The sequence below is a fragment of the Impatiens glandulifera genome, chromosome 1 (assembly GCF_907164915.1).
Source record: "Impatiens glandulifera chromosome 1, dImpGla2.1, whole genome shotgun sequence".
Taxonomy (NCBI): domain Eukaryota; kingdom Viridiplantae; phylum Streptophyta; class Magnoliopsida; order Ericales; family Balsaminaceae; genus Impatiens; species Impatiens glandulifera.
In genome coordinates, this window is record NC_061862.1 from 22,515,794 (window position 1) to 22,575,788 (window position 59,995).

A 59,995-nucleotide genomic window follows, 5' to 3' on the forward strand; every position below is an offset into this window, starting at 1 on the left:
ATGTTCATGGTTGTTGCACTTCCAAAGAAGCCATAATTGTTGATGCACAAGATTGGACCTTCCGGTGATGTGTGGCATCCAGTCTCATCATGCTCCATCTTTTTAAGCTTACTGAATGAAAAAAATGAAATATAATAGAGTGTGATATGGATTGGTACATGAAAACAAAAGAGAATCAGAATGTTTTGGTTGATGAATATAATGATTCGCTTCATTAGTAGATTGTTGATCACAAATAACCCACATCATATATTGAATTACAACTTGCCTAGAGGCTATAGCAATTCAAAGTTAAAGAAAAGGCTAGTATGGGATCTACCAAATGGATGAATATGAACAATCCAGATGCCACTTTGTACACAGACATATGGAATAGCATCTGTGAACAGTTATCTTAGTTCAAAAAATTATATGCACCACAATTCTCCATTACTGATCTAGGTTCATGATATATGTATCATGATCATGTAACCGAGTCAATCAAAATGCATCCATTTGATACTGTAAAGAAGATTAAATCTGAATTAGGAAGTTCAACATAGATTTGTAATATTTTGCAGAAAACCATAGTTCTCCTAAAACGCAAAAAGAAATACAATTTACAAAATCATTAAAAGAAACTCAAAACAAACAATCTAATTATTGTAAAAAAAATTCACAATTCGAAAATGAATTCGAACCCTAACCTGTTTGATAGAACAACAACCTCCTTCCTCCTCCACCCACAAAATCGCAATAATCGAGCCTGTTACTCGCCAAATAGATCAACAAAAAAAGATCAAACAAATCGCAGACAGATCGATCCAAAAACAACATCGTTATACATAGAAAATACGAGGAAATGAAATCAAAAAACATTCACCTTAGAATCAAAAAACAAGATTATCTGCAAATATCATCATCGACAATATGAACAACCAATATGAAAACCAATATGAACAATAAGAACAGGTTTAGGGTTTGAAGATGAAGATAATGAAAATAAGAACATAAATCGATTTGTATGATAAACACATGATATTAGAACGGGGGTTTTGGTATTGATCTGTATGATATGTTCGTTTAGGGTTCCGTCGTCGTCGTCTAAGAAAAAACGATGAGTAGAGAGAGAAGAGAGAGAAAGAAAAATAACGAAATAAAAAACTTAGAGTATTTATATAAAGAACTTTTCCATTTTGCGTAATGTAAAGGCCCTTCGCGTTACGCGATAAGGGTATTTTCGTCAAAAAAATAAAGTGATCACTAAAGCAATAAAAATTATGGGGTGACCACGGATGCAAATAAAGGCATCTTTAGGTCATTTCGTCAAATTTCCACTCTTAAGCCACTTCTAACTTTATAAAAAAAATTCATTTCTACCAAGTCGTTGACTTGTCGTTCCCAAGCAACAAAGTCATGTCGCGAAGCCTCTTACAATATGTGATAACTATATATGATAAATACATGTATGCATACATATGAGATAGGCATCCAAAAGTACATTCTAAATTCCGTTTGAAAATAAAAGGGAAAATTAAAATGTCTAACGTAACGAGTTGTTGTCTTTGAGTCTTTATTACACAGATATAAGATTGTTAGCCACGAAGACTAGTTATTCAAGTGCTATCTATGAGGAAAGCAAGAAAACCAACAATCTGGGGAATTTTATAAAAAAATTACACAAAAGCAAGTAGAGCTAGAAACGGAGGAGCAAACGAACAATGAAGGACCTAAACTAAATTGTTGTGTTATTTTCCCTTTTGAGTTATTAATGTTTATCTCACATCGAAATACAACACATTTTAAAATGAATCGGAAATTGGACGCCTATTACGATTAGGACACATACGTGCATAAGGATGACACCGCTTGTCCTCACTACTTGTTTTAAACTCACTCTTCTTGATGGTTCCACATACTAAATATTTTCACTACGGGTTGCACACGAGATTTCACCACCGGACGCTTCATCTAAAAAATGTATGATACATAACCAACATGGCAATCTGCATCGCCGGATATTCCTCTTAGACCAAGGGTTGATGAGAAAACTACCTATGGCATTATTTTGGGGATCCGAGCAGACAATCTTAATGACAATATATTTTTACTATTAGACTATATGAGGCAGTTACTTAATCCACCCACTAGTCAAATAAACCCTTTATTCGGGACTACTAGTAGACCCACTAACCCACTTGAGCTTAATGTATCAGTCACTCATACGATACATGACCCCAAAGAAGAGGTTCTGATAGAATCATGGTATGCCTCAGATGACGGGGAAGCTCAGGAAGTCGTTCTTGAAATAATAAGGCTACAACGGATTCGAGAAGGGAAGAAAGTTGTGATTGAAGAATAGAAAAAGATAGAGTCTGTAGTGCCAGGCGTGCGTCAAGGATGGAGTACGGATACTAAAACTAAACAAGCTCTGAAGACGGAAACCTTTTCACCTGCTGGAGCACAAGCTGCATCGCCACTAGTCATCCCAGCAAGTTGCACAAGCTCTGAAGACGAAAACCTCTTCCCTTTATTTTCTCATTTCTTTTCTTAGTTTATTTATTTATTTGTGAATAATTTTATTATTATTATTCGTTATTGTATTTAATAAGTATTACCTTTATATTTAATATTAATATTTGAGATCGGATAGGAATTGATAAATAAACGGATAAAATAAGTGTAAAATATTTTTTAAAATGGCCAAAATATTAATAGTAGAGACTTTTTTAACGGGCATGTGAGACATAGCGTCAAAGCCATTTTTCACGTGTAACCAAGCACTGAACCCTTAAAGAATCTCTTTTCAAAAGGTGTTATTATTTTACATGCCAATAATTTATTTTTCCTAATTTTATAAGAAAATTTAGGTGGTGACTCTTAAGTCACAAACTAGTTTTTAAACAATTCCCCGATTTGATTTAATTTTATTTCAAAATTTTCAAAAAGATATTTATATTTTATATTTATTTCTTAAAAGTCAACAAAATTATTTTTTTGGGGCGGACGTTTTTAAACACATACAGTATTAAAGACATGGAATAGAATGGTCTTTTGAGGCGAATACCAAAAGATAAAAGGATCCTTGATTTTATTTAAAATCTGCAATTTCATGATCGAGGGATTCACAAGAATGGAAGATAGAAAGAGTTGACAAGTTTGTCTCAAAGCTTTCTTAGGATATTGTTCGAATAAGAGGGGAAACAACAACGTGGATTCATTTGGTTTGGTCCCTAAAATCATCATATTGCATCAATTCATCATGTGGTTAGTCTTCCATGAAAGACTAATAACAATGGATAGAATCAAGGGTTACATGGATATTATGGACTCGAAGTGTCTTTTGTGTGTTGATGAAGAAGAAACCATGGATTATATTTTTGGACAATGTTTCTTTACATCCGTGATTTTGGAGCGATTTTTCAAATTTGTGGAGTTTCTTAATTTTTCGGTGGAAGAGAAGGAGATCAAGGAATTGACACTCATTAAAGCAAAGGGTACTTGGTTTTCTTCGAGTGTTGTTTTGCTACAGATGTGTATCACATTTGGATGGAGCGAAATTAACAAGCTTTTACAAGAGTCTGAAGTGATGTGAAGTAGGTTCGGAGAAAGATACTCTTTAATGGTAACGCACCCAAGTACACATGTCGGCGAATTCCCATGAATGAGCAGAATTGATCGTTATGTCAAAGGTGGAGCATTGCGTATTGGAAAGTCACAAAAGTTTTTTTGTTCAAGGCGCCATACTCTATTTCGTTTGTTTGAATTGTTTGATTTTGGTTTGATTTCAATTTCATATTTTTCTTAATGGTTGTGTGTTTCCATTTAAGTTAGGACAAATATTTGTTTTTGTTTTAATTTCAAAACTTTTTTCTCTTTTTATTTTTTTTAAGATGCTAAGTTGTTTTTTAAAAAAGAGATTGAACTGGCCCAAGCCATTTTTCAAGTGGCCTATATAAATGCCCTAAAGCAACTTAGAAGAGGACATCCAAGTTGAGAGTTTGTTTTTTACTTTCATCATTGTTGAGCTTTAAAGGCTTCATTTTTTTCAAATTCATAGTTAAGGTGTGCTTGGACCTTGGAGCTTACTTATGAATTGTCTATAAGAATTCCTAGAAGTATGGTAAGTTCTCCTATTCTTTCCATTCTTCACTATGGCCTAGATCTTAATTTATTGAACTTATGATTTTTGAATTATCATTTATGCTTTCATAATCTATTTTGTTTTAAATTGAGGGTTATTTTTCAATCAATTGTGTGTTAAACGTTTTCTATTAAGCTCAATTGTTTTCTATTAAACGTTTGACTGATACCACGACTGAGGATCCTTTGTCGCCTGATTGAGTAAATTAATTACCTCGACCAACGATTGATGGCCAGCTTCACAATCGAGAGGTCAGATCAAAGGTTTGGTTTCTAACCAAGGCCTGCCTGCCCGTTGCCATGCCCGCAGTGGCGGACCTACAAGGGGGCCTTGGGGGGCCCGGGCCTCCCCCAACCTTAAAATAATTTTTTATATATATATATATATATATATATATATATATATTTAACAAGTAATTTTTAGTCTAGTTAGTTTTGTAGTTCAACGAGGTGTTCGAACCTTGCCTCACCTTAAATTTATTAATAATATTATTTATTTTGAAATTATATTTATATAATAATTATACATTATTTTTTATTTATTTTAATATAATAATACAAATTACTTATAAGGGTAAAATATAAAAACTAAAATAATAATAATTTTTTATATTTCTTAATTTTAAACTATTTCAAAAATTTATAAGAAAATATAAATTAATATTAATAAACAAGTTAAAATAGTTACATTGGTTTTGTTCGGTATTTAAACAAAGAATTTGATATATTGTTTTTATATGCATTAATATTCTATAATCGTAATCTCGAGTGTCTATTCACTTGATAATATATGTTTATCACGTTTTTGTATTTTTATTTTTATTAATATTTTTTATTTTTTTTATATTCTCATAAAATTAGAATGAAACCTATTAAATTAGATTTTCATATTTTTATATAGTTAGTTTTTTATGAATTTGTTTTTGTGTTGTATTTGATGAAAAATTTATTGGGAATTACAAGTGAGTTATCACTTTGCCTACAAAGAGGAGATCAAAATATAGTTCAAGTCATGTCATTGATTGCGAGTTCGAAAAATCAATTACAAAAATTTAGAGAAGATGGATGACATGATATTTTGGACCAAGTTAACAGTTTTTGTCAATTACACTCGATCTCAATACTTGATATGAATGAGCATATGATAATTGATAGCAATGGTAGGCGAAGAGGAAAATGAGAACTCATCACTAATCTTCATCATTATCGTGTGGAAATCTTTTGTCAGGTATAATAAATATTATTTCTTATCTATTAATAGTTATTATATATTATCTATTAATAGTTATTATTTATTATTTAATGCTAGGTTGTTGACTTGATTATGCAAGAAATAAATAATCGTTTTTCAGAAGTTAATACAGAATTACTTGATTGCATATCATGTCTTCATCCCAGAAATTCATTCTCCAAATTTGATATTCGTAAACTCATTTGTCTTGCCAAACTTTATTCTTGAGATTTCACAGGCAGTGATTATTTATTTTTGGAACAACAACTTCGGGCTTACTTATTTAATTTGCGGGATGATCCTCAATTTTCTTCAATTGAAGACTTGGAAATTTTTGCTCGGAAATTGGTTATAACAGAAAAAACATATAGTTTTTCCGTTGATTTATCGATTGATGGAGTTGGTTTTAGTTTTACTAGTTGCAACTACATCCGTTGAAAGAGTTTTTTCTGCAATGAAGACCGTGAAAACTGATTTGCGTAACCGAATGGAAAATGAATGGATGAATGATAGTTTAGTTGTATATGTTGAGAAATATATTTTCTCAACAATTGAAAATGAGCCAATATTGCAATATTTTCAACAAATGGAATCTCGTAGAATAAATTTGTCTTCTTTTGTACCGACTCATGGACAAGAATAATTTAGTAATTGTGCTTATTAGTATTTTGTAATTGTGTTTGTTAGTATTTTATGTAATTATCAAGTAAAATTTTAATTAAAAAATACATTTATTTGATCGCCAAAAAAATGTTACGTTACTATGTATTCGGCCCCCCGAGAAAATATTTCTGGGTCCGCCACTGCATGCCCGTGACCACCCGTGACCCGAACCAGCGACCTGACCCTAGCCCGATTCCCTTATATCTTGTTTGTTTTCATGTTTTGTTTTTTTATTTCTTGAGTTTATTTCTTTAATTAATTTCTTAAAATCCACCCAAAATAGTGAAAAGATTATTTTTAACTGAAAAAAAAGTCAAAAATCATTTTACACTTGGGCCTATTTGACTAACTTTTGACATTTTCATTTTGTTTTAATTATAACTTCATTTTTAAAAACCAAAAAATACAAAATTAAGTTGTGCTCATGAAAATATTTAATCTTAAAATTATCCTTTAATCTTAAAAAATATTTATTTTATTATTTCCTTGTAGTATTTTATCCTTAGATTTTAGTCTAGGGCATATGATAGATCTTTTAAACCGGATAAGACTTGACGTAATGAATAAAAAGTGTAAAAATATTTCTAAAAAAATGACCAAAATATTGTTAATAGAGAACGTTCATTTTTTTTTACGAACATGTAAGACATAGCCAAGGGCGAATTCAGGATTTGTGTATTGACTGGACTGATTTTAATTTTTTAGTAATTAAATTTATCAATAAATACCCCTAATAAAATAAAATAAATATAAAAGATCTAAGAAATGAACGAAATACCCGATTTAATAACAAATTTATATATATATAAATTATCTCGTATTATTGAAAATGTAAAAATAAGACAAGAAAATATATAAAATTTAACAAACTTTTACATATTATTTAAGTTGCAACCTTCTATTTTTTATAGAATAAAATTCATCTATTATAGAATCTGAATCAATATCTTCAACAAGCTCTCGTTCAATATAAATTATCATAGTATCGGCTAAAAACTCTTCTTCCATCTTATTCCGTTGAATAGTTTTCACATGTTTCATTGCTGAAAATGATCTTTCTGTAGTGGCAGTAGAAACTGGTAAAGTCAAAACAAGTCGAATCAATCTATCAATCAAATTATAATTTGATGACTTATTTGTTTCAACTAATCTGCGATACAATTCAATGATGGAAGACATATTTTGAAAATTCTCATTACGAGAAATATCAATTTTATAATGCTGGAGTTGGGATCTCAAATAATGCATTTCTTGTTTACTGAAGTCTCCTGGATAATACTTTTCAGCCAATTTGCAAATATCTTCACCTTTAAATGATTTAAAATTATCTTTAGGGTCCAAAGCAGAACTAAGTTTAAGGAGCTCTACTGCCTCATCACTAAATCTGGAATTCAACTCTTCTTGTTGAAAATCTATCACTGAATTGAAGATATTGAAATGATAGTGTTGTTGAATTACCAACGAATCTTTTTGTTGACATGAACGTCTTGTTGCACTTTTGTATGAAGCATTCAGATCCGGAATTTCAATGTCATGTTGTGTGCAAACCATTTGCACGTATTCTAGGAGATGATCAAATCATTCTTCTCTAAAATTGAAAAGTAGTGCTTTAGTAGTTGATACTAGATCCATGGCATTTATAATATCAAGAGATTTGTTTTGCAAAGCTTGACAAAGCAAGTTTGTAATTCCCATAATTTTTTGCATCATATAAAGTGTGAAAACAAATTCAAAAGATCTCAAAGTTATCAAACAACCACATGCTTCTCCACGTAAAGAACTAGACGATCCTTCTTCCACAATACTTTCAAGAACAGAAATAGTTGCACCAAACATATCAATTAAACTTCAAATAGATTCAAAATGAGAGCTCCATCGAGTTGATCCACTACAATGTAAATTACCAATTTGATTCATTCCTTTACCAGTATCCCGTTCACCCGAAGTAATCATACGATCAATTTCAATAGTTTGAACAGAATGTAACTCAAAATGCCATTTGGAGGAACAACCAATAAGATTAATAATGGTGGATAATTTTGAAAAAAATAGCCAAACAGAAATCTCTTTTGTAGAAGCTCCAACTAATGTTAATTACAACATATGAGCAAAGCAATGTATATAATATGCATATGGACACTTTCGAAGAAATAGAGCTTGAAGTCCATTCCAAGCACCAGACATGTTACTAGCACCGTCGTATCCTTGCCCTCTCATATTGGTGACATTCAAATTATGTCGAGAAAGAACATCTGATATGCTCTTCTTTAATGTTGAAGCAGTAGTATTTGGAACATTAACAATATCAAAGAAACGCTCTCGTAAAATACCCAAACAATCAACAAATCTCAAAATAATTGACATCGGCTCTTTTTTCTTTACTTTATTTGCAAAAATATGCAAAATTTCTTTCTGAATAGTTGGTGAAGTATATGTTGCATTTCTTGGAGCTTTTTCTAATACTATATCACCAATATTAACATTCAATCGACCCATAAGTTTTATCATCTCTATAAAATTACCACAATTTTTAGAAGATGAAGATTCATCATGACCTCTAAATGCACAAGCTTGTAAACTAAGCCATTGAATACTCTCAATTGTTGTCTTAAGTCGTAATCGATTTTTCTGAACTTCATCTAAACTTTGGGCATTCAATATGTTGTCAATATGTCCACTTACTTTCATCAAATCTTCAACACATTTCACTGAATTACTATGTGAGGAAGTAGGACCTCCCACGTGAATTAAAAGTGGACATTTAACTCCATCGTTAACTCTTTTCCAGTTATTAAATCCATCAATAGTGAATGAAGGATTAATATGTGATTTCTCTTGGAAAAGAAAACAAGGAAAACAAAATATTAAATCCTTTGATGAAGAATACTCTAACCAAGGAAACTTTTCAAACCACGAGTATTGAAATCTACGATACTGAGTTTGTGATCCAAACTTAGTTCTTGGATACTCATCTAACTTAGGTTGATACGGACCCATTCTAATATAAGACCGCCTAATTTCATCTTGTTTATTTATTGGATGTTGCCATATAGGAATCCAAATTGCGGGATTTCGTTCAAGATTATTAAGATCAATTTCAACCCTTGGAAAATTTAAAACAGGTTGTTCTTCTTCTATATTAGATGTATAAGATTGAAGATTTACCTCGTTAACCGTAGATGTAGATGAATTTTCTTTATGTTTGAAAAACGACAATAATGTCTTTCTTTTTTTACTCCTTTCATTATCCATTGTAATCCTATTAACAAAAATATAGAATTAAAATAAGAATATATAATTTATACAATTTTATGTTATAAATCAAATTAATTGAGAAAAGGTAAAGAAAACTAACCGAGAGATTCAAAAGAGAGACCAAAGATAGTTGTAGAGAAATTAAATCAAACAATCATAAAAATTTAAATTGATTATGTTCTAAATAAATAATAAAAATGAAAGTTTAAGTATGAATATAAAAAAAATATATAATATAATATAATATAATATAATAATAATATAATTTAATATAATATAATAATAATATAATTTAATATAAATATTATTATAGATATATCATATTCTTATATAAGATATTATATTTAGAGATAGAAAATTTTAGCAAGCTATATATATATATTTATATATATATATTTATATATATATATATCACACTGGACTACTGCCCACCGCTGAGTGCATCCGCCATTGGACATAGCATCGAGACTTTTTCTCAGTTGTAACCTAGCACTAAACCTTTTTTAAATAAATATTTTTTTCAATGAGTGTTTTTAGACTCTCAATAATTTTTAGGCAAATTATTTGGGTGACCCTCTAATTAATTCAATTGTTTATCTTTAGCTCTCGAATTATTTTTTTAAAACAAATCGCTCCTAAAATTTTAGAGATGGTAAATGACCCCTTCTCAAATTTTTTTCGTTAAAAATAACTGCTTTAATTTGAAGCTCTTCAACTATTCTAATCTTTGACTTTTGATTCTCCAATTATTTTGATTGTTAATTATTAACCCTTAAATTATTTATTCAAAACCTCCAACTTATTATTTTAGTACATAATGAGATTCGAAAAACTAAGGTTTCAAGTTATCATCAATATGTTCAACACAAGAATCTTAAATTTAGATTGTGAATTAAATTCAGAAGTCTTGAACTCAAGATCACAAACTAGAGGGAAAAAAAAGCTCCAAGTTCTTTAAGATTGAGAATTTGCTTGAGGATTCGAAACTTAGAGAAGGGACACCATTTCCCATGAACACCCATGCACAAAACTGAAAAGTAAAGATAAACAAAGAATACGAAGGGACCCCGATCAAGGTAATAAATAAGGCATTTAACCTAAAAACTCTGCAATATCCTTATAAGTATGATGTAGCACTTCCTTTATATTGATTATGCATGTGTAGCCAAATGATCGAGGGCAATAACAACTTCCCATTGAAGTCATATGCCCCCAAAGCATAATACATAGTCATTAACAAGTCTCATTCCAATTAAATAGGAATACACCTTATCTTCAGAGTTTCAATTTCATCAAAATCGGATAATTAATAACCATCAAGGTGCAATCGAAGTATCAATGATACTCAGCCAAATTATGTCAACTGTTAGCGGGAAAGTGAAATTGGAATTTGTTGCAATAGTAAAGAGGCGAGTGGAAGAAGAAGTTATATGTAAAAATCTATGAGGTAGGTTTAATGGGAAAAAATATGAAAAAGGAGATTGACCAATAGTGACTATTTCTGAAAGTTTGTGTGACGATTTATTTAAAAATTTAATTTAATGAATAAATATATACAAGTGTTCGGAATATAAAATTGATTGTGATAGGAAAAAGTTAGATGTCTTATTGAGTCAAAACTTGTAAAAAAAGTCCCTGTTAATTTATTGACTTATTTAAAAATTAGAAGCATCAATTTATTATATATTTCTTTGAAGATATATATATAGAGTGATTTTTATGGGTACATGTATATTCTTATCATGATCTTAAAAAAATCAACTAAACAAGATTCCCTTTTAATCATAACCTTGTGGAAGTTTTCAATTAGGTTTATTTGATAAAATATTAATTTTGTTCATTAATATTCAAGTTTCACATGTTTTGAAACACTTCAGTCCGAAGAGTTGGTGCAGCAGCTGAACTAGGAACCAATTCACAAATAAATTTTATTTTTTTAATTTATCAAACTAACCTATTTTTTTAATTTATTTCCAAACTAACCTCTTTACTATTTAAACTTGATTTTTTTTAATTAATTTATTTATTTTACCATTTAAATTTTAAACTCATTATTAAATATATATATATATATATTGTTTTATTAAAATATTTAAATTACTACTTTATAAATTTAATTATTTATATTTATATTTCAATTATTATTTTATATAGAAAAAATTAAGTTTCATCCAATATTATATAATTGAGAATCATTTTATATAATGAGAAAAACATTACAAAAACACGATCGTTTAAAGTGTCACCAAATAAAATCGATACATAATAACGAGATTAAGCATTTCTGAAACAATAATAAAAATATAAGACACAAATGTTCATAAAAGCTAGTGTTAATAATTTCATAAATACTATTTGAGAAAAAGAAAAACCAACAAAATCAAAACCATCTTATTCAAACTGAGATGGATAACTCACGAAAAAACATAACTTTTTGAGGTGCGATCAAGAAAGTTATACGAGTTGTAGCCAACAATGTCTTGAACAAAACGTCATTAATCTAGAAAATGATGATTGTAATCATTTTTATAAATTATGAAATTATTTTTTGAAACTGTCCTTATTTTTCGTTAAATTTACCAAACTAACATATTTTTGTTAATTATTCCCAAACTAACTTACTTTTATTATTCAAATTCATTTTTTAATTAATATATTTATTTTATCATTTAAACTCATTATTAAATATATATATATATATATAAATTATTATTTTATTAAAATATTTAAATTATTATTTTTATAAATTAAATTATTTATAATATATATTTATATTTCAATTATTATTTTATATAAAAAAATAAGTTTCATCCAATATTATATTATTGAGAATCATTTATATATAATGACAAAAACATTACAAAAATACGATCATTTAAAGTGTTACTAAGCAAAATTGAAACAAAATAATGAGATTAAGCATTTCAGAAACAATAATAAAAATATAAGATACAAATATTCATAAACAAACAAACCTAACATAAAATCTAGTATTAAAAATTTCATAGATACTTAAAAAGTATTTGAGAAAAAAGAAAAATCAACAAGGTCAAAACCATCTTATTCAAATTGAGATGGGTAATTAAAAAAAAAACATAACTTTTTGATGTGCGACCAAGAAAGTTATACGAGACGTAGCTAATAATGTCTGGAGCAAAACGTTGATAATCTAGAGAATGATGTTTGTAATCATTTTTATGAATTATTATATTATTATGGTTAATATATGTTAAATTTAATAGTATTTATTAATTATGTAGGAGAATGGTAGAGTAAATATTTATTATATTATATAAATAATAATTGAAATGTAAATATATATAATAAAATAAAAATAATTAAATTTTTAAAAATAATAATTTAAAATATATATCAAAAATATAAATAATAAAAATTATAAAAAATAATAATTTAAATATATATATATATATATATCAAAATATAAATAATTAAATTTATAAAAGTATTAATTTAAATATTTTAATAAAAATAATAATTTAAATATATATATATAATTTAATAATGAGTTTAAATATAAATAAATAAGTTTTAAAAAAAAAATAATTGTGTTTATAGTAAATTAGGTTATTTAAAAATAATTAACAAATTAGGCAAATTCAATATAGTTTCACTCTTTCTCTCAAAAAAAAATGTTTTGTATTATTTTGATAGGTTTCTTTGAATTTTTTTTTGTTTTTTAATATAAAAATATTATTTTAGTCATAATCTAAGTATTATAATATTATTTGATATTCAATTCAATAAAAAAAATTATGTTTATTATTTTTTTCAATTATTATTATTAAAAGATATAAATATTAATTTGTTATGATTAATAATAAATCATATACCATCAATCAATTTATATGCCGTTAAAAATGTTCTTGAAAAATAGTGTTTCTATAAACTTTTTTTTATGGTATATAAAGACCTTATTTTATTTAAAATAAATATATATATATATATATAATTGAATTTTGATAATAATTTTATTAAACAAAATTATATAACAAAGTTATTTAAGTTCATATAAAATAAATTTGAACAAAATTTAATTATACAATACACTTTTTACGGGAAAGACAATCAAACGTTCCCTTATAATATTTATAAAATAAATTTAAAAAAATTTCATGGATATTTATTATAAAATATAATTTATAACTTTTTTATTTTAATTAGTTTGATCTTTATTTTTAATTTCATAAAATTTAATATAAAATAATTATTATATTAATATGAATAATATAATACATATAAAATTAATATACATATAAATAAACTTATAAATTAAAAATTAAAAATTAATTTTCAATACCTATTATTTATCATTTTTCTCGAAATAACTAAGATTTGAGGTTTTTTAAAAGATTTAGAAGAAGAAAAAAATAATAATTTATGATGATTTTGAGAAAATAATAATTATTTTTGATAAAAAAAAATTTAAAAGGTATTGATATATATAAATAAAATAAAAAATAATAATTTAAAATAAAAAATATTTTAGTATTTTGATAAATGAAATGAGTGATATAATTATTAAGAAGTAATTGATTAAAAAATTGATTTTGATTGAATTCTTTTACAAACCAAAGAAAAAAGACCATAGTTTATAGACTCACGATAGAAAAATCTATTTCTTTTTTCTTTTAAGACAATATATATTATTAGATAATTTCTTAAAACATTCTATAACTATTTTCAAATAAGTCTCAAATCTATCTAAATGAATTTTTTTTATTTAACAATATATTTTATAATAATATAAATATTTTTTTAATATACACTGATATTATAAGATTAAATAAATAATTTTTTATTGTTTGGTTGTTACAATAAATATATATATATATATATTATATTTTATGAATTTATTTATATATATATATATATAAAATAATTAATAATTTAAAACATCAATATAAAAATATTGAGTTAAATATATTAATATTTTATTTTAATAATTAATTAAAAATATTATTCTATATATTAATTTTTTTATTATAAAATATCTGATATAATGTTATTTTTTTTTATAATTAATAATTATTAAATAAAAATAATAATTAAATTGTTATTCTGAAAGAGATATCTTATTAGACTATGAACAGATCAGTCGTCTGTTTTATTATTATTATTATTATTATAATTCGGAAATTCTTTGTAATAAAATTAAAAAAATAAAGGAAAAACAGAAGTTAAATCTCTCATAAACGAAAACTGAATCAAACTGAATAAGAGAAGGGGAAAGAACAACACTTTATTACAAGTGGTCAATATCATTCAAACAATATGTGATCTTGAAAATGAGTGAAATCAAATCCATCAATGAAATATCATCACAAACAAAAGCCCATTAGGGATTAAAGGTTACAAATGGGTTAGGGTTAGTAAAAGTAAAATCTGGATTTATGACTTCGGGACATCCATCACTGGATTATGTTTTGTTCTTCATAAAACCCAGATCCAACGAGCTACAAACTACCAAACCCTAATCACAATTTTAATATGGACTTCAAATAATTGACAAAGCATACAGAAAGTAGACACAGAGACGAACCGCGGCGGCGGCGACAGGAACGAGGACGCGATCGATTCTGGGTTACGTTTTCCGTGTACGAATCCTAGGATAAAACAAAATGTAAGTAAAATTGCAGTGATAAGAGGTGATCAGTTATTGTAATGAGTTAACAATACATTGGATATCTCGTTTTCTAATAAGATTGAAACTTTTTTCTAGCTGCTCTTTCACTTGTGATTTTGATGCATAGTGGTTAAGAATTGGAATACATTGAATACCTCGTTTTTTAATAAGATTGAAACTTTTTTTCTAACTGCTCTTTCACTTGTGATTTTAATGCATGATAGTGTTATAGATTCAGATGAGAACTAGACTGATTCATAGATTTGAGATTGGATGAGGAGAGAAAACCTTAATTGATAGGGTTTGAAATACAATAAAATAAAATCTAGCTAGAGTATTCAACTAACTTTAAATTTTAACTAAAACATATCGACTACCCGCGTTATTTGTACCCGCGTTATTCTTGTAACCGTCAAAGATCCCAACGGGTCATTAACCCTAACCCTAATATTTACCCTAGTATCAAATTTTTCGCAGTTTTTCTTATTTCTTACATGTAAGCTAAATGAAGTGAATTGATTTCTACCTTTGCAGATTCCCTTTAAGTACTGTTTATGTGAAGAACAAAAGGTTTTACATGGGAAGGAATACAAGTCTATTTAAAATCAATTATGGACTTTCCACTTGATTGCTTATATTTGATTTTTGAAAGGCTGGACAGCGACTCAGATCGTAAATCTTTTGGCTTGACTTGTCATCGCTGGCTTGATGTTGAAAGTTCCAGTCGTCGTTCTCTAGAATTGAATTGCTTAATAGATGTACCCAGTAAATCCTACAAGACCAGCATTGGTTATCAAATTTGTAGATTGCTACTCCGTTTTCGTCACCTAAGATCATTCACCCTCACAGGATGGTCCGAATTGACTGACTCAGACTTAGCACTGTTGGCATTGTGCAGCTCAACATTGCAAGCTCTTCACATATGGTGTTCTTCTACAATAACTGACAGTGGGATGTCATTCATTGCATCTGTGTTGCCTTCTTTGTCCATCATTACTTTCGCCGCTTCCCATGTTACTGATACTGGACTCTATATTTTGACTAGAACTTGCACCGGATTGAAGGACATCAACCTGTCAGGCTGTAGGGATATTACCGACCTAGGAATCAGTTATCTTATTATGAATTGCCGTCAACTTCAATCATTGAGAGTATCTTGTTGCAGTAACATCACAGGCTTGGGCTTTAAGGATTGTTGGAAGACTCTAACCTGTCTTGAAGTGGAATCCTGCAATCTTTTTCCCGAGGGCATAAAGGAAATTTTGAGTGGGGGTGCACTTGAATATCTAAACCTCTCTTTTTACACTGGAATGCATGCAGATGGGATGACCTTTATTGGGAGGGGGCAAGCGTCCAGATTGAGAGTTCTCGACTTAAGGAAGTGTAAACTGGTTGGGGACGAGACGGTTGCAGTTATTGCGAAGGGGTGCATTTTTCTGCAAGAGTGGCACTTAGGTTTTTGCCTCCGAATTGGGCTTCCTGGCTGGGAATCAATTGGATTGAACTGCCAGAGCTTGGAGAGGCTTCATGTGAACAGATGCACCAAATTATGTGTAGTGGGGATGCAAGCCTTGAGGGATGGATGCCAACGACTTTCAATTCTCTACACTGGTACTCCGAATTCTCGTTTGTCTTTACTTGCTCGGGAGGTGTTCCAATCGAAACCTAATGTTGAGTTGAGTAATGACGAAGTAAAACGCATTATCCCTGAAGAGGCGTTCTTCACGCTATAGAAGTTATAAACATCTTGAAGTAGAATTCACTGATAAGCTCTTTCCAAAGGTATGATAGATTTTCAGTTCACAAATACATTTTATTACAAATTTCACAGAAAACATGTCTTGATTGGCTTCAAGCGACTTCCATTTCTAATTTATCTGCTATTGCTATGGAAACATTCCATTGTCCCTAGATTTCATTAAACTTAAAAGGGTTCAGAGACGTCAAATATGTATGGATTTCATTTCCTTCTTTGGGTACATCTCATTGTGTGTTTTGCAATGACAATATACATATGACTTTGTTTTTAGTTTGGATTTCTTATGGTTTCAAATTTGACTATACGGTTTTGTTTTTTATATCTTGATGTTTGTGAGTCTATGAGTTATCCCTGTTTTTGATTATTTATGTCTCGTAAATTTATTAGTTAGTTATATATTTGAAATTCTCTGAACAAACCAATTTAATAGAGGAGCTCCTCAATGTTTGATAACCCATTTTGCAAATAAAATTGTTTCAACCCTATTACATAATTATCGTTCATGATTTGAGTTCATTTGGTAACCTATTTTGCAAATAAAATTGTTTCAACCCTATTACATCATTTATGTTCATGATTTATTGAGTTTATTTGGTACTGTGATTTTTTCTAAAGTTTAATAACATAATCTATAAAAATTTCAAAAAATTATATTTTTCCTCAAATTCCAAATAATAACAAGAGCCATAATTTAGTCTCTAAGTTTTTTTTTTGATTTTTTTACTCAGTTTATTTCTAGGGGTATGCTAACATGATCACCTTTTAAACCAGAACATTTTTGTCAAACTATTAACACATTCTTCATAATCAAACATGAAACATTTAATTTCTTATGTAAGATCATTACCACTTAAGTTGTTAGCTGGTCTAAAGAAATATGATCAGTGTCCATTTAATCTAGTATCATGCAAACGAAAACATAGGTACATGTTAAAAGTCATGGTTGGTGGAGATTTTGATTTTGTGTCAAATAAAAAAGAAATGAATTGATTGAAATATAGATCAAGGTTCCCAAAACGAGACCAAAAAGTATTCATTCATATAAGAAATTCATCAACAAGCTCAAAGATATATAATAAAGCAAGACATAAGAAGCTGGGTAAAGTTTTTGAAAACCAACCTATGATGCTCCTTATCTTACAAACTCAACCACCCAAAGGCAGAGAGTTCACACCTTCAGCTTTCCTTTTACTCTCATTTCATTCACTTCTGTAGTGACCAAATCACTTCTAACTAGAACCCTCACCCCATGCGTTGTCCCAAGCACCACCATTTGGAGCGGTTTTTGGTCCTTCAATGTAGTTTCCAGCCCCATTGTGAGGGCCCATATGAGGTTCAGCTCCGGCTGGATGCACTTTCTTTGGTGGTGTTCTTACTCCCAACAGTCTCAACACAAATCTAGCAAGTTCTCCATATAACATGCCCGATCGATCACAAAGCTGCACAGGATAGACAAATCACAAAATTTATGTATTTGTGTTGATTCCTGGAGGACATATATAAGTTAAGTGTACCTGAAGAAGGGCGCTCATGAACATGTGAAATGCCTGCGTGTTCTGGTCTATCAGCATTGCAACCCGACCAAAAAAGTTCACCACACCTTCCATCTAACATGAAAAAAATTAAAAAGTGTTACTAATAAAATTTAGTAATGGACCAATTTGCCAACACTTTTATAAACAATATGATATCACAATTTCAAACAGAACTTAATATTACCACTCGCAAGAAGGATATCCAAAAACCAGGTGGAGATGGCGGACCACCATATGGATTATTAGGATCTTGATTGCCATATGGGTCACCCGCTCCCATTCCCATTCCATAACCGCCGCCCATTTGGCCGCCAAAGCCACTGTTATACATTCCACCACCACCATACATCCCAGAACCGCCTCCGTAAAGGCTACTACCGCCATATCCTCCTCTATTATACATGCTGTTTCCATACATTCCTCCACCATACATCCCCCCTCCTCCATATGAACCGCTCAATCCAGAGCCATAGCCTGAGCTATAGTTCATTGTTGAACCATATCCTCCTACACCTACCATGTAACTTAATAATTAGAAACAAACTCAACCAAAAAATGATGATCAAATAAAAACAAGAAGATAAAATAATAACACCTCCATAAGTGGTGCTACCGTAAGTCTGCTGCTGTTGTTCCCATGGCCTTGTAGGCACAGGCCTTCCAAGCGAATTTGTGTTTATAGTAGTAGTTCCAGTCCTGTTGGCTGAAGAGACAATTTCACCAGGTTTTGCTGTTCCTGAAGCTTCCACAACATCACTTGTGCTTCCAGGAGATGGAGGCTTGAACGGTGTTGGACCCGACGAACCTGCTTGGTCCCATGGCTTCGGAGGAGGACCACCACCTGTATTGAAATAGAATCATATACCATAGATAAACAAAAACACTATCTTACAATCTATTCATCAATTTAATAACCTAAATTCTCGGAATTTGCTATCAAATCAAGTATTCAGAATCAGAATCAGAACCCGAGAATTCTATGAATCCAGAAGTATGTTAAACATCAACTAACCAAAATAGATGATACCCAATTACTGTTTTCTATCTATGAATCTTAATCAGGGAGTTAAGTATAATCCGAAAGAACACATAAACAGCTACAAACTTCCGTTCCTTTCCCCAGAAATAAAATTGAAGCTTAGGGAGGAAAGAGTCGTTAATATAAGTGATGAATTGAAAAACGAAGTCAATAATTATCTCTAAGATGATCGGGTCGGTGGCAAGAGGAAACGGGTTTCCAGAAATCAAATCAATGAAATCGAAAAGAAGAAAGGGTTAGGTTTGAAAATCGACTTTCGTAAAAGAAAGAAATGAGATGAATTTCACAAACCATTCGGCTGGGAATTAGAAGATGCCATGGCGATCGATGGGGAGAAGAAATTCCACCAAGATGTCTAACATGTGAGAGAGAGAAAGTGAAGACCAGACAGTCGTCGTAGGATTTAGCATTACCCACTTTTTTCTGGTAAGAACTGAAATAAAAAAAAAAAAAAAAATATCGGTGACAAGAGAAACAAATATAAAAATAAAAGAAAATAATGTCGTGTAAAATTTACGATTTTAGGCCTGATCACATCGGGAATATAAATAAATTTGGCCCTCAAACTTTTAACTAATCATCAATTGAACCCCCTATACTTTCACACACAAAAAAAGGTTGTCTTTATCTCGTGACACATCCAGTTACCTGCTTCTAGAGCTATAGGTTGGTTTAGAAATATCTAACTTTTTTTTTATTATTATTATGACAACCAAAACGGGTTCAATGTTATATGTTATAAATGAGAGAAAAAAATGTAATAATTTTAAATTTTAATATGATCGAAATTTTTTAAATTTGGATAAGTTCTATTTTTTGAATTGAAACGAATCTAAGAATTTCAGTTTGGGTGGTTTGAAAATTTTAAATAGATTTAAATTTTTTTTAATGAGATTGAATAAAATAAAGAAAAAATTATGAATAAAAACGAATAAAATAGATTAATGTGTATTTAGTATTTTTTTATTTATATAAGAAAATTGTAAATAAAAATGAAAAAACAAAATTAAGGAGTTTTTTTAAGTATTTTATATTTGTTTGAGTTTAAGACAATCTCAACTTTAACCTATTTCCGTCCCAAAAAAATCATTTTTTAATATATATATAATAAAATATTAAAAAATATATGTTAAGAAACATAAAAAAAATTAATAAAATATAATAAAAAAATTTAAAATTCAATTTGTAACGAGTAAAATAATTAAAAGTAGTCCAAGTAACCACATTTAAGATATGATTATAACAAAATATTTTTGTTAAAATATAAATTGATAAAATAATTATTGACTACACAAAAAATAATTATTTTTTATTAAATGACTTTTTTATATATATTTTTATTGAATGAATGAGTTTGTCCATGTGATCATTAATTTAGACTAAAAAACAAAAAATAAGGAGAAAAATTTTAAAAACACTAAATAATCCCATTAAAATCTTAAAAAATAACAAAAATTTAAATAATTATTATAATCAAACAAAACTAAAATAATATATGTAACGTCTCTTTCTCTCTCTCTCAAACATTATTCAAAAAGTCCAATATTCTATCATCAACCCCTTCTTGCTAAATTGTATATATATAAATTTAAAAATAAATTATGGATGAGTAAGGCCCACCTCATTCATAAGTTTCAATTGACCATGCATGGATTCTTTGATTATTCTTTCAAAAATTCTTTATTTATTTATTTTCAAATCATCCACCATATTGTTTCAAATCGTCTACATCATTCAATCCATTTGACCTAAAAGTCGTCGACATTTTATGTATTAATTGAAAACAAAAGAGATTTTACAAAAGAGTCAACATGATATTGGCAAGGTCGCAATGAAGAATAATATAATCAATGAATTATTCCCTCTTCAAACAAATAATGCATCTATTAGCAATATGACATTATTTATTTTTTAAATGTCAAAACTTTTTTAATAATAACTTCCCAACTAAAAAACAGAATTTTTGTTGAAGTTTTTTATTTTCACAATTTTTTTCAAGTAAATCAGGATAGAGTCTTTTGGAGTGACGAATAATAGATTAACTAGTTTTAAAATTAGGAGGGTCTGTCAGAAAAAAATTATCGTAGTTTTTTAGGTCGATCGAAACATGTGTAAGAACATCTACAAGGAGAGTCCGTTTCTCGTCTTTTTTTTTGATGAAAAATTTTCTATTTAAATAAAATCTTTAAACAATTAGATTAGATGCGAGACGAAAACATTTTGTCACTTTAACCTCATTTTTATTATAGGATCGCAAAAAGGTCAAAAAAAAAAAAGTTGCCACTTATTATTTCTGAAATCGATTTTATTAACATTGTACACCATAAAAATGAGATTGATGAAACTTCTCACTTTTTAGTGATATATCCACATAAATGAGAAGGGTGAAACTTCTCCTTTTTAGTGTTATAACCGCATAGACTTCTACCAATAAATTTTCTCAAAGAAATACATCTTTTCGTTATCTCGAGAATCTGTTCTAACCAAAAGGAATGCATGGGGCTTAAGCCCGCCCAACCAATTTTATATTTTTTTAAAATAAAGACTTATTATTAAAGGTGAAAGAGATTTGGTCAATTAAAGGAGAAAGAGATCTAGATGAGTTGGTGTCATAATTAATAATTAAGAAGAATTCATTATTTATTTATTTATTTTTGTTAAACTTTGTTTGATTATAAATTTATAATTATTTGATGAGACTTAAAATTTGAAAGAGGTTGTTAGATGTGTTTAATAGGCTCAAGTTCACTTTTTTTTTTATTAAAATAATGTCAAATTACTATAATTTCATAATATTTTCAAACTAATTTAATTTTAGAGGAAATATTTACTTATTTTTACCCTTAAAATTTTAAGCTAATTTTATTTTAAGTTCGTCTCAAAAAAGTTTAAGCCTACCCCTAACTTCAAATTCTGGATTCTATCCCTGCTTGACAATGATTGCTTTTCTTCTATAAGGCTTGTATTGTCGTTGAAAAATCTTCACAATCATCTACGGAGAAGCAAAATATTAAAAAGGGAGAAGTTCTTGATTTCGAATTCATCGACAACTAAGTCAAAACTTTGTTATGTCTCGTCTCACCGGTTTGTATAGATTATATAACTAACTAAAACCGAGTTGAAATTCAACCTAAGATTTGAAGATTTTGTAAAAACATTGTTTACGTTAGGAAAATTTGAACTCAACCTATCCATTACACCTACTACGTTACTTAATTTGCTTAGGGATTTATTTAAGTGAGGATATTAATGTTGGAATTTTTAAATTAATTCTATAAATTCTATTAATGAATGGAAATTAGAATATGGGTAATAAAATTAAATCAATTTCATGTGAAATTCAAATGTGAATTATAGGATGAAATTTGATCCAAATGTTTGAATTAATTAATTTAAATTAATTAATCAAAATGCCTTGATGACCAATTAACAAAATGTTGTTAATTTGTAGTGTGACTTACTTGAGTTTGTTATTATTATTAATTGTTATGATAATTTAATATTATTATTAACAGATTAAAAAACCATGTAACGTGAGTATTGCAAAATAAATGTCTTCATTAATTTTGGCAAACAATTATCCTTCATTAAGAAGAAATATTAAGGCAAATGAAGAGGCAAGCAATGCCAACCGTTGGATCAATTGATGATTTAATTAACAGTTTATTATTTCAACAATCTAAATAGGCATTCTATCCCACACCATTCGATGGACAAAAAACCACATCACTTCTTCATTTTCATTCTTTCTCACTCTAGAATTCCAAAAGTCTTCTTCTTGTTTGTGAGTGTTCTTCGAGTTCCGTGTTCGATTTTTCCGTTGAAACCCGGTGATAGTTCAGGTACTTTATCAAGCTCGTTGTGTAGTGATTTCGGTGCTGAATCACTACTAGATTCGTTGTACCCTGGGAGACAGCCATCTGTGATAAGCTCTAGCACATGGGGAGACGGTGGAACTGTTTTAAGGGAAATGTGCTAAGCACATGCCTCGAATCAACAATTTTATCTGGTGATTTCGTTCTTTGTAACATTGTATTTATTTCATCTATTTGTAACACAATTTATATATATATTTCTGTTATTTCAAAACAAGATTTCTAACAATCTTAAAACAGTTCCTTTGTGCTAAGCTATTTAAGAGCTTGCACCATCGAATATATTTTTTGTCTTTGATGTTTCAGAAATACTAGTCGCGGTGTTGCGGAAGAGATGATATTCATTTCGAAAAAAAATGGAAAAGATTCATATCAAGGAATCAACAAATAAAGATAAGTCTTTATTGCATATAAATATGTTTGATTATTAACACATATGTTCTTATGCTGTTAAAGCTTAGTTTTATAAGCTAATATATTTTGATATGAAAATTTTCTCAAGAACATTAATTTGTATATTCATTATACAAATGTTATATAGAAAATAAATTAGAACACAATAATTTAATTTGTTCTAGTCTTATTTAAAGATTTGTTTGGTTATTAAAATTATTAATAATAATGAATGAAAATAAGAAAGTAACTAATATGTTAGCTTTCAATTTTTATAAAATTTATGGTGTTAAAATTAATTATAATTGAAACATATGGTTTCAGTTTTAAAATAATTAATTATAATATATACCTTCTTTTTAATTAAACAATATAATTAATAAGAATATGGTAGGATGATTTAATAAATAAAGAGAGATGATATCTTTATTTATACATTTTTTATATATTACATTTTATTATGATAATAAGTTATGGTTTTAAATGTGTATATATTCATTGTTTGACAGAGTTTAAGTCAAAAAGAAGAGAAAGTTAAGTTTCTCTAAAAAGAAGACAAAAGGTCGTAAACAGTAATATAACATTGAAAGGGTGCATTGGCGCAGTGGTTCAAAGTTTAGACATAATGATGCGTGGAGGAAAAGAGGTCATGTGTTCGAATCCAGCTAGTCTGATGATTTCTTTTGTAGAAATCAGATTTGTTAAAATGACAGTGGTCATTGATGTTAAAAACCATTCCAATTTCTTGTGTAGAAATTATGAGTTGAATGGGGGTAGTCTATAAATCGGACTAGCTAAAATGACTTTAGTCGTCATTGATATTGAAACCATTCAAATTTCTTGTGTAGAAATTATGAGATGAATGGGATAGTCAATGATTTCTTTGTAGAAATCAGACTTGTTAAAGGTATTGATGTTGAAACCATTCCAATTTCTTGTAGAAATTATAAGATGAATGGATAGTCAATGATTTTTTGGTAGAAATATGACTCCTTAAAATGACTCTATCCATTGATGTTGGAGATGAATGGTGTAGTTAATGATTTCTTTATAAAATTCAGACTTGAGTCTTGATGTGAAAATCATTATAATTTTCTTGTGTAAAAATTATGAGATTAATGTGTTCATAATGATTTCTTATAAAAAAAAACATGATTTGTCTAAATGACATTAATTATGAATGTTGAAATCATTATAATTTCTTATGTAGAAATTATGAAATAAATTGAGTATAGAAATTTTAATTTCTTAAGATTAAATAAGTTGTTTGTGTTAGAACTTATTCTAATCATGCATTGAAAGAGACAATTATGTAAGTCGAAATATTTTCGCAAGAATTATCTCGGTGAGAATGATCCACCTAGATTTGTTTTGAGCATTGCCGCTTCACGTGGATTATCGTTCATAACACGATAATGTAATTACTTCGATTAAGACATGAGGTACATTTGTAGTTATGTTTTATTTGATCATATTGCTAATTGATTATTAATATAAATCATGCATATTAGCTAATAATATGATGATTCATGTTATTCATAATAAGTATGATTATCTAGAAATTTATATATATATATATATAAATTAAGATTTATTTTCTATCTATTTTATTTTAATAGATAATTTTGAAATTTGTCACAAATCATGTGTTCTTTAATTGGCAAAGAATTGTTATAGAATGTTAAAGGTCATCTAATTAATTAAGAAACGAATAATTGATGACATGAATATTTATTTTTATAATTAGTTAGTTTTATATTCGATTAAAGATAAATGATCAACATTCTAATTAAGTGTAATAATTAATATTCTAATTAATTATTATGTATTTTTTAAACGGTATTTTTAATGATAAATGAAGTTGTATATATATTTGTTTAAGAATATATATGACATATTATTTATCTGATTACGTTTCTATGTTATTGACTATATATATATATTATAGTTGTTTTGTCATCGTGGTGACTAAAATGAAAGAAGAATAATATATAATATCATATATATGGATATATTAATTTTGGTTTAAATATATTTGATAATTTTGAAATCAAATAATTACAAGCAAAGTATTGTTTGATTTGAGAATAATGTGGCAAACGTGCCGATATTCCGGGATGCAAACGTGCAACCGGAAATAAATGTTTAAGCGACTTTGGTCAAAGATGCTTAAAACATTATGATTTATTTTGTATAAATCATGTGATATGGTGAATATTTATTTGATTAAATATTCTAATTTCTTTTATAGAAATTAAGTGTTGAAATAAATATTTTAATTGATTAAATATTTTAATTTCTTATGTAGAGATTATGTGAAGAATGATTTATATATGAATAAACATTCTAATCTCTTGTATATAAATTATATTTTATTCAATTAAATATTTATGATATAGTTATCTTATTCATTGTATGATAAGTATAACAAAAGAAATTTGCAAAAGAATTGTGTGACAATTTCTTGATTAGAAAATCATTGATTTAAATCATATAAGTGTGTGGTTTAAAAAATGGTACCAACACGAATGTGGGGGCAAATATTTTTATTGATTATAACACAAAAATAATTGTGTATATTATGATAAATAAAAAGATAATTTATTGTTAGAGAAATATGTTCTCTATAAAAGATAAAGTTGCGCAACTTTACAAAAAAGAAAGAAAATAACAAGAAAATGTCTTGTTTATATTTGCTGAGTTGGTGTTCAAATCGATATTTTAGATTTGAGGATTTTGAAATCAAGAAACGTGTCATATTTTGACATTATTTTCATAAAACTTTGAAGAACCAATGTCTTCAAAAGGATTTTATGAAATAAATGAAAAGGAAAGTTTATAAAGTCTTGATATGACTTATAACAAATTTTATAATAATGATATGAAAATTTGATCATATTTTTATTAAAAAGTGGATGTGACAATTATATATATCATGAAGACAATGAAAATTATTTCATTACGTGTCTTTTGTATGATATTTTTATCGTTGAAAATTACGATAAAAATGATTAAATCCATAAAGGATATGAATTGCACTGAACGAAATATCATGTTGTTATCAAATGATATATTGATATTATTAAATGAAAGACTTTACGTCTTAAAGTGAATATGTTTACACTTAGAAGTGCAATCTACGTAGGGAAATCTTCTAAGTTATTTATGATGGATAGATTAAACGTTATAATCTATATTTTTGACTTATGTCGAAAAATAAAATATTTTTATGTAAAATATATAATCGTTTACACGAAGGCAGAATAGTTCAAAGACATTTTGTCTACTAGTTAGCCAAGTAAACAATATTTTCATAAAATTTTAAATGATAAGCATGTACGAATGACTATGCTTCTTATTAGAAGATGTTCCAAGGTTAACTAAGAATGTACCAACATAAATTTCTAATTATTATGATAGTAATTAGAAATTGGACAAGCTTAGAGTCAGTGACAAGTCTAGACATACACGTCTTAGACATAATGTCATTATACTATACTCTCTAATTGAGTTATCAAATTTGACTATGTAAGTCAAAGATAACATTGTGGATCCACTAATCAGATTATTGAATAGAGAGATAGTTTGAAGTCTTTTGAGACATTAGCCTACTATAAGTTGGTATGAAGGAAAACCCAACCTATGCAGACTGGAGATCCCAAGAACTAGGTTCAATGGGACAACCTAATTGTACTAACTTGGAAAGTTATTGTTGAGGATTAATCCTATAACAAAACAATATATATTTTGACGAGGATAAGTATATTGCTTTTAATGATTCTTTGTGAGCAAAGAGATCACCTATGTGAGGGAGAAGTGGGGCCGCTTCGAAAGAATTGCATGGCTCAATTCTAGACCCTCTCACAGAACCAGGCGCGTGTTCCATGGCCAAAACGGACACAACCATGAGAGCTTGACATGTATCAGGGAGAATTCTATGTGAAAGTGTGTAATCGTTTACACAAATGGCAGAATAGTTCAAGGACATCGAGTCTACTAATCGGCTAGTAAAGTTATATACTTTCATAAGGGAAGGTTCAAAGGGTTACACCTACCTATCCTATGTAGAATTCAACTGTTGAACCTTTCACCGGGTTAATCTTTAAATTTCCATTAATGTGGGGGATTGTTGGAATTTTTAAATTAATTCTATAAATTCTATTAATGAATGGAAATTAGAATATGGGTAATAAAATTAAATCAATTTCATGTGAAATTCAAATGTGAATTATAGGATGAAATTTGATCCAAATGTTTGAATTAATTAATTTAAATTAATTAATCAAAATGCCTTGATGACCAATTAACAAAATGTTGTTAATTTGTAGTGTGACTTACTTGAGTTTGTTATTATTATTAATTGTTATGATAATTTAATATTATTATTAACAGATTAAAAAACCATGTAACGTGAGTATTGCAAAATAAATGTCTTCATTAATTTTGGCAAACAATTATCCTTCATTAAGAAGAAATATTAAGGCAAATGAAGAGGCAAGCAATGCCAACCGTTGGATCAATTGATGATTTAATTAACAGTTTATTATTTCAACAATCTAAATAGGCATTCTATCCCACACCATTCGATGGACAAAAAACCACATCACTTCTTCATTTTCATTATTTCTCACTCTAGAATTCCAAAAGTCTTCTTCTTGTTTGTGAGTGTTCTTCGAGTTCCGTGTTCGATTTTTCCGTTGAAACCCGGTGATAGTTCAGGTACTTTATCAAGCTCGTTGTGTAGTGATTTCGGTGCTGAATCACTACTAGATTCGTTGTACCCTGGGAGACAGCCATCTGTGATAAGCTCTAGCACATGGGGAGACGGTGGAACTGTTTTAAGGGAAATGTGCTAAGCACATGCCTCGAATCAACAATTTTATCTGGTGATTTCGTTCTTTGTAACATTGTATTTATTTCATCTATTTGTAACACAATTTATATATATATTTCTGTTATTTCAAAACAAGATTTCTAACAATTAACATCAATGAAGTGAACGATTTTTTATTAGAAAAAAAACATTATTCTTAATATTTCTTTCTTATTTAATTTAATATAATATTTTTAACAATTAAAATTGACTACACGAGTTAACCAATCAAAACCAAACCAAGATGACTCAATAATAGATAAAGGGGGTATTTTGAATTTCGAAAACTCATCTCTTTGAATGATATCATAACCAAGCACATAAGATGGGCCGGTTGAACTAGTTTTCTATACAAGAATTGATCTCATAGTTTAGCACAGTTATTCCAGCTTGTTGCTTCCATCGGTGAATTCGAATTGATAGAGGAGTATGATGAAGTTTTTATTTGAGAATTTGTTTTGAAATTGAAATCTCACCCGATTGTTACAGTCGGACCAAAATCCGTATTTGCATAAATAATTTATTCTTTAACGATTGCAAACAATGATTCTTTCAATCGAAAAGTAAACCATAAATCCCTGTCATATATTATAAATGGAAAAGTTTCTTTTGGGTTATCTTGTGAATCATCAAAAAGATCAATAATGCAGTTATCCTTTTTAAAGTTTTGATTTTGTTGCAAAGCCAATTCCAAGAGAATAACGTTTGGCCAAGAACTATCCCATTAAAAGAAAAAAAAAAATTCTTGCCTTCTAAATTTGATAAATAGAAATTGCTACAAAATAAGTAAAACCAAAGTTTCCCAGATGTGGAAATCTAAAGTTGAAATCAAGTTCAAATTATTTGGGAATGAATGCGACTATAAAGACACAAACAAGAAGACGTTTACAACCATTTTTATCTATTTTTCACAGCAATTACACATCCAACCAATTTTATCGATCTTAAATTTTGCAGTTAGATGAAATGCTCCTCAGAGAATTCTCTAAATGAACGTTTTAAATTTATTATGAATTCTTAGTTTCCAAAAATGATTTCCACTCAAAATTTGATGAATATAGTGACTTAACCGAACTGTTTAACCCTATAAAAGGAATGAAAATAAATAACTTAACATATATTACTAGAAAAAGGAGCCAAATGAGTCAAAGTAAACAAAAAGGATAAGGAGTTATTCTCTCAATTGCAACCAGACATCATTGCATTTGGTCTGGTCCAAAATTCTCAACTAAAATAGGCTTACCACTCCCAAACCTAAGCTTGCTTTGAGAATTTTACAGGTTTTAATTCTGTATTTTTCTCGGATGTAATGTTTTTGGATCTAGCTTGCTTATATTTCTCCACCATTGAGTAAACCTGCAAACAGAGACAGACATAAACATTAGAAAACAATGATCCATCAAAAGCATTAAAATAGAGAATTGCAATACCTTTCTAACACCAGATGTTAATCCCATACATGAAAGCCTCTTTTTATCCACATATTTCCATATAATCTTTTCATCACCAAATAACGGTTTCTTCTCACCTTGCAATTTCAATACCAACAACTCCACGTACATCTTTAGACGAATATGACTAAAGACATGGACATATTCGCCAACATCTTCCCTCAAAACCACCTCACATCTTTTATTCACATCTATATCAAAACTCTTCTTCAGAAACACATCTGTTGCCACTCTCCGCTCCACCAACTTCGCTTCACCACCCAACAGTACAGATGGGAACTCCCAAAGCCCTGCCAGCAACCCTTCATCTGGTCTTTTCACAATTAAAAACTGCCCATCTGAATCATCTTGGTCTTCCAATAATATCTCTAGCACGCTGACAGCAGAGAATTCATGCCTTTGCTTGGTTTTTGCAACTTTTATCGGATAATCTGTGACCTTTTTAGATTCATTTTTCTTGGAGATGGATAGGGCATTACAGTGTGCTGATACAGGACAAACAGAGCAGCTTGGATTCAGTGGAGTGCATACTGTTGCACCAAGTTCCATAAGTGCTTGATTCAGATCTCCAGGCCTAGATGGGTCAACTAATTGTCCAGCCATTTTCCTACCAGTTACAGGAATATTCAAATAAATAAATAAAAAGTGATTTGCTGCATACAAACTAATCGCTAGGACTTTGACATGCATATAATCGAAACAGTTGAAAAAGAGCTCACCATAAATGCTTAACTATAGCAGAATCCTTAGGATTTGAAGAAATAGCCTTCAGTCTACAAATCACTCTTACAACGTTTCCATCTACTACTGGAACCACCTGAAATATCATGTATTTTTCTGGAAAAGATTAAGAAGCAATAAGAAGAAGATAGTCATTTATTTGGAAAAACAAAAGCTACCCACCTCCTTAAAAGCTATAGACGCAATTGCACCAGCAGTGTAATCACCTATTCCAGGGACCTTGAGAAGAGTTGAAACTGTCTTGGGGAAGACACCTCCCTTCTCAACAATCATTCTTGCTCCCTTTTAACAAAACAAACAATATGTTTCAGTCATAAACAATAATATAATGTACTTATATTCGGTCAGGATCTTCATAGAAGAAGAAGACATACCTCCAGCAAATAGCGTGCCCGCCTGTAATATCCCAAACCTGCCCACAGCTCATTCACCTCCTGTTGAATGAACATCAAGAAGAAGAAGAAAAACATCACAAGTCTAACTCAATGTGGAGGAATGAACTTTGATTACAAGAACCTCAATTGATGCGCGAGCAAGATGATGAATTGTGGGCCACTTCAGCATCCAACGATTGAAATAGTCTATTACAGTCTGAACTCTTGTCTGTTGAAGCATCACTTCTGAAACCCAAACCGCGTAAGCCTTCCTCTCACTGTCATACCCATCATCCTTATCGCCACTATCATAACCATTGCTGATTCTTCTCCACGGAAGGTCCCTCTTGTAGTTATCATACCATTCCAAAAGTAAAACCCTGATTTCCAGTCTCTTGGTACTCTTGAAATAGAAATCTTCTATGTCGACTTCTTCTTCTTCCCCCTTCTCCTTCTCCTCTCCCCTTTCATTTCTATTTGGTTTCACGCGAGTCAAACATCGGGGCTTCTTCTTCTTCTCGACGGGGGCAAGGGCGAGTGTGGTACGGGACGATACTGTCGTCCTCTTTCTAGTACTCCGACGAGGGGCAATGTCCATTAATATGAGCCTTGACGACAAATGCTTGGTGGGTACCGGAAAAGATGAGCAGCGATTAAATGATGCAAAAAAATCAAACCTTTCCCGCCTAGGGATGGGTTTAAAAATTTAAGACGGCCTCGAACGAAAGCGCCCGCAGCCACAAGTATTCATACCATTTGCTCATTACCGCAGCTAACGTTTTGTTTTCACTAAAAAATTGTTTTTTTATATGTATATGTTACGATACACGAATAAGAAAGCGTACCATCATCGGTCCTATAGAACAATTGGGTCAGCCTTATGTTCTATTTAATAATTCATCTTTTATCTTCTCTTATATTTTTCTTTAAAACCGAATTCTGTTATTTTGTAAATTATTATAACAAATTTGTAACCGACTCTTGGGTACTTCAGCCTCTTTAAATGCTGATGCCCACCCCACTTTTTGGGGCAATTAATTGAATATTTTGGAACTTGATGCTCTAAGTTATCTCTCGGCCCTCATCCCATTTTCTTGGACCGTTAGGTGTATTCTAGTGATATTCTCTTCTCACCCCGGTTTCTTCTCTCTTAATCTCGAATTCTTTCCTCACTCTATGTCCGCTGCGTTTGAGAATTGAATTCCGTCCCTGGTCCCTACAATCAAGAAATTGTTTCTTGAACTAAAGAACTCGAAAGGCTCGGTCATAGTTTAAAGCTTAACATATTGGTATCAAAGCTGGTCGATTCTCAACATGGTAGAAACTCGCCAGCAATCAGAAATGGATGCGCTCAAGGCCCTTATTGAAACATGTCCCAACAAACAGCTGCGATGCAAGCTGCCATAGACCGAAGATTTGATGCGGCTGAAGAAAGAATGGCAGCCTTTGAGAGCGGGGCATCTGGAAATGTGCAAGAACCCCTCCACAGACCCTATGAAGATAATTCTTGCCACGATCATTCCCCATTTAGGCCCCAGCACCCTGGCCAGAACCGCGACCAACACTATGCTCCTCCTACTCGGCTAACCAAGGTCGATTTTCTTCGGTTTGATGGGTCGGATGTCGAGGGCTGGCTAATATCTGCCGAACAATTTTTCAGGATGGATAAAACTAGGGATGCCACGAAAGTAGAAATTGCAACCATTCACTTTTCTGGCGAAGCAAGAATGTGGTATGGATCTTATCTATAGAATTGAGACCATATGGAGGCCCTATCTTGGGACGTGTTCAAGAGAGATCTTATGACGCAATTCGGACCCTCTATACACGACACTCCAATGAGACAGTTGATGAATCTGAAACAGGCTGGGTCGGTTCAAGATTATAATCTGCAATATATGTCGATCTCTCAAAAACTCTACAATATGCCAAAGGAATACGTCATAGATTGCTACTTGTCCGGTCTAAGGGAGGAAATTGCAAACTGTATCAGGTTGCGATTCCCGGATTCTCTAAACGAAGCCATGGCCATGGCTAAAGTCCAAGAAGCAACGTATCGGTCCTTAATGAGCAATGGGAATTTGTACAGCGCCGAGCCACCACTACTGCCCAATCCGAGCAACGTCAAACCAAGTTGGCAAAGCACGAACATAACCCCATACATCAAGCCGAGCTCATCATATGGGTCCTCTTCGAGTGCAAATCAGGGTCATATTAAGCAATTAGACCCGGTCTCAATGGATGAAAAGAGAAGGAAGGGCCTATGCTACACTTGCGATGAAAAATGGCAACCAAACCACATGTGTAAATCAAAGTTATTCATGGTCTCGGCCAATGATCAAGAAGTCGCCCCAAGTCTCCAAGAACCTGCTCCGGAGGTAGACTTTGATGATTCTCTTTTGCAGCCTGACGTAGTGGAAGAACTAGCTATATCCTTACATGCATTGACGGGTTCTAAAACCTTTCAAACACTCCAGATTCTTGGTAAAGTTGGGAACCTACCGGTCGTGATCCTAATTGATACAGGCAGCACTCATAACTTCATTAATAGCAGGATAATGAAGAACATTATCCATGACATACTTCCCACCCAAGTGCTCTCGGTCCGAGTGGCAGACGGCTCTAACATTCTATGCTCTAGTTTCTGCCAAGATCTGAAATGGTCTATGGAAGGTAAGCTTTATCAAGCAAATATGAAGGTATTGACAATGACAGGGTATGATATTGTGCTGGGAATCGAATGGTTGATTACTCTAGGCCCTTCAAAATGGGACTTTGAAAAATTAACACTCTCTTTTAAAAGGGAAGGGATAACCACGGTCTTGCAAGGCATACCCCATACACAAATCAATTTAATGAAGGGTGATCACCTAGAAGTTATTAAAGAAAGGCAATGTTGCTGCCATGATCCAAATAAGAAGTGAAAACAAAGCACAATTTTTTTCGCTCTTTACAAGGCCACCAGATGATATTCCTTAAGACCTTCAGCAAATGCTAGATGACTTCAGCCCAATATTCTAGCAACCTGAGGACTTACCACCCGCCAGGGAACAAGATCACCGCATCCCATTAAAGGAAGGCACGGAAGCTGTATGCATGCGTCCCTACCGATATCCCGCCCTGCAGAAGACAAAAATTGAATATTTGGTCAACGATATGCTCGACAGGGGAGTCATAAGAAGAAGCCACAGCTCTTTTGCTGCCCATGTGGTGTTGGTCCGAAAAAAAGACTTATCATGGAGAATGTATATTGATTATAGGCGGCTCAACTCAGCAACCATTAAGGATAAGTTTCATATTCCGGTCATTGAAGAGTTATTGGAAGAATTGCATGGGTCCGGGTTCTTTTCCAAGCTCGATTTGCGCTCAGGATTCCACCAGATAAGGATGCACCCAGGTGACTGCCATAAAACAGCATTCCGTACTCACGAAAGCCTGTATGAGTTTTTGGTGATACCCTTCGGCCTAACCAATGCACCGTCCTCCTTCCAAAGTTCAATGAACGCGACCCTAAAACTATTTTTAAGGAAGTTTGTGCTAGTATTTTTTGATGATATCCTAGTATACAGCCCGAGCTAGAAGGAACATATCCAGCACCTACCTAAGGTACTTTCAATATTGCAACATAACGAGTTATTCCTTAACAGGCTGAAATGTAATTTTGGGTGCAAGCAAATTTCCTATCTTGGCCATATCCTTGACGAGAATGGTGTAGCCACGGATCCAGCAAAGTTAGAAGCAATGAGCACATGGCCAGTTCCAGAATCTCCTAAGAAATTGAAAGGGTTCCTTGGTCTGACCGAATATTATAGAAGATTTATAAAAGACTACGGCTCCATAGCACGACCACTCACGGCCCTGTTGAAAAAAGGTCAGTTTGAATGGAATAAAGAAGTTGAAGATGCATTTCTATTGTTGAAGCAGTGTATGCTTTCCCCTCCGGTCCTGGCGCTTCCAAATTTCAATATTCCCTTTGTAATAGAGACCGATGCAAGCAGAGTTGGTATAGGGGCAGTTCTAATCCAAGAAGGTCGACCAATTTCATTCATAAACAAGGCGATTGAACCAGAAAAGTTACCATCATCCACATATGAAAAAGAGCTGATGGCCTTAACCTTTGCGGTGGACAAGTGGCGATCTTACCTTAGGTACAAGCAATTTATTATAAAGACCGATCATGAAGCTCTTAAATACTTGCTGGAACAAAGAGTTCAAACCCCGGCTCAAGAGAAATGGCTTTATAAATTGGTGGGATATGACTTTGTTGTTCAATATAAAAGGGAAAAAGAAAACTTGGTGGCAGATGCTTTGTCTAGGCGGGTAGCAGGTGTCCAATGTGCAGGAATTTCGGTCTATCACACTGCTGTCCAAAAACAAATTCAGGAAAGCTATGAAGAAGATCCCAACTTAACCAAAGTCATTCGTGAAATTCTTGCTAATGTTGATTCTCACCCAGAATGCTCATACGACCACGGGTTATTGAGGAAAAGGGACCGGCTGGTGGTGGGAAAGAATAACGACCTCAGAAATACCTTAATTGCAGCCATGCACTTGGGAGCAGAAGGGGGGCATTCGGGGACTCTAGTCACCCAGAAGAAAATGCAACTTGTTTACTATTGGTCAGGAATGCTTAAAGATATTAGGGAATTTGTCCGGACCTGTGAAGTTTGCCAAAAAAATAAACCTGATAACTCAGCATATAGGGGTCTGCTTCAGCCGTTAGCAATTCCCAATCGATTCTGGGAATCGGTCTCCATGGATTTCATTGAAAGCTTGCCTAAGTCAAAAGGTAAAAGTGTTATATTTGTGGTAGTTGACAGACTATCGAAGATGACCCACTTTATGAGTCTGCAACACCCCTTTTCTGCCCGGACAGTAGCTGAATTATTTGTGGACAACGTTTCCAAGCTCCACGAAATGCCAACAACCATCATCAGTGATCGGGGCAAAGTGTTCTTAAGCACCTTTTGGCAGGAATTTTTAAGTATACAAGGAGTAAAACAAGCTTTATCTTCAGCCTATCACCCCCAGACGGATGGCCAGACCGAGATAGTCAACAAATGTTTGGTCACTTATCTACGCTGCATGGCTGGCCAAACACCGAAAGATTGGGTACATTAGTTGCCTTTGGCTGAATGGTGGTATAACACTAATTTTCATACAGTAATACAAACAACTCCTTTCGAAGCCATATATGGATACCCCCGATCCACACACCGTATGTAGCAGGTGACTCGAGAGTGGAAGAGGTGGATGTATCGCTAACGGCCAGGGAAGCCTCACTCCAACTCATAAAATTCCATTTGAAAAGAGCCCAGAATCGTATGAAGCAGCAGGACAAGAAGAGAAAATATGTCACGTTGCAAGTGGGTAGTTGGGCATTGGTGAAGTTACAGCCATATAGACAACGTTCGGTCCAGAAGTTATTCCACAAGCTCTCACCAAAGTATTTTGGGCCATTTGAAGTGTTGGAAAGGATTGGGGAAGTTGCTTACAAGCTGGAACTCGAGGCCGACAACAGAATACACAATGTCTTCCATGTCTCGCAATTAAAATCATTCAAAGGTACCCCTGCTGCTGTTGAAAATATTCCCCAACTTAGCACACAACCAAACAGGACCGGGAAAATTGTGGGTGAACAAAATATAATGGTGCAAGGAAAAATGAAAAAACAGCTACTAATCAATTGGGATGGAGCCCAAACAGAAGACCAAACTTGGGAAGATGCAAAAGTTATAAGTATTCAATGCCCAGAGATGCTAGCAGCAAGGAGGCAAACAAGACAACACTCTCTTCGTCGGGGTCGACGAACTTCTGATGGGGGAGATGATGTTACGATCCACGAATAAGAAAGCGCACCCTCCTCGGTCCTATGGAACAATTGGGCCAGCCTTATGTTCTGTTTAATAATTCATCTTTTATCATCTCTTATATTTCTTTAAAACCGAGTTCTGTTATTTTGTAAATTGTTATAACAAATTTGTAACCGACTCTTGGGTACTTCAGCCTCTTTAAATGCTGATGCGCATCCCACTTTTTGGGGCTATGAATTGAATATTTTGAAACTTGGTGCTCTAAGTTATCTCTCGGCCCTCATCCCCTTTTCTTGGACCGTTAGGTGTATTCTAGTGGTATTCTCTTCTCACCCCAGTTTATTCTCTCTTAACCTCGAATTCTTTCCTCACTCTATGTCCGTTGCGTTTGAGAATTGAATTCCGTCCCTGGTCCCTACAATCAAGAACTTGTTTCTTGAACTAAAGAACTCGAAAGGCTCGGTCATAGTTTAAAGCTTAACAGTATGTTGAACATTCAACTTTTTGTTTGTCATATGTTAAAAAAGATCATCTATCTTAGACAGAGGTACAAAAATCCAGACCAGAAAGAAGAGATGCTTTGAATGAGTTTTTGTTGGGTTATTTTTCACACACTTTTACTATCTTGGTAGAAATATAGAAAATCTAAAGTTTGTTTCATCCTTTAAAAAAAACATTGAATTGACTGTAGTAATCATGTAAACAAGTTAATCCCAACTATAGGTGGTTTTTACAAAGTTCAAAGTAGAATCAATTTTGCATCATCACACACTAGACTGGATCATTTAGCATATCAGGATTAAAATGTTGGCAGATTCTTCATAGAATTGTGAGACGCTCTTTTCTTTCGGCTTTGGAAGATTCTTAGTAATCATTTCTTGGACTTGGGTGGCTTGAAAATGTTCTCCTTGAAGTACTTCAGCTCAGCTATGCTTTCTTTGATATCATCCAGCGCTCGATGCTTGTTCTTCTTTTGTGGAGCCTTTTTATTCTCTGACAATTTTCATTCATTGTAAAATTACATGATCATCAAAGTCAACAAAAGCAAAAGATGGTAATATTAAACAATTGAGAATAGTCACCTTTAGGATACCATCGAACGCAAAGAGCCTTCACACTGCTAACATCGACAAGAACATGAGAGACAAGACTGGCCAACTCTGGCATGTATTTCTGCCAACAAAATAAAGCTTATTTAAAACTAAACTAATCATAATTTACTTTGACCATTACATATTGGAAGTTAAGTACTCTATTGAACTTAACTAACAAATGTGTTCAACTGTTCATAGTATATAAGAAGCAATACAAGAAATCAGACCTTCAGAAATATATAGTCGGTGTACACAGAATTTCCAGCAAGAAGCGGCGTATATGAACCAACATGTTCCTTCACAAATTCAATTACCTACAATAACAACAGCAATTGAAACTTTTTTCCTTAAGAAAATTTATTGACTAATTTGATCTCTTTTTTCCTTCATAGAATTTTCAAGATCCTAAGAATGACAAGACAAGCTCACCCGCATTTCAGCTTCTTTCTCACTAACTTTACTTTGTAGCACCTTCTCTGTTAATCCTGTATTAATGATCACATGATCCAAAAATTAGATAAAATAAAATAGCGAGAGCAAACACAAAAGGTTGTCTGACATTACCGCTCGCTGCATGATGAGTCTGACACCATTCTCCCATTCCATCCAGACACTCCTTACTTTGAAAGATAACCAAATGTGGACCCTAAATGAAAAGGAACAATGTTTTTCAACAACTTATGTTCACTGAGTCACTGATTTTTTTTTCCATTCAGGAAAGACTTATCTCCTTCAAGAGAATCAAGGACTTGCACAGCATGTGTGAAAATGAAATAGAACAATAGGCACCACAATGCTAGAAATCTTAAATTATTCTGAGAGTTGACAAAGGGGGAATTACCTCAATCATTTTTGTCAGATTCCCATCCGTGACTATACAAGCAATCTCCAGTATTTTATCCACTTCAACATCGAGACCTGCCAGTGTTACAAACATTGAAGTCTATTACAAACCCATCAATTGAAGTAAATCCTATAAACTTTACGTGCTCCAAAGAAGGCCATTAAATAAGAAATTCGTCAAACTGACTTTCGACTCTTTCCAAAAGAAATTAATGCAATTAATCTTTAGCTTATTCTGGAACTAGATGAAGTTATATTTCTCAATGACTTTCAATTCGACATGGACTGACAAAACATTTCAAGTCCTTGTTTTCAAATATCACACAAAAAATATGCTACTGTTTAATAGATGCACAATAGGCAGTTTTTACAATCCTGAATGGAAGAGTAGCTTAAATTGATAACAGGAGTAATTCTGGCATCCCATCATACCAACATCATGCAACTCTAGTAAGAAAAAAAATACAAAGAGTAAATTCGGCTTGAGATAGCCTGACATGACTCTCAGAATTGTTAGAACGGACTAAGACCATAATAAAGATATATGATTAAGCTGATCTTTAAGACCAAACATAGATTTATGGTCAAGAAATTAGGTTAGCATGCTTGTTGATGACGATTGACATGTTTTGACAGGTAAATTTCTTCTGCAACCATTTCCTGAAAATTATGTCACTCCCGGTTTATTGTGAAGCAGTTCCAAAGGACTGAAAGGGTTGTAGCAAGCAATCCAAAGGAACTACAATTTCAACAGATTCGGAAATTGCAGCAAGCAAATACAGACAACAGGTTGAGCTATATGTTAAAATCCTAATAACTAGTAGAATAAACTTGCCACTCTTTGTCTCAACTCCCAAAATTAAAAAGGTGATTATTTTGTGTAATTAACTGGTTCTCCATTTTCTGTTCAAGGAACTTATAGTCATCATCATATGACACCATATGATGATTCCAGTAGAAATTTGAAGTTTCTAGTTTAAAATGTATGTTTAAAAATTATCCACTAATATCTACTCATAGTATAAGACATTAAGAAAAGAACTGGAAAGGTGAGAGATAATTTTGATGTCACAAAAGATGGAATACAATGAAAGTTAATACAAAAGGTTTTTGGAATTATAAGTAGTCACTAGTCACCAACGATCTTCAATGACTTGAAGAATCAAAGTGGAACACGTCAACCATTAAGCATACTTATCATTCTACAAATTGCCCGTGTGATGAGACCAAAATTGAACATGGTAAAAAGATTGCTCTAGATTAAGAGTTCAAACAGCACCATTTGGTGGAACAAATTATCACCTGTCATCTCCAGATCAATCCATACAAGGGGCATCTTGTAATGCGAACTTGGGACTTCTAAGCTACTTTCCGCCCCGTTCTCCTTCTCTGAAGTGATTGTGTCAGAAGTGTTGTCAATTTTATTCTTGCCCTTTCCCTTACCTGCAACCAAAACATATTCCCTTTCATTTCGATATTGATTAATGGGATGTGATGTGATGATATGAACTAGAGAAACTATATTAAGGTATCCATATCAAACTGACCTTCCCTCCTTGTTTTTCCATGATTAACTGCAACTTTAGAAGTTGATGGTTCTTTATCGGGAACATCCAATTCAAGAAGAGAAAATGCATTCGCTAGCTGACTCATTTTCAACCTTAAACATTCAGTTCCTTTCGGAACCTGATTAATGAGAAAACGCCGCATAAGAATAAATGTTCACAAGCAATACAATGACCCCGTAAAAAGATATTAAATAGTGTATTCAACTTCTCCAAGATTCAAACTTGACATTTTGACCCAGAAAAAAAAGGAACTTGATATTCCCTTGAATCGATGAAGAAAGGAAAACCCAATTGGTTCTATAACAAGTAATCGAAAAGCAGATGCAAGAACTTAGCAGAGTAGTAAAGAGAATCAGTTGAGCATGGATTTAAATATACAGAAATGTATAGTTGTGAGTGCCTCCATAAGAATAATGGAATGGAAGCATACCAGATTACAGCGATTCGGGAACGACGAAGACAGCCCTCGATTCTCGTCGGCTGTTCCCTAATCGGTGTAAGTAGAGAAGGGGTTTAGTGGAGACCGGAGAGATTCAGAAGTCGAAGAATTGAGTTCTTTTTTCTTGTTCTTAATAATACCTACTTGGGGCTCGGTTTTTTTCTATTTACCTGATTTGAACTCTAAATTTAAATTTCTCCATTTAAGGTTCCAACTTTCAAATTGTGTACTAAAAATGTGACACGACCAGAAACAAAACAAATACATTTGAATTATATTGTTTTTTTTTATGCAGATATATATGTATGACTTTGCTAAGAAAAGTGGTTGGATATTGCAGTTACAATTTATAATTTTCATATTATTCTTTTTTCATGGCAAAATTTAATTGTATGTATTTATTTATTTTAACATTGAATAATTAAAGTACTATTTTTTTTTATTTCAAATAACCATCTAAACCTACAACTATGTGCAATTAGGTAATAGTATTAAAGGGTTTTCTATTTCTAGATATTTTATCATGAAATTATAAAATATATATATATTAGGAGTGAACAACTTTAAAATAAAATTATTTTTTGAATAAATATATAAATCAAGACAAAATTAATTACAATTATCCTTCCATCCCTAAGTAGTGTGATATACTTTCTTATGTATATATTTATTACATGTTTAATGAACTGCAAATCCAAACAAAAATAACTAACCAATATATTAATTAGAACTTGTTTATATATTTTTATTACACATATATTATATCTTAGTTTTTATTGGGAATTATATTTGGATTTTAGACATTTTTTTATTAGTATATGAAGTAAAATTAAACAATAATTAATTTAACAAACTATTTAAAATTTAAAACAAAAATCAAGAAAATTAAAAAAATCCCTTATAACTAAAATAAAACTAAAAAATTTATTAATTAAATATATTCTTCTCTCACATTCTTTTAATTAATTAATTAACTCTCTAATTTTTATTAAATTCAACACATCTTCCTTCCATTTTAAACATAAAAAGATGAGAGAAATGTTTTAGCGAAAAAATTTAAAAGAGAATAACGTGTTTCTCTATTTTCTTTTCTCACTCTTTATCCGTTTTTCAGGCAACGAGTGATGTGTGACACGTTATTCTCGCTCTCAAATTCTCTCTCTTATCCTATCGCTCTTCTAAAAATATTTATCATAAATATAATTTTAATAAAAGAAAAAATAGATCGTCTTTTCACAAATGAAAATCCATATAATAGAAGAAGACACAATGGTTAGTGTTCATCCTATCACAATATCATGGATTTGCTATAAAATGAAAAATTCAAATTGCCATTGCCTATAATCTCAAAGGATAAGTTGAAATTCCAGCAAAATAAAAATATAAAAATGTCCCAAATAGATAGTTCAAGAAATCAGATCAACCACAATTGCGCGCAATCAACGTGTATCTTGAAATTTCCCCGAAAGAACATTGGATTGGTGAACATGAGATTCTTATTTCCTTGTCAGCCAGAGCATGTTATGATTTCCTGAAAAAAAAAATTATGCACAACATGTTTTGAAAATTAATTTGTAGTCAAACCCAGATATGTTGAAACAATGAATCAGTCTCCTCCAACAAATCTGGCCAAAAGAAACGTCAATTCCAATAGCACTTCGATTGGTTGATTAATTAATTAATAGAAGGAATGAGAAGAATATATAAATATTTAATTAGTAAATATATAAATTTATGTTTAAATGCATTTTACTAATAAAATAAATTATTAGGGGTGAAAAATTGGAGAATAAATTATTAATCACAATATAGTTGACTGAAAAAATAAAATAGTTTATTTCTCTTATTTCTTTTTTCTTTCTCATTTTCTTCTCTATCACTCCTCTTATTAATAAGATAGAAAGTCAATGTTTCCTCCCACTCGTTGCTCAGAGCGACTTGAGCATTGTACAAGTATTTAAGACTCCTTCCAGCCATGGCCAATATTATCATAGTTGACAAGGCTATCAGTGCCTATCGGTGAGAACTGGGCTTGGTTTGATAAGAAGTGCCCGCCCATTTTGTCTCATTGCTGGCCCGCTCTTCATAATAAATGGACCGTCAACCCTCGGGGATCATAGTGGCCTCAAGGCGCTCACTACTTTGACTCTCTTATACTATTAAAAACTCCACATAACTTTATTGATTCCATTACAATTTATCCTTTTGGAGCCGACGTAACAAACTACAAGCCTCCCCAACAAAGCCAACAAAAAAACATTTTCAATTAATCAAATGAAAGGCAATTTCATTATGGTGGTATACCAGTCACCTTTTTTTTTCCACTTTCAATCGAAGCATATACATCCGAAAATAGATTTGTATGTATAGCCACTTCAGTCGTACTCTTCCTTTCTCGAAAGTATCATTTTTTTCAATCCATTCATCATCCACCGATTCAGAAAATGCTCAAGTTTTCCATTCTCATAAGAGGCCGAAAACTTTATTGACAAGAGGTCGACACGATGTAATTCGTCATGCTCAAACATGAGCGGATCATTCGTTAAGGATGATTTATAAATCATCAAATTCCCACAAATGGAATGAAAAGTGGGTCCATATAAATGATCGAGACATCACAAACAACAACAGCCGTTCGGGGCAGGAATAAACTTGTGAAGAAGCTCACTTATCCCCCAAAGAAAAGTGACCCTACTAGCGTTTCACCTTTTTTCTATCCATTCCATGGAGGGATAAGCGGCTAATACTAAGATAATAAGAAAAGTAAGAATTTATCGACTCCTCATAATGAGATTATATATAACCCTCTTCCGGTCTGTCCCGCATGGAATGAGTTAGAGAAGATAAATAAGCAAGAACTTGCTGTATATTAAGAATATATTTCAGTGTGCTATTACATTTATAGGAGTATGAATTTATACAAAAATAAGATAAACTGAAATGTTAGAATATATAAAGATTATAAATACACTTAATATATGGAATATGAAAACAAGAGACTCAAGTGTGTTCTTTAATTGTAGAGTCTTTAATACCTTCCCTCAAACGAAATGGGGAGGCACACACCGTGAGTTTGTTACGCAATAAAGCAAATCGGTTTGATGCAAGTCCTTTGGTGAGGATGTCGGCAATTTGATCATCAGTAAGTATGTATCGAATGAAAAGAGATTTCTGAGCAACACGTTCACGAACGAAGTGAAAATCAATCTCTATATGTTTCGTACGAGCATGAAAAACTGGATTGGACGACAGAAATGCAGCACCAATATTGTCACACCATAGAGTGGGAGGTTGAAGTGGGGAGATACAAAGTTCACGTAGCAAGGATTGGAGCCAGATGAGTTCAGCAGTGGCATGAGCTAGAGCTCGATACTCAGACTCGGTACTAGACCGAGCAACAACTTGTTGTTTCTTTGAATTCCAAGAGATAAGATTGTCACCAAGAAATATGCAGTAGCCAGTTGTGGAGCGACGATCGTCCGGACAACCAGCCCAATCGGAGTCAAAGAAGGCAGATATATCGAGAGAAGATGATGGATGAATGAGAAGTCCATGATGAGGAGTATGACGAAGGTAGCAGAGTATTCTTTTTACTGCAGACCAATGAGTAGTGGTAGGAGACTACATTAATTGACAAGCACAGTTGACAGCAAATGCTAGTTCAGGCCGAGTATGCGTCAAATATTGGAGAGCACCAATAATGCTGCGATACAAAAATGGTTCAGGAAGAGTGTCGCCATCATGGCGAGATAAAGATGACCCAGAAGAGATTGGAGTATTAAGAGGTTTTGAGTCACTCATATTGGCTCGGATAAGAATGTCATTTATATACTTTGATTGAGAGAGAAAAATGTCGGAGGTAGATCGATGAGCTTCAATCCCGAGAAAATAATGTAGTGGACTTAAATCTTTAAGAGGGAAAATGTGGTTAAGTTGAGAGATGATTGAGGAGATGTGAGAGGAAGAATTACTAGTGAATATAATATCATCCACGTAGACAAGAAATAATGATGTAATTTGTGGAGAGTGGTACATGAATAAAGAAGAATCATTTTTGGATTCATGAAAACCAATGGAAAGAAGAGCATATTTCAAGGTAGTCCATAAAGTGCTTTGTGAAGTTTGCACACATGATTAGGATAATCAGGATGAGTGAACCCAGGTGGTTGAGACATAAAAACTTCCTCGTGTAGAGTTCCATATAGAAAGGCATTGCTAATATCGAGTTGATGAATAGGTCATTGACGAGTGATAGCAAGTGAGAGGATGGTTCGGATGGTAGTATGTTTGACAACTAGGCTGAATGTTTCAAGATAGTCAATGCCTTCTTGTTGATGAAATCCCTTTGCAACTAAACGAGCCTTGTGACGTTCAATGGAACCATCAGCTCTTTGTTTGATTTTAAAAACCCATTTGCAACCCACGATATTTTACGAGGATCGAGGAACAAGAGACCATGTCTTGTTTTGAATTAGAGCATTAAACTCATTTGCCATGGCAGAACGCCATTGAGTATCTTTATTGGCAGTGGAGAAACATGTGGGTGGAGAGGTGGAGATGGTGGCAATGTTGGCGTTATGAAGGGCACGAGTTTTGGCACGTGTGATCATATGATGAGAGGAACATTCAAGAGCATGTATAATAGTGGAAAGTCCACGTGTGAGAGTAAGAGGATTGATTGAAGATGAGTTGGTTGTTGATGATGGTTGATAGGAGTTTGATGTTGGGGAGTTGGTTGGTGAAGATGGATGGTTAGAGTTTGATGATGATGATGAGTGTTCGGATATTGAAGAAGATGGTAGTTCAGGGATTTGTGATGTTAAAATTGGGGAGATTGGAGGTGATGAATGTGGCAGAAAAGGAGAATGCAGTGTTGGAGAGACTGATAGTGTAGAAAGATTAGTAGATTCGGATAATGTACTTTTAAATGGAAATGTTTGTTCATCAAAAGTGACGTGACGAGAGATATATATTCTGCCGGAAGGAAGGTGTAGACAACGATAGCCTTTGTGATTTGGACTATAGCCAAGAAAAATACATTTTAGAGTACAAAGATCAATTTTGTGAAAGTTATATGATCGAGTGAGCGGAAAGCAGGAACATCCAAAGGTTTTAAGGAATAAATAGTTTGGAGGAAGATTAAAAAGAATTTTAAAGGGAGATTGATGAGGCTTACCATTTGAAGGAAGGCGGTTAATGAGATACGTACTTGTCAAAAACGCATTATCCCAATAAGATAGGGGCATAGAAGCATGAACAAGAAGAGTGAGACTCATTTCTGTAAGGTGGCGAATCTTACGTTCAGCAACACCATTTTGTTCACTTGTATGAGGGAATGATAGACGATGTTGAATGCCATGAGTTTCAAGATAAGATTTTAGACTCCTATATTCGCCTCCTCAATCAGATTGTAGAGTTTTGATAGATGTGTTGAATTGATTTTCAACAAGTGTCTTAAATTTAATAAAAGTTGACAAGACATCAGATTTTCTATAGATAGGATATAGCCAAGTAAAGCGGCTGTAGTCATCAATAAAATAGACAAAATATCGAAAACCGTTAGTAGAGAAAAGAGGAGCAGGACCCCAAACGTCAGAATGTATTAATTTCTAATGGAGACTTACAACGAGATTGAGAAATAGGAAAAGGAATTTTGTGTGTTTTTCCATATTGACAAGATTCACAAAAACTTAATTTCTTGTTGCCAATAATAGGTAAATTAAAAAAATACATAATAAAGGTTTATGTTGATGATGAAGGGTGTCCAAGACGATGATGCCAAGAGTTGGCAGATGAACGAGTTCCAATATGAGCTTGATGAGTGGGCGAATGGTTGATGATTGAGTTTAGGCGATATAGCCCATTTTTAAGTGTGCCGCGAAGGAGTTCCCTCTTCGTGACCTGATCCTTGACAATACAATAATTTGGATGAAATTCAAAAAATATATTATTATCGGCAGAAAATTTGTAAACACTTAGAAGATTTTTGGTTACTAATGGGGCATGTAATATATTACGTAGGTGAAGGTTTTTATTAGAACATGGAATGAATGATTACCCAATATTAGAAATAGGAAGAGGGTTACCGTCTCCCATTTTAATAGTTTATGTACCATTATATGGTGTTGAGAGGCTAAGATTGTCAAGATTCGTCGTGAGATGGTCAGTAGCACCAGAGTCGGGATACCAAGCTGAGTCATAAACAGAAGAAGGTGTAGCCATCATAGTAGAGTGTGTCGTTGAATTTTGATTCTGACGACGTCGGCAAGTTTCAATCGAATGACCTATAAAGTTGCAAATCTTACAAAACAGACCCGATCGACAAACATTAGCCGCATGACCAAAACGATCACACAATTGACATTGTATTTTATTTCTATTGGGCCCACGAGGCCCACGACCCAAATAGAAGGCCCATTAGTAAAAGGATACCCTGACCCGATAATAGAAGCCCAGTCGGAGTGTGAAAATTTAGATGAACTTGAAGGCCCATTTATTTGATATCCATTAGAATTATGAGAGCTTAATCTATTGACAGTTTCATTTTCTACACTATAATCACTCGGAGAGGGGATCGAACTTCGCGATCGTTGAAAGTGAGATGGTTTCGAAATCCCTCTCGATCCAAAAGCAATATTAGCGGTTGGAGAGTTAGAGTGGAGTGATTCAAGGCGAATCTCATGTGTAAGAAGCATTCCTTGGAGGTCTTCGATGGCGATGGGGTCAGTGCGAGTGGTTACCACTACAGTGAGAGATTCGTATTCAGAATCGAGTCATCTCAAAGCATTAATGATGAAATCTTGTTGAGATATGTTTTGCCCAGCACCAGCGAGACTATCGATGATTGATTTTATTTTCTGTAAATATTCGACCATCGGGAGTGAGCCCTTCTTTACCGTTTGAAGTTGAAGACGAAGCTGCATTAGACGAGCTTGAAATTGAAAGGCGAATTATTAGTATATTGTATATATCTTGTTACCTTGTTTAGATTCCTAGATTAGTGGGTTACCTTGTTTAGATTCCTAGATTAGTGGTTTACCTTATTAAGAGTCTTTTGACTAGTATATATTGTAACATTGTTTATCAATAATAACCATGGGATTAATCTCTATCATGGTATCAGAGTAAAGATCCTCTCAAGATCATCAATCGAATTTTTTTTCTCTTCCTCCCACCTTGCTGCCTCACGCACAAACTTCTAATGTCTGTCCCACCTACTAATTCAGACTCCTCCTCCAATCAAAGTCAGACGCCCACCACCATGTCTGTTTCTCAATACCACTCTGCTTTCTCTGTTAACAATCTCCGCTCCATAATTCCTATCACCCTAGAGATGGGTAGCGAGGAATATCTCTCTTGGGCAGACCTTCTCGAAAACCACTGCTTGATTCACAATGTTTACGAACATCTCAAACCAAAAACTCCCAACGCCTCCGAAACACCTTCAACATCTTCCGAGACCGACTCTCTTCTGTGGAAACGCCTTGACGCCCTTGTCAAGCAATGGATATTTGGAACAATATCCAAGGATCTACTAAACACGATCCAAAAACCTGGTATGACGGCTGCTCAGGCTTGGGAACGTTTAGCGAATATATTTCAAGATAACACAGGTTCTCGCGCTATGTATCTTGAAAATAGGTTTTCTCAAATTCGTCTCAATGATTTCCCAAACATGAGTGCTTATTGCACTGAATTGAAGATGATTGCGGATCAACTTGCTAATGTTGATTGCCCCGTTTCTGAAAATCGACTGGTGTTGCGTCTACTTGGGGGTTTGAATGAAAACTACGAAACAATCGCCACCATAATAGGTCAAAAGAAGCCTCTCCCATCTTTCTACGATGCTAGATCTGATTTGCTCCTTGTTGAAACAAGGAAGGATGAATTCGTCCACACAAACACCTCTTTTATTGCCTCGGACGATCGTAGCCAAGGCCGCGGAAACAACTCTAGCCAATCAGCCCGTGCTACCGGCCAGCAGCAGCAGCAGGGCACCTCTAGCGCGCAGGAACAGGCCGGCCAGGGCCGAGGACGCAGCCAGCGCGGCAGAGGACGCGGTCGCAACACCAGCCGCACATACCACCAGCAGCAGCAATTCTGGGCACCTCCTGGCCAACAGCAATGGGCACAGTGGGCGCCTGCGGGCTGGACAGCACCCCCTTGTCCCTACCCGACACAACAGATCTGGCCGCAGCAGCAAAGCGCCCCCTGGCACGCATCTGGTCAACAGCAACAAGGCGCCTCCTGGCGCGGTTCTGGCTATCAGCAGCAACACACTCGGACAGCAGGAGCAGGCGTACTCGGTTCTCGGCCACAGCAGGCCTACATGGCTGAGACGAGCCAGCAGCAGCCCCAAAGTTACGTTGCAACCGATATCAATCAGGCGATGCACACTTTATCCCTTACTCCGCCTGACGATACTTGGTACATGGATTCGGGAGCAACTTCACACATGACACCCAACTCAGGTAGTCTCTCGCCTTATTCTAATTTAAATTGTGTTAAAAATATCATTGTTGGGAGTGGACAGGAAATCCCGATTCGCGGTATTGGTAAAACTAACTTAAAACCACCCTTACCACCCTTACTTCTGAACAATGTTCTACATGCTCCCAAACTCATTAAAAATCTTATATCTATTCGTCGGTTTACTCGTGATAACAACGTCTCTGTAGAATTTGACTCACTTGGTTTTTCTGTAAAGGATTTCCAGACGGGGAAGGTTATCATGAGGAACAATAGCTCGGGGGATCTCTACCCACTCTCTCTGTCGAGCCAAAGCCAAAAACCCCCAACTAATTCTTCGTTTACTGCAATTTCGTCAAATTTATGGCATAATAGATTAGGACACCCCGGTGTCGATATTTTGCATTCTCTCAATAAATCAAATTCTATTTCTTGTAAGCCCGTTTTAGGGTCTAAACTCTGTGAGTCTTGCATCTTTGGTAAACAAGTTAAGTTACCATTTACCAATTCTGTCTCTTATACTACTTCCCCATTCGATATTATTCATAGTGATTTGTGGACGTCGCCTGTGCTAAGTACAAATGGACATAAATACTATATTCTGTTTCTTGATGATTACACAAATTTCCTTTGGACTTTTCCAATTGGAAACAAATCCCAAGTATTCTCCGTCTTCTCTACACTTCAAAATCAAATTCAAACACAATTTCAAAAGCCCATTAAAACAATCCAATGTGACAACGGAACTGAATATAACAACAGTCAATTTCGTACATTTTGTGACAAAAATGGTCTACAATTTCGCCTCTCTTGCCCCTATACTTCTCCTCAAAATGGTAAAGCAGAAAGAAAAATACGCACCATAAATAACATGATTCGAACATTGCTTACTCATGCTTCTCTCCCGTTAAATTTTTGGCATCACGCCCTCGAAATGACCACTTATCTCCTAAATATTCTTCCAAATAAACAAATTCGAAATTTCTCACCCACTCAACTTCTATATAACCGAACTCCTTCTTACTCTCACCTAAAAATTTTCGGTTGTCTTTGCTATCCTCTTCTTCCTCCAACCACTATTCACAAACTTCATAAACGCTCTACCCCTTGTGTCTTTTTAGGATACCCCTCTAATCATCGCGGCTACAAATGCTACGACCCAGCCTCAAAAAGATTTATCATCTCTCGTCACGTCATTTTTGACGAAACAAAATTTCCCTTTTCTCTTGTCCAAAACCCAAACTCAACTCACCCATCTCAATCCGAACCAATAACCATCCCAATACACATCCAAACCCCGCCCATCACCGAGTCCATTTCCCCACCAAACAACACTCCATTACCGAGCCCATTATCAACTCAACACACTCCACCACACCCACCATCACCCATCACCACTTCACCAGGCCCAAACCCAAACACGACCAGCCCGTCCACAAGACCAAACCGTCCAAATCATTCACCAACCATCATCAATCCAACACGGACAATACGAACCCGCGCAATGGATGGGATTGTCTGTCCAAAACGCATTTTCAATCTAAACACACTCACATCTCCATCGCCTATTCCCAAAAACCCAAAGTTAGCTTTATCAGACCCGAATTGGAAAGCCGCCATGGACGATGAGTTTAACGCTTTAATTAGTAATAAGACTTGGGACTTGGTTCCGCGTCCTCAGGGTGTTGATATTATACGATGCATGTGGATTTTTAAGCATAAAACTAACTCTGACGGCTCTTTTGAGAGGCATAAAGCCCGTCTTGTTGGTGATGGCAGGTCTCAGCAGATTGGAATCAATTGTGAAGAAACCTTTAGTCCTGTTGTCAAACCAGCCACCATACGAACTGTTCTGAGCATTGCTTTATCGAAGTCTTGGTCCATTCACCAAATGGACGTCAAGAATGCATTTTTACATGGTAATCTCAACGAAACAGTTTACATGCATCAGCCTTTCGGTTTTAGAGACAAAATCTTTCCCGACCATGTTTGTTTATTGCGCAAATCTTTATACGGCTTAAAACAAGCTCCTCGTGCTTGGTATCAAAGGTTTGCAGATTTTGTCTCTACAATCGGTTTTACACACAGCACGACTGATCATTCGCTTTTTATCTATCAACATGGGTCCGAAATTGCCTATCTACTCTTGTATGTTGATGACATTATCATTACGGCTTCGTCTGATCAGTTACGTCAGACTCTCATGAAAAGCTTAGGCGCAGAATTTGCTATGAAGGATTTAGGTAAATTAAGCTATTTCTTGGGAGTTGCTGTATCGTATACTAAGGATGGACTTTGTCTTAGTCAGAAGAAATATGCTGAAGAAATTATTGATCGTGTTGGAATGTCTACTTGCAAATCAACACAAACGCCGGTCGATACAAATGGCAAACTTGGAAAATCAACTAGTCCACCAGTCTCTGACCCCACTCATTACAGAAGTTTAGCCGGAGCACTACAGTATCTTACTTTCACACGTCCTGATATTTCATATGCAGTCCAGCAAATTTGCCTCCACATGCATGATCCGAAAGAGGCTCACTTGGCTGCCTTACACAGAATCATTCGATACTTACAGGGTACAAAGCACTATGGCCTTCATCTTTACAAATCCTCACTGTCTACACTCGTTTCATATACTGATGCAGACTGGGGAGGATGTCCAGATACCCGTCGCTCTACATCTGGCTATTGCGTCTTCCTAGGCGATAATCTTCTGTCTTGGTCGTCAAAACGGCAATCCACACTTTCTCGTTCTAGTGCTGAAGCTGAATATAGAGGAGTTGCCAATGTTGTCTCCGAATCCTGTTGGCTTCGCAATTTATTGTTAGAACTTCGTATCTCATTGGACAAAGCCACACTGGTCTACTGCGACAACATAAGTGCGATTTATCTCTCCCAAAATCCGGTCCAACATCAACGTACCAAACACATCGAAATGGACATACACTTTGTAAGGGAAAAAGTAGATAGAGGTAAAGTTCGCATTCTTCATATGCCTTCTCGTTTTCAAATCGCTGACATATTCACCAAAGGACTTCCGCGCATACTATTTGAAGATTTCAGAGACAGTCTCAGCGTCCGAGAATCTCCCGTTTCGACTGCGGGGGTGTATTAGTATATTGTATATATCTTGTTACCTTGTTTAGATTCCTAGATTAGTGGGTTACCTTGTTTAGATTCCTAGATTAGTGGTTTACCTTATTAAGAGTCTTTTGACTAGTATATATTGTAACATTGTTTATCAATAATAACCATGGGATTAATCTCTATCACGAATGTGCGTTCTAAAGCAGACCAAAGGTCTTTAGATGTAGTGCATGATTCACCAACCACTTGGGCTAGAATGGATTCTGAAAGGGTGGAGAGAAGCCATGAAAGGATCCTCTGATCTTGTTCCTCCCAAATAGTAAAAGTAGGATTTGGAGTAAGGACACTAGATCCGTCAGCAGCATCGGCTTGGAGAAAGGCTTTAGGGGCAGAATTAGTTCCAGTAACATATGAATAGAGACCATAAACTTTTAGGGTATATAAGATTTGAGAGTTCCAAATAAGAAAGTTTTGTTGATCTTGTTTAATGGATGTGAGATTGTGGAAGAGATGAGTGGTTGAAGCGAAAGAAGATGAAGAAGAGGCCATGGATACAGTGGTTTGTTAAAACCGAATAATGGCTCTGATACCAAGTTAGAGAAGATAATTAAGCAAGAACTTGCTGTAGATTAAGAATATATTTCAGTGTGTTATTACATTTATATGAGTATGAATTTATACAAAAATAAGAGAAACTGAAATGTTAGAATATGTAAAGAATATAAATACACTTAATAGATGGAATATGAAAATCAAGAGACTCAAGTGTGTTCTTTAATTGTAGAGTCTTTAATAGAATGAACTTATAATCATGAAATCTACTCGATCATTAGTAATGTGTCATGAGAAATGGTATAAAAAGTCGTCGATACACTTCTTGATAATGGAGGGGATTAAACAGGAACAAGAGGGTCCACCCAACTTTATTTTCTTCCGGCGAAGTAAATTGACCTAAAGTTAAGATAAAAAGGGGCGTCAAGATATGCTTATAGGACTCTATATATTAACGAGCGATAATCATCGAGAAATTAGTGTAAATCAATATAATCCATGTAATTGCCCACGTGAATAGGAGTGAAGCCCTGCAACTAACAGACTTGCTTGGAGAAGGCTTGCGCACTTTTCACACCCTAAAAATAAGGTATTTGAAAATAATTGGCTGACAATGAAGAAGGAAAATCACAGCACCTAACCAACTGAGAGCTAACCTATATGAATTAGTTGTAGAAAGTGTAGCTTTTCTAAATAAGAAAAGGAGTAAAAAATAGTATTTTAGGAAAGAATAAAATAAATATGACAATAAAAAAAACTCATATTGAATTAGTGTGAAGCTGAACATTAGAGACAAAAGGAAATATGGCTTGGAAGATGTATCACAAGAAGATTTTGCTAAACCCAACTCAGTATTTAAAGAGATAAGTTCAATAATAATCCTGTCAAATGAGGGGGTGAGGGGGAGAAGGTGCCTGTTTAAGAGAGAAGCTTTGGTAGACTGAAATTCATCCCGGAGAGTCTAAGAAAATTGAGTAAGTCTCATAGTATTAGAGTAGTCAACGAACTTATTAGTATCATCAATGCAAGTATCATCAATGCAATCTCATTGTGGTTTAGACATGACCAGTTATCTTTGAGATAAGTCATCCTAGAATAAAAGTTACCAATAAACTTACTCCTATCGCATGTTATAAAGATTACGCATAAGCAAAGTTTGCGCAAAGTCTGTTGAAGGTACAACTGAACTGACTGATGTTTTTGTCTGTACCAATTTCAAGATAGAGCTTTGTTGTCAATCGTCAAATGTAATTTACGACAATATCTGAAACGTGCTTATGTTAACTGGAGTTAGTTGTACACTTACATTCGTCTAAATAATTTTTTTTATATATATTTTTGTTTATACCATTTATTTGATTAATTACATTAAACTAATGAGCCCTATTCAAAAGTCAATACTTTAACTTTAACGATGTGATCACTGATCAGTGCAAACTTTTTGATACACAAAGTATAAATTAAAAAATTTAAGAGAATCTATGCCTCTTGTCTTTTTTCTTTAATTATAATATTTTTATTTCTAATGTTTCTGTAAGAAAATAATAACAATAATGATTAAATAATGTAAGCACGATGTGCTTGATATGTTAAATTATTCAGTTTATCATTATTATTTGTTTTTAACTATCTAGTTGATTTGTTAAATGTTAAAATATATTTAATTTTATTTATTGGTAATAAAATCTTAAAACTAAAACTTGATGTGGGGGCTGAACCTAATTATTTGAGACACAAGAATGGAAATTAGATAATGAAAGAGAAATGAATTAACCCTGCCTTTCTCCCTTGTCTTTTATATTTTGTACCGAATTTAAAGCAAAGCTGACATAAGTGGAATTATCTTTACGGTTACAATTGACCTTACCACTTTTTACTGTGCCTTGTCTTTTATTTCTTTGGTCAAAATCTGTCTACAATTGGTAGTAGTGATCTTGAAAGAAAGAAAAAAATTCCAAACAAGTTGCATCTTAGCGACGTGGTCAACTCAACTCCAAACAAAAATAATTGTCAATATTTATAGGCTTTAATACTTTTTCAATTTATAATAAATATATTAAAAAATAAAAATTATGAGTTTTAAAATATTAAATTTTTTGTTTGATTTTTACTTAAAACGTCCTACTAAAATAAAAGTAGTTGTTATACGATGTTATCCTACAATCTTATATAAAAATAATAATAATAATAATTAAATAAAAGTAGTTATTATACGATGTTATCCTACAATCTTATATAAAAATAATAATAATAATAATAATAAATATGATACTACTTATGACACTACTTTTTTTTTCTATCCAAATGTTAATTTTTTAAGTTTAGAAGTGATTTGCATATATAATAGAAGTCTAGGAGCTTTATTTAGTTACTCACATTTGTAGGACCAATTTAACTTTTTTATATAAATTTAAATCAACTTATAATTCAATTCAAGTATTCATTTACTTTCAAATATATATATTATTAAATTAATATAATACACATAATTGAATAATTTAACCTTCACCATCAAAGAACATATGTCTTAGCAAATACCTATTATACAATTTTCGCTGGATAATCTAATTTGAGTTAGAGAAAACAACTCAAACATCAATAAAAGGAAGACACGTCTCTAATCTCTATTATATTTTCCTTTTAGTTGGTAATCAAAGTTTTTTAATCTCATCATCCCCAAACCATCAAATTCAATGAATCCCACAAAATGTCATTTGTACAAAAAAAAGATTACAATAATAATAATAATAATAATTTAATATATATTTAGAAAATATTTTACTTAAACATTAATTAAAACACAAATAGTCCAAAAAAGTATATATAAATAAATAACATATAAAATGTTTAGTTATAGGTGTGTGGAGGACATATTATTAAAAATAAAATATTATTCATAAAAGTACAAGAGGTTAAAACATGAATGTTAAAAATTATTTGAAATGTGAAATATAAATCTCAAAACTTGTTCATGAAAATATAATTATTTAATTGTATTACTATAAATAAAAAAGTAGGAGATAGATAAGTTTATGATAAATGAATATCAATCTAGCTACAAGTCAAGGATATATTAATAGTAATATGATAAAATAAAATAAAAATAATAATATTTAATAAAGCGTGTCGACGAGTCAAATTACGTTACGGTTTCTCCGAAAGGTCGCACACGGCCAGAAAAGTGAATAAAAACCCCATACGAGATTCGGCTTCAGTTGGTAGGTAATATTGACTAAGTCCCCACCCACCTCCCACAAGACGCCATTGATAACCATCTTTAAGCTTTCTTTATCTATAATCTATTCCACAGTAGAGAGAGATAGAACACTTCCCAACATATATTATCCAATGTGGAGATCTTCCGGCGGCGTTTTTCTCAGACACGTCACGTCGGCGGTCCGGTGCCGGCCGAAGACGACGTCTTTACCCATCAGGCCGTTTCGGGTTTTCGATCCGGCAAGGCTACTGGCATCACCCTTTTCGTCTGATACTATTAATTTTTCCGGCGGAGGAGAACGGAAAGAAGATGCTGCTAAGGGGGGACTTGGGGAATTGATATCGTCTGAGGAAGCGAAGAAGCTGATGAGATTGGTGAATGTTGAGGAGTTGAAGAAGAAGCTTGGAATGGATGGGAAGGAGATGATCGGGTATTCAGAGCTTATTGAAGCTTGCGAACAGATGGGTGTTGCTAAATCCAAAGATGAGGCAGCTTCATTTGCTCGTGTTCTTGATGAAGCAGGGGTCATTCTTCTGTTTAGAGATAAAGTTCATCTTCATCCTCACAAGGTCTTCCTTTTCTTTCTTTCTTTATTTCTTCTTCATCTTCTGTTATCTTCTTTCTTTCTTACATAGATAGATCTATGACTATCAGGTGGTAGATCTGGTAAGAAAAGCTGTGCCTTTTGTTCTGACATCAGAAGAAGATGATCCTAGAAAGAAGGAACTTGAGAATCTGCAAGAAAAGAAGGAAGAAATTGACATGTTAGCACATAAGCAGGTAAGATATATCCTATGGACAGGGTTAGGGTTAGCTATAACTCAGGTTGGACTCTTCTTTCGTCTCACTTTCTGGGAATATTCGTGGGATGTTATGGAACCTGTTGCCTTCTTCACTACAGCTACTAGCATAGTCATCGGTTATGCCTATTTCCTCTTCACTTCTAGAGACCCAACTTATCAAGATTTTATGCAAAGGCTCTTCTCATCTAGACAGAAGAAACTTATCAAGATGCACAATTTTGATCTTAACCGTTTAATCCAATTACAAAAGACATGCAATCATGGTGTTGTCTCTTCTTCCAAACTACACAACATCACAACAGGACAATCAGAACAGCTTCTCCATTAATCTTCTTATTTTAACATACAATAATTGTAACCCATTTTGAGATTAGCATTCAGTCCCCCATAAATTGACCTAATCTAAATGGGCAGGGATTGTAATGTTTTCTAATCATTACTTATACACAACTTATTTTGCTAGCTGGAAAGGACTTCTTCAAGAAACATGTTTTCTTAACTTTTGCTTCAATACATAAACTTATCAATAGTATGTATGTGTGTCACTGTGTTTAGTTTTTAAACATTTCTTGATCTATAAACAAAAGTAAAAGTCTTTATAGACCTTGTTTTGACCTTATTTTTATATGGGTTGCTTCAGATTGAATTCAAATACATTTTTATATATAAAAAGATTGATACCCTTAATAATCTTCATCAAACAAAGTTAGGAAACAAAACAACCACTTGATTATTCAAATAACCCTAAATCAAACAAGGGCTTGGTTATCACCCACTAAACTTGCACCAAATATTCAATTGAAACAAGTCTTTTAGTCACATCTAAGGAAAAATGTATTCTCCATATTCAAGGCAAGTGATCCAACCACATGAATGGTCTAAATCTATCTAGTGGGAGAGACGTGTCCTATATTCACCTGCTTCTCGAGTCATCTCCTCTAGAGTCCTGTCTTTCCTTTCCTGATCCAAGTCAAGCTTCTGCTTCAATTCCTTCTCCTCATCATCAATCTAAAACACAAATGCAAAACAAGGAATTTTAATACAGAACAAATCCATGATTTAGGGTTCCAGAACTAAAGAAATGTGGTCTTACAGCATCATATACATCATCGTTTCTCCCAAAGTCGTCAGTTTTCCTGGGAAGGATGTGAATGTGAACATGAGGAACCGTCTGTCCTGCCTGTGGACCATCCTGAGTTTTCAACAAATGACAAAACACAGACACGTGATAATTGAATGAATCATGTACCAAGAATGTCCTAATTGGTGTTCTCTAGTGCTAAGAAAAACTTTTGAATGAATACACCATCTTACTTGGATTGTGAAGGTCAAGGATGTTGCTTTGTGGTAGTCCTCAAGCATCATTCCAATCTTCTTTGCAATAAGCCATAGATCAATTATCTCGTCATTAGTGAGATCGGAATAGCGCTTTACATCACGCCTTGGACAGACGAGAACATTTGCGTATAGTCAAGTCAACAATTAAAAAGCTCAACACATTCACAATATGCTTGCAAAATTATAAATATAGTGAAACAGATAAGAAATGCTCTAAGGATATGACCTGCAAAACAATGAAAATATAGCACTAATAAGTATATAGCATTAGTAACAAAAGGGAGAGTAATCATAGTGCTAAAAGCCAAAGAGACACAATCTAGACCTACTTATTCATTCCTTTCAACCGTCCTAATTGCTTTTAAGGGTTTCGGGTTTAGGTTTTGAAAATTCGCATTACGTATACATTTCACATCTCCTTCGGCTGCTGGTTTCAGGTTTTGAAACGAATGACTAGCTTATGTAAGTGGCAGATAAATGGACTTATAATAAGAGACTTTGACTACAAACATTAGAACTGTTAAACGGAAGCGTAACTCACCAGGAACAACAGGGCGAAGATTGACCATGGCGTAAGAAAGATCGGATAGATAGAAGACTTCATCCTTGTGGATCTTGTAAGGTCCAAACATGTAGAATTCCAAATCCATCTGTTCCAATTCCAAACATAGTGAATCAAGTGTGAGAGGGATAACATAAACAAAATCGAGAGACTGATTCAGATGTATACAAAGCTTTGGATATGACTTATACCGAGCCGGAACCGGAGCCGGTACCGGAGTTTGAGTTGAAGGTGGACGGATACTGGAAATGGAGGCCTATCGGAGTCGCCGGAGAGAATTGCGCTTTACAATCCAAATATTTTTTGCTGGGATTTTTTTTACTTTTACTCTGATTTCAACCTTTTTCTTTTTTGACTAATTTTTATTTATTTTACTTTTTAATCTAAACCCTATCTTACATTGAATTTCATTTGACAATTATTTTTAACATTTATGATTTATAAAACTTCAAATATATAACCCAACCATGCCCACAAACAAGCCAGTTACATTTTTTCAAAATATATTTAAAGTTGGACCTTCTAACTTTCAAATGACGTTCCTGCGTGACGCACCCTGCGTGACGCACCCTGCGTGACGCACCCTGCGTGACGCACCCTGCGTGACGCACCCTGCGTGACGCACCCTGCGTGACGCAACCAACCAATCAACCTGCATTCAACGAATCAGGGCGAATCAATGACGTTCTGTAAAGGAAATCCACACAAACAATCATATGTATAGGAAATCAACACAAACAATCATATGTAAACGAAATAAACACAAAATATAAACGAATATAGTGGAAATTTTTGTTTCGGCCGTCGTCGTTCGCCGTTGGAGCCGCAGTTCGCGTTTGGAAGTTCTTCGCAGCTATAGACCATTGAATATGGTGGAATGATCGACGGTGCCTCTTCGATTGGTTCTTCGGCGATGAAAAAGAAGAGAAAGTCTTCTCCGCCGCTATTAGGGTTCACGGCGGAGAAGACGGGAAGAAAGGGGCTGGATGAGAGAGAAACTGAAACGAAAATGAAAAAAAATTAAGTCTTTATAGGGTTCAGGGTGCGTCACGCACCTGGAGGATGCGTGACGCATGGGTAAAATGGTCATTAAAAAATTTGGGGGTCACCAGCGCTATAAAAATTAGTGGCCCGCACCATCGGCTATTTGGCCCTATTTTGGGGTCATTTCCTCAAATTTCCCCTAATATTTTGTATTTCTAATTTAGCGTCCACATGATCACTCAATGGTTTTGGATGGTTTTCAAACTAA

At 33.1% G+C, this 59,995-nt stretch overlaps 7 protein-coding genes across 11 annotated transcripts; 2 read left to right on the forward strand and 5 right to left on the reverse strand.

Annotated features, from left to right (window-relative positions):
• Positions 1–8,110: 8,110 nt before the first annotated feature.
• On the reverse strand, positions 8,111–9,268 carry LOC124921002 (zinc finger MYM-type protein 1-like). The gene has a single exon (XM_047461602.1). It carries the CDS (start codon positions 9,266–9,268, stop codon positions 8,111–8,113), a length of 1,158 nt encoding a protein of 385 aa, XP_047317558.1.
• Positions 9,269–14,574: 5,306 nt separating this feature from the next.
• Positions 14,575–16,993, forward strand: LOC124920985 (F-box/LRR-repeat protein 12-like). The gene is made up of 2 exons (XM_047461577.1): positions 14,575–14,912; positions 15,450–16,993. The coding sequence occupies exon 2, from the start codon at positions 15,527–15,529 to the stop codon at positions 16,646–16,648; it is 1,122 nt and encodes a 373-aa protein (XP_047317533.1). The 5' UTR covers positions 14,575–14,912; positions 15,450–15,526; the 3' UTR covers positions 16,649–16,993.
• Positions 16,994–17,645: 652 nt separating this feature from the next.
• LOC124920986 (peroxisomal membrane protein 13-like) lies at positions 17,646–19,676 on the reverse strand. 3 transcript variants are annotated; one of them, XM_047461581.1, is made up of 5 exons: positions 19,540–19,676; positions 18,823–19,050; positions 18,394–18,716; positions 18,189–18,281; positions 17,646–18,113 (listed from the first exon to the last, which is right to left on the reverse strand). In XM_047461581.1, exons 1-5 carry the CDS (start codon positions 19,565–19,567, stop codon positions 17,904–17,906), a joined length of 882 nt encoding a protein of 293 aa, XP_047317537.1. In that variant the 5' UTR covers positions 19,568–19,676; the 3' UTR covers positions 17,646–17,903. The 3 variants fall into 3 exon arrangements, with proteins under 3 accessions (XP_047317537.1, XP_047317535.1, XP_047317534.1); XM_047461579.1 differs by having other exon boundaries at positions 18,805–19,050; XM_047461578.1 differs by having other exon boundaries at positions 18,394–18,722; positions 18,805–19,050.
• A 9,790-nt stretch (positions 19,677–29,466) lies between these two features.
• LOC124921146 (adenine DNA glycosylase) lies at positions 29,467–31,701 on the reverse strand. The gene is made up of 6 exons (XM_047461764.1): positions 31,098–31,701; positions 30,956–31,015; positions 30,744–30,863; positions 30,560–30,657; positions 29,820–30,447; positions 29,467–29,745 (listed from the first exon to the last, which is right to left on the reverse strand). The coding sequence occupies exons 1-6, from the start codon at positions 31,551–31,553 to the stop codon at positions 29,644–29,646; spliced, it is 1,464 nt and encodes a 487-aa protein (XP_047317720.1). The 5' UTR covers positions 31,554–31,701; the 3' UTR covers positions 29,467–29,643.
• A 5,688-nt stretch (positions 31,702–37,389) lies between these two features.
• On the reverse strand, positions 37,390–40,828 carry LOC124920901 (oligoribonuclease). Of its 2 annotated transcripts, none has more exons than XM_047461481.1 (9): positions 40,704–40,828; positions 40,253–40,381; positions 40,008–40,148; positions 38,704–38,780; positions 38,427–38,508; positions 38,292–38,347; positions 38,090–38,176; positions 37,851–37,941; positions 37,390–37,761 (listed from the first exon to the last, which is right to left on the reverse strand). In XM_047461481.1, the coding sequence occupies exons 2-9, from the start codon at positions 40,356–40,358 to the stop codon at positions 37,640–37,642; spliced, it is 762 nt and encodes a 253-aa protein (XP_047317437.1). In that variant the 5' UTR covers positions 40,359–40,381; positions 40,704–40,828; the 3' UTR covers positions 37,390–37,639. The 2 variants fall into 2 exon arrangements, with proteins under 2 accessions (XP_047317437.1, XP_047317436.1); XM_047461480.1 differs by having other exon boundaries at positions 40,253–40,391.
• Positions 40,829–56,034: 15,206 nt separating this feature from the next.
• LOC124920991 (calcium uniporter protein 5, mitochondrial-like) lies at positions 56,035–57,320 on the forward strand. The gene is made up of 2 exons (XM_047461587.1): positions 56,035–56,609; positions 56,695–57,320. The coding sequence occupies exons 1-2, from the start codon at positions 56,172–56,174 to the stop codon at positions 57,169–57,171; spliced, it is 915 nt and encodes a 304-aa protein (XP_047317543.1). The 5' UTR covers positions 56,035–56,171; the 3' UTR covers positions 57,172–57,320.
• On the reverse strand, positions 57,172–59,055 carry LOC124920993 (bifunctional bis(5'-adenosyl)-triphosphatase/adenylylsulfatase FHIT). 2 transcript variants are annotated; one of them, XM_047461588.1, is made up of 5 exons: positions 58,935–59,055; positions 58,721–58,831; positions 58,158–58,304; positions 57,937–58,035; positions 57,172–57,851 (listed from the first exon to the last, which is right to left on the reverse strand). In XM_047461588.1, exons 2-5 carry the CDS (start codon positions 58,829–58,831, stop codon positions 57,732–57,734), a joined length of 477 nt encoding a protein of 158 aa, XP_047317544.1. In that variant the 5' UTR covers positions 58,935–59,055; the 3' UTR covers positions 57,172–57,731. The 2 variants fall into 2 exon arrangements, with proteins under 2 accessions (XP_047317544.1, XP_047317545.1); XM_047461589.1 differs by having other exon boundaries at positions 58,912–58,974.
• Positions 59,056–59,995: the final 940 nt, after the last annotated feature.

What these genes read in the sequence shown, in the direction of transcription:
- LOC124921002 (XM_047461602.1), bottom strand. Translation starts at nt 9,268, where the DNA reads ATGGATAATGAAAGGAGTAAAAAAAGAAAGACATTATTGTCGTTTTTC.
- LOC124920985 (XM_047461577.1), top strand. Translation starts at nt 15,527, where the DNA reads ATGGACTTTCCACTTGATTGCTTATATTTGATTTTTGAAAGGCTGGAC.
- LOC124920986 (XM_047461578.1), bottom strand. Translation starts at nt 19,567, where the DNA reads ATGGCATCTTCTAATTCCCAGCCGAATG. An exon ending in TTCTAATTCCCAGCCGAATG is followed by an intron (nt 19,051 to 19,539) that starts GTTTGTGAAATT and finishes ATTTCAATACAG; the next exon opens with GTGGTGGTCCTCCTCCGAAG. An exon ending in CGGTAGCACCACTTATGGAG is followed by an intron (nt 18,723 to 18,804) that starts GTGTTATTATTT and finishes GTTACATGGTAG; the next exon opens with GTGTAGGAGGATATGGTTCA.
- LOC124921146 (XM_047461764.1), bottom strand. Translation starts at nt 31,553, where the DNA reads ATGGACATTGCCCCTCGTCGGAGTACTAGAAAGAGGACGACAGTATCG. An exon ending in CGTCTATAGCTTTTAAGGAG is followed by an intron (nt 30,658 to 30,743) that starts GTGGGTAGCTTT and finishes ATGATATTTCAG; the next exon opens with GTGGTTCCAGTAGTAGATGG. An exon ending in TAACATCTGGTGTTAGAAAG is followed by an intron (nt 29,746 to 29,819) that starts GTATTGCAATTC and finishes CTCTGTTTGCAG; the next exon opens with GTTTACTCAATGGTGGAGAA.
- LOC124920901 (XM_047461481.1), bottom strand. Translation starts at nt 40,358, where the DNA reads ATGAGTCAGCTAGCGAATGCATTTTCTCTTCTTGAATTGGATGTTCCC. An exon ending in AGAAAGAAGCTGAAATGCGG is followed by an intron (nt 38,177 to 38,291) that starts GTGAGCTTGTCT and finishes TTGTTATTGTAG; the next exon opens with GTAATTGAATTTGTGAAGGA. An exon ending in CGTTCGATGGTATCCTAAAG is followed by an intron (nt 37,762 to 37,850) that starts GTGACTATTCTC and finishes GAAAATTGTCAG; the next exon opens with AGAATAAAAAGGCTCCACAA.
- LOC124920991 (XM_047461587.1), top strand. Translation starts at nt 56,172, where the DNA reads ATGTGGAGATCTTCCGGCGGCGTTTTTCTCAGACACGTCACGTCGGCG. An exon ending in TTCATCTTCATCCTCACAAG is followed by an intron (nt 56,610 to 56,694) that starts GTCTTCCTTTTC and finishes TATGACTATCAG; the next exon opens with GTGGTAGATCTGGTAAGAAA.
- LOC124920993 (XM_047461588.1), bottom strand. Translation starts at nt 58,831, where the DNA reads ATGGATTTGGAATTCTACATGTTTGGACCTTACAAGATCCACAAGGAT. An exon ending in TTCGCCCTGTTGTTCCTGGT is followed by an intron (nt 58,305 to 58,720) that starts GAGTTACGCTTC and finishes TGACTATACGCA; the next exon opens with AATGTTCTCGTCTGTCCAAG. An exon ending in ACGATGATGTATATGATGCT is followed by an intron (nt 57,852 to 57,936) that starts GTAAGACCACAT and finishes TTTGTGTTTTAG; the next exon opens with ATTGATGATGAGGAGAAGGA.